This window comes from Grammomys surdaster, unplaced genomic scaffold (assembly GCF_004785775.1).
Source record: "Grammomys surdaster isolate TR1022 unplaced genomic scaffold, NIH_TR_1.0 130, whole genome shotgun sequence".
Taxonomy (NCBI): domain Eukaryota; kingdom Metazoa; phylum Chordata; class Mammalia; order Rodentia; family Muridae; genus Grammomys; species Grammomys surdaster.
Window position 1 is genome coordinate 12,381,511 of NW_021604588.1, and position 71,894 is coordinate 12,453,404.

The window sequence follows — 71,894 nt, forward strand, 5'->3', positions numbered from 1 at the left end:
TAGGAGCTCAGAACTGAGCACAAACCAAACACACACCCCTTCTTAAAACCCCAATTCATAGCGCTTCAGGCTTCCATTTCTGCTGTCCACTTGTGCTGTTTCCTGTTCATTCTGAACCAGTCCCCAGTCCCCATGGGCACTCACCATGCTGCCCCTAGCCAGCGCTAAGCGCCCCAGACCTGAGTCAGGTTTGCTAAGCACTGAAGACCGGAGTCAGGTTTTCTAGGCACAGGCTTCGCGTCCAGCACCGCGCGCTAGGCTATGAGACTCGAGGATGGTTACTGAACTCTGAAAATGGGGGACCATTACAGCGACCCACATCTGAGGGCTGGCTGAGGGGTTATGGAGTTAAAAGACGTGTCTTCTAGGCAGACGCAGTAAGAGCTGGGAAGACAGACACTGAGGAGAGGATCACTGGACAAAACATTAGAAACTTTTAGTGTTAGTGACAGAGTAGCAAGTGGACTTCACAGCACAGTCAGCACTTTACAAATGAATGTGGTACTTCAGATGAGGAAGAAAACAGGTGGGCTGGAGAGATGGTGTGGTGGGGAAAGGCCCTTGCTGCTGAGGCTGACTTGAGTTTGATCTCCAGGACCCATAGGGTAGAAAGAAAGAACTTTCTGCTCCAAATTACCCTCTGACAACACTCATTCTATGGCATGTGTGCAAGCAGGCGTGCTCAGGCAAGCACACACAGGCACCCAAGCAAACATGAAATGTAGTTTTTAAAAAGCCACGAATTGGTTCTATAAAGAAAACAGAAAGAAATGGTATAATACATGTGAAAAGAGTTGTTTAGGCTTCACTGATGTGTTTGGGGATGTTTTCTTGGTTTGTTGAGACAGGGTCTCACTAGGAGGCCTTAGCTGGCCTGGAGCTTCCTGTGTAAACCAGGCTGCCACTGAACTCACACCGATCTGCCTCCCTCGAGTCTCCTAAGCTCTGGGATATGTATGAGCTACAATGCCTGGCTGAAGGGCATGTGTGCATGTGGGTTTTAAATAGATTAAGAGAAAAAGGAAAAAAAAAACCGACAGGATTTGGCCAGGGAAAGGTTGTTCTTCCTAATAAAGACAAGGGTTGTGCCACACCTCAAAACTGCTGAGCGACAACAACTTCCTGAAACTCAAAACATCTGTCTAAGTGCTCAACAGAAGAGCTACAGTCTATGCTGCAGAAAAGCAGGGTCCGTTTAAAGCTGGCTTTTCCAAGAACTGGCATGTGAGACTGAACTTCTCAGATCTCAGATTCTAAAGTTAGAAAGGGAGTCAGACAGACTCCACATAAGACATGGCGGGAACCTGAACGTACTCTTCTCTCTCAAGTGCCTGGGCACCTGCTATGGTGGACAGACAGAAGAGCAGTGTTCTTAAACTTTCTACTGGGAAGATAAAATAGTACAGAAGAAGAAACACCTATGACGGGAATCCCAATTCAGATTTAAGTGGAGTGGCAGACACACACAAGAGAAAGCTTAAGAGGGCCTTAAGAGATCGAGTGCTCAGATGAGCAAGAAGGAAGCAGAATGCTGAGCACAGGCAGCGCTGAACTCAGCGGTGGAGGTGAGCAGAGCTCTGGGCCCTGGAAGTGGTTAGCAATTAAGGTGGGAGAGGACAGGTGTGGTGCGTGCAAAGAGACAGCAGATTAGGCCTTAGCAGGAGGAAATGCCAAGGGCAAGAGCGGAAACAGAACCACAAAGAATGAATGCCCCAGGAGTGACGGGCAGGATCAGAGCTGTACTTGTTTAAAGATCACTCTGGCAACAATGTGGAGAATGTTCTGGAGGTGGTCCAGGCTGCTGGCTGGGAAACCAGCCACTGGAGAGTCATGCTGTCTGGAAATGAGGGAAGCTTGGGTCAGATTCCAAGAGAGATTCACAAGTGGAACCGACAGGATGGGTGGCCTGGACGGAAGTGGAAGGACCTGGAGTTATGCAGACTGACAGAGGTGACAGCAAGGTGTCTCTCCTGCGAGTGGCTAGAGGGAAGGTTACAGGTGGGATGGCAGGCCTGTGGTAAGGGATGGGCAGGGGTTAGCAGGAATCCAGCTCTCACACACTGAGTAGAAATGCAGACGGACGGCTGAGGACACGGGAAGGGGCTCAGGACAAGTAATGATTGAACAGACAGTCGCTGACAAAGGAGAATGCAGACTCCAGAAGGGAGACAAACAGGGAGCCAAGGAGCTTCAGAGGCAGGACCCATGCCCAAGAAGAAAGAATACTCGAAGCAACAATGAGAGGCAGGAAGCCAGCAGCAGCCTGCATTGAGAGAGAAGGCCAGTAGACCAGTGGTTCTCAATCTGTGGGTCTCGACCCTCTTGCGGGAGGTAGGGGGACTATTTCACAGGGGTTGCCTATCAGATATCCTGCTTATCAGATGTTTACATTACCACTCATAACAGTAGCAACAAAAATAACTTTATGGTTGGGAGTCACCCCAACACCACCACAAATGTACTAAAGGGTTACAGCACTGGGAAGGTAAGGACCACTGCAGTAGAGACGACACATCCCTAGAGAAAACAGCACGGTCGTGTGATGCAGAAAGGTGATCTTGGGGACCAATGCCTTCATGGGATCCAGAGACTGGGGGTGGGGGTGTAATGCAAATCCCTCAAGAAAAGCTTCCCCACGGCCATTAAACTCTGCAGCTCCTCTTGACCTGCCACTCATGTGGTACCGAAGGCAAACTCATCGCTCCCCCAACAATCACTGAAACTGTCTCCATGCAATAGGTTGGGGACACAAGGCATGAAACTGTACCCCAACATTCTCAAACCCCAAGATCACAGGTACAAACAGTCAACCATGACACAAGACTGGTGCTCCAGGAAACTACGTAAGAGGTCCTGTTTAAGTGGGGCAGCAGTGGTGAACGCCTTTAATCCCAGCACTTGGGAGAGAGAGGCAGGTGGATTTGAGTTCAAGGACAGCCTGGTCTACAGACTGAGTTCCAGGACAACCAGGGCTATACAAAGAAATCCTGTCTCAAAAACCAAAACAAACAAACAAACAAAAAATACAAAAAAACAAGGGAGGGTCCAATTTAATCTAGTTCAATGATGTTTCACTAAGCACCTACTGAGTGGCCCAGGTGCCAACTGAACAGGGGTGAGTTAGAGCCAGACAAGGAGGGAGGACCCCTGTGGTCAGGGGCTTTTCTCTCAGGCACTGCCAAACCCAAAACACCTCAGAGATCCCCAGCACACAGTCAACCATCAGATCACATTTACCAAATGAAGAGCAACTGGCTGAGGAAAAAAAGCGCCCTCCTCCTTCAGGAGTAAGAAGTAGTGAAAGGTTTAGGGGGTCATTATGAATCAAGGTCTAGCTATATATTCCAAAGTATACCCCAATTAATTAAGCCTGGCAGTGGTGGCACATGCCTTTAATCCCAGCATTCCAAAGGCAGAGGCAGGAGGATTGAGCCAGGGCTCAATGCTGGGACAAAGAAACCCTGTCTCGAATTTAAAAAAAAAAGTGTTCCCCAAGTAAACAAATATTGGAAATATATTTAACAATAGGCTGCTCAGAGAGGCTGCTCTGGCAGCACACGTGCTGCAGGTGAATGCAGGTGTGACAGGAGGGCGACTGTTCCCGGCAGACACTGCTGTGTATACACTCTGGACGGTTCCCTCACTCACTCCTAACAAGCCAGACCTTATCTCCTTTTCACAGATGTAGGGATGGGGTCAAAGGAAACAGATAAAAAAACGGGCCAAGGCAGGCCAGGAACACAAGCCTCACAGAGTACAAGGCCTGGGTCCCCCCGTCCCCAACTCACCTGAAAGCATTTTTGCCACAAGCCTTCAAGGTCTCCACCCTAGCTGGACACAGTGATAGACACCATAAAAGCTTCCATTCTATTACAATGAAAGGCCTCAAATCTCACACCGCCTCAGTGAACACAATCCCCTGGCAGGCTTGGTGGAGTTCTCAGTGCGGGTGAAATACAAGTTCTCCTGCATTCATCCAGGAAGCAAAAGGTCAATCCAGCTGCAGTGTGTCTGCAGACAGGGAAGGTCCTGTGGCTTGCTCTTCCTCCACAACAGTGTTCCTGCCTTCCTCGTTCAAATAGGATGTATTGCTCCAAATTGTTCTGCTCTCAAATGCTTGCTTTCTCCACAAATGCGCTGTAGTAGGGAAACGCAGCCGGTGGCTAATCAAAGCACCATGTCTGACCTCCAAAGATCAATAAGTCGTGAGAGACAGGGCAAGGCTCCAGAAACAGTCTCCAAAATGAGACTCCTAGAGAAATTCCAAAGTCTCCTCAACTGAATACCTAATACAAAAGAAGCATGGGCTCATGCTTCTGTGTTATGCTGCTCCCAACACACCTAGCAGAAATGGGCCTGTGAGCCACAACACGCTGCAGGCCACATGCAGCACCAGTTCCTGCCTTGAGTTCTGAGTCCTAGTCAGAACTAAGCATTACCAACACTATCACAAGTCTATTTGTGTGGGGAGAAGGGTTGCTGAGACTCGAGCTATTATTATGTAGCCCTGGGTGCCCCAGTGTTCACTAGGTAGACCAGGCTGGCTCAAACTCAGAGGCACCTGCTTCTTTCTGCCTCCTTAATGATGGGATTAAAGGTGTGCTCCATTATGGTATGCTGAACTGGTAACATTCTATCTTCTTTTTTTTTTTTTTTTTTAAGATTTATTTATTTCATTTATATGAGTACACTGTAGCTGTCTTCAGACACACCAGAAGAGGGCATCAAATCTCATTACAGATGGTTGTGAGCCACCATGTGGTTGCTGGGATTTGAACTCAGGACCTCTGGAAGAGCAGTCAGTGCTCTTAACCACTGAGCCATCTCTCCAGCCCAACATTCTATCTTCTAAGTTCAGTGTGCTGCTAGGAAATCAGGCATGCCTTCACTAGATCAGAGGCTTTAAAAACACACTCCATAAAGCTGTGTGTCATTCTGTATGGTCTCCTTTGGATGATTACCATATTTATACGTATTGTAATGATACATAATTATATGTATTATAAACTTCTATAAGATCCTACTAAACACTGATACTCCCTTTTTGATGAATGGAGCATAAAGCCTGTGTAAACTGTGAAACACGTATAATGTTTTCCATTCTATTAGACTGGCGACAGTGGGGCTGGATGGCTCAGTGGTTACGAATGCTTACTGCAAACGACCTGGGATTCATTCCCAGAACCTGCACAGCTCCAGGTAATCTGACACTGTCTTTGGACATCTCTGTGCCCCTTGATAACATGGTCCCCATACACATACACACACACACACACACACACACACACACACACAGCATATCTAAAAAGATTTGTCTGGAGAGGGGTGGGAGAACTGCCTAACAGTTTTCCTACTACAAGTTAGCAGTGCCCAACTGCAATCCCTGTTAGAAAAAGCCCCTGTGGAGGCTCTCTAAGCTGACCAAAGCAGGTGAGTTTTCTCCAGGCAAGGCAGACTTACCTTGTCCTAGATCTTTAGGCTTACAAAATCGATGTATGTCTTAAGGTTGAAGATGCAGCCCCTAACAGTAAACATTCACCTAAACAAAATAGATGGTAACTGTAGTTCTCAAGAGCCAAGAGATGCTCAAGTCTCTCTTCAGCTGAGTTTATCATCTTACTGAATGGAACATTAGACAGCATCCAGCCATCAGGCAAACATACTTACACAAAGCCATGTGACGGTGTCAGCAGCACCAGGTGAAGGGACCGCTTAACACCCCACCCCCCCCCCCCCCCCCGACCCCCGCCCCACCCCCAAGAGAAAGTTCAAATATGAACAGCATTGCCCACACCTCCCAGCAGCCATCAAGGCAAACAGGCTGAAATGCTCAAACAGTTTTTGGGGGCTCAAGGGGAGTTCACTGGGGGAGTACATGCTCAGCATGACCCCCTGTGTGTTGAACAATAGTGCCCACAAAAAACTGTTACAAGTCATAACCGGGCAAAGAAGCAATGCATTCTTCAGCCGTTCGCCTAGCAGGTGAGCATGTCTACCGCGTACACTTCCGAGCAGAGGAGTAGTGAAAGCCAGGAGCAAACACTCAAGGCACTCAAGGAAGTGAGAGCTGCCATAAAGAGTCAACTGTTAAGGCAATTAGAACTGAGATAACAGTTATCTCCAGGCTAGGGAGAATACATCCTGGAGTCAACACAGAGGAGCCATTTACAGCCCTAGAGGCCCTTTGTGTGGCTGGATGCAAAGGCCTTTCTTTAATGGCAGCTTTCATTCTTTGAGTCAGAGGCAGGAGGATCTGAGTTCAAGGTCAGCCAGGACTATACATAAAGGCCAATTGTGTTGGGGTGTGTGCATGTGTGCGTGTGTATGCACATATGTCTGTGGAAGCCTGCGGTCAATGAAGGGTGTTCTCTGACATCACTCTTCGCCTGTTGTTTAGACAATGTCTCCCATGGAAACTGAACAAGCCAAGTACCCAGCATCTGCCAGTCTCCAACCCCAAGTACTAGGAATGCAGGCACAGGCAAGCCCCTCTCATTTTTACCCGAGTTCAAGGAGGAAGGGGTTTCTGGGAAAGATAAGCAATGCATCCTCATAAGGAGACAATGGTGATCTTTTAATCTCTGGAACAGATCAGAATATCTCCACCCAAAGCCAAAGGTATCTCATTCTTTTGATTGGGAGGGCTAAGGAGGGGCAATTGTGTTTCCTTTCTAGTGTTACCACAGAAACCAGGGGGAGATCCACATCAGATCAGGAGGGAAGGGTACATTGTTCAGTGGCCTTCCTGGCCAGGGGGAGATCCTCAGAGGATCAGGAGGGAAGGGTACATTCTTCAGTGGCCTGTGTGGCTATTAATCCCTATCTAACTACCTACCAGTTCCTCTCACTTTACAAAACCAAGGCCTGCCTTTCCTGCTTGAATCAACCCAAAGGAATGGTATGAAACAGTTGCAGATGCTACAGCAGAGCTGACGAATCCCTTTCTGTGTATAGGGTTTTCCAGTTTTCTCTCTTCTAAACAGACAGCTGGGCACTGTGGCACATCTCTCTAAATCCTAGTACCTGGGAAGTTAGAAGGGGGGAACACAGGGCTTGAAGACCAACCTTAGCTGCAAACTGAGGCAAGGTTGGCCTGGTGTACATAATATCCTCTCAGAAGACAGAGGAGCCAACAAAATGGTTCAGTGGGTGAAAGTTCCTACCAAGTATGATAATCTAAGTTCAATTCCCTCAGGATAACATGGCAGAAGAAAAGAACCTAACCACAAGTTGCCTTCTGACCTACATACACACACAGACACACGCAACGCACAGTGACACAAATATCTACACAGTTATACATACTAAATAAAAATGTAATAAAAAGGGTTTTAAAGAAATAAAAACCTCTAATCACATTGCTCAGGAAGCAGACACAAACAGACCTCTGTGCTCTTCATAGGAAGTTTCAGATCAGCTACTCTGTCTCAAAAAAAAAAAAAATGAAAGAAATTAAAAGTTATCATATGAAATAAAGGTCTAATATGCATACATGTTTGTTGTTGCTTAAGTATTTAAAAATAATAACACTTGCAAGCATAAGAATAAAATTCAGGGTCAGTTAAAGGCTGTCAGTACAAATGGCTCCATTGGGTAGGGGTGATTTTCCACCAAGCCTGAAGACCTGGGTTCAATTCCCAGTACTGGCATGATGTGTCTCATGTTGGTATCCCAATATAAAACACTGTACAACTTTAAAAGGCCCATAGTCTTTTAAAAATTACAAAGATTTAAAAACCTTCTAACCAGGGGGCTGGAGAGATGGCAATTAAGTGCACATACTGTTCTTCCAGAGTTCAATTCCCGGCACCCATGTCAAAACTCCCAACTGCCCGTAACTCTAGCTTCAGGAGTATCTAACACCCCTAGCCTCTTGGAGCACCTACACATACATACATACATACATACATACATACATACATACATACATATATACATTCACATAGTCAAAAATGACCAAAATACAAGATTTAAAAACCTGACCTACACACAATAAGCAAAAAAAAAGAAAAAAGAGAAACTGTGCTATAAAAATAAGCATCATTGATGAATATTTTTAATAACAACACGAACTGATTTGAAGGCTATCAATCACCCTCTACCACTGTTCAAATTTTTAAAATCAATCCAGACCTGGTAACATACATTCCAAGCACCAGAGATAGGTTGGCCTTAGCTACTAAGTTCAAAATGCTTGCTGCAAAGGCTCAGACTCAATGCCAGGACCCATGTTGAAAAAAGTTGTCCCAACTTTTGACATAGCACACTGGTGGTGCATGCCTTTAACTCCGGAGTTCCAAATGCAGGTAGATCTCTGTGAGTTCCAGGCCAGTCTGGTCTACAAAGCAAGTTCCAGGAGAGCCAGGGCTATATAGAGAGACCCTATGTAGAAGTCCCCAACTCCCAAAAGAGGACTTTCTTTTACTTGGACTTTTGAAGAGTTAATACAACAGCCATTAATCAATGCTCAAAAGACTGAACAGATGCAAACACTTAACCTCTAAACTAATGTCATCAAGTCACCCAAGAATCAAGACCATCAAACATGATTTGGGCGGAGTATACAGTGTTTTCATAGCATGCGCCCAGCCCTGGGTTCTATGTCCAGCACCGAATTTAACACAATGTGGTGGCACATGCCTGCAAGGCCAGCACTGGGGAGGTGGAGGGAAGGTCACAAGATTACAGTCATCACCTGCCACACAGCAAGTTCTATCTGTGTCAGCCTGGAATGAATGAGCGTATATCTCAGTCAGGGAGATGACTCAGGCAGGTACAGACCCTTACTGGAAGGTCTCAGGTCTTAAGTTCAATCTCCAGAGCACAGCTGGTGGAAGGTGTGAACCAACTCCCAAATGTGTAGTCCTCCACCTCTGCCACACATGCTGTGCCATGCACACATACGTTCAGCATATGGGCACGCGCACACACACAAACTTAGAATAAAATAACTTGCTCAGTTTCACCTGTCACATTTTTAAAGGGATTTTAAAAATGTATGCGTGCGTGTGTGTGTGTGTGTGTGCGTGTGTGTGTGTGTGTATGTGTGTGTGTGTGTGTGTGTATGAAGACACACACGTGCTACGGCATACATGTGAAGGTCATATCTTTCAGGAGTTGGTTCTCTCTCCTACCCTATGGGCTCTGGAGCCCACACCCAGCTTGTCGAGCTTGCCCCACTGAGCCATTTCACAGTGCCAAAGACATATTTCAATCACAAATATTTTAATAAGAACCAAGATGTTCTCTACCACTAAAGAAAGGCTTCTAAATGGTTCGACACTTCTATCTTTTCAGAATCCCTATGGTTCTTTCACAAAAACATGGTTATAATTTACATTTGCACACATGGTGGCTCATAACTGAAACTCCACCAGGGGATCTGACACTCATATACATTCATGCAGGCAAAACACCAATGTACATAAAATAAATTTTTAGGGCTGGACATGGTGACGCATGCCTTTGATACCAGCACTGATCCAGGCTCACAGGACGTAGATCTCTCTGTGAGTTCCTCAGCCGGCCTGAGTTCCAGGACTGCCAGGACTACTAAAAGACAGAGAAACCCTGTCGAAGTGAGCCAAATAAATAAATGAATGAATAAGCACACACCCTAAAAGACCTTGAAGTTTCAAGGTCACCGTCACAGAACCCACCAGCAAAAAGTCCTACCTCACATTTTTAGTGGCCTTCCCAAATGCAAGCTGTCTGCATCACAGAAGCTAATAAAAGCTGGGCTCTGAGGAGAGCTGGTGGGAGTCGGCTGTCTCCTTCTACCGGGTCTGGACATGGGCAGGCTACGGACATGCAATACATTTTTCTTTTAAAGTATAAAGCAAGGTTGTACAGAAAAAAAAAATTTACTGTAAGCCAGAGACCGCCCCATTCACTAAGATGGAGTGAGATGACCACAGGGGGTGGGCATCAGAAAGGACACTTTAAAGACACTCATCCTAAGAATAAAGGAAGTCCCCCCAACCCCAGCAAAGGCAACAGGGAAACACTGCTGCTGGAGGCTTGCTGCTTCTTCACTCCACACTGCAGTGGCACACTGAACTAGATGGAAGGTTTTTAGGACAGAGGACGAAAGCTTAGTATACCTATTGGGAGCAACTGTAAAAGAGCATGGGACTGTGAGAAGGGGCCCAGGGGACAGAGCATTACCCCTCAAGACCAAGGGGGATAGTGTAGAAAATACACAGCACCTGGTCAAAGGAACATAGCCCAAAGAACAAAGCCCACACCCGGGATCCTGGAAGCACCTCATTGAAAGAGTGTGTATAGGATGAGCCATCCGGATAGAGGTTCCGGGAATAGGGTAGGGGACGGGGACGCCAAGATGACAAGGCTCCACAGCATTCTGAGGGAGTCCAAAAGCAGGTGCTGACTCACAGTCAAGCCGAGCTGGCGTAGCAGCCCACACCTCAGTGGGGATCACTTGTCCTGCGTTACTCACAGGCCAGCCGCCCTAAAAATACCTCCAAGGGGAGGTCACTGCTTGCAGAAAAGCTCAAATGAGGCAGATTCAGAATAGTTTGGTCCCAGTCCCGCTTCTGTCCCTAAGTCAAAGTGCCCATTGTCTCTTCTAGAAAGGCACCTGCCTACATCTATAAAGCCAAATAATCTGATTGTTTCGTGATAAAGCCTGATGATGAGAAGGCAGAACGGGCTGTTGATAAGTAGGCAGACACTCAGGAGGGGCCGTCTCTCAGCATCCTTCAGTGTAGATTCAAACGCCTTTAATCCCAGTGCTCAGGGAGGCAAGGCAGACAGACAGGAGTTCAAGGCCAACATGGTCTACAGGGCAAAGATACACAAACTAACCTTGTCTTGAAAGACAAAAACTATCTTACCCCCTCCATATACCTCGAAAATGATAGCGTTTCAGTACTTCTTACAGAAACTAGACTCTGGAGGAAGCAGCAGTCTAGAGCCAAGCATGGTACCAGGCAAGACGCAGTAGGTCTGACGGAAGCAGACCGGTTCTGATGAAGGAACTGGCTAACGAGTTCCCTTCTGGAAGCAGTTGCACCAAAAGCCACTGTAGACAGTGACGTGAACAATGGTATCGGAAAGCAGTTTAGTTAAAGATAAGTGCAAAAAGAGCTGTGGTCCTCAGTCCAGGACGTCAACGTGTGTGAAGAGGGAGGGACAGCAAGGGCTGACACAAGGAAGACCTCCTGAGATGGTATGACAAGGAGCAGATCCATAAGCTGTTTTTACTGGTCAAGGGTGAGAGAGAGGACTCAGGAGGGAGGGAAGTGACAAATGCATATAGAGACAGACAGGTGGGCTGCTGGGTGCTAGTCAGTTCTGCTTCCGCCTCCCTGCCAAAGTTATTTCTTGCTGTCATCCTGCACCTATTGTTTAGGAGGAAATAAATAAAAGTCTGAGCTCTACCATGGAGTTACACTCCCTGGTTAATTTTTTTTTTTTTTTGAGATAGGATCTATGTAACCCTGGGCTCACCACATCCAGCTTAATGTGTCTAGATCTTTTGCATATGTGTATATGTGTGTGTGTGTGCGTGTGTTTGCACAGGACCAGAAGTTGATAGCAGATCCCACAGAACTGGGGTTCTAGGGATCAAACCCCAATTCTTCTCCAAGAGCAGTCAGTGCTCTCAACTGCTGAGACCTCTCTCCAGCTCCCCAGGCCTCCCACCCCCACCACCAATAGGAATGATCTAATTTAAAATGATCTAACAATGATTTGCTTCGTCTGCCTACTAAGTAAAGTTTAAATTTCTTTTTTTTGTTTGTTTTAAGTTTAAATTTCTAATTCATCTTACTCTGTAACAGAGCAGAGGATTAGTACATCCTACCACTGGGAAGGCAGACCCTAGAAGATCATCAGCCTGCACTACAGTAAATTCAGTACTTTTGGTTTTGTTTTTTTGAGGCAGTTTCTGTGTAGCCCTGGATATCCTGGAACTTGCTCTGGTAGACCAGGCTGGCCTTGAACAAGAGATCTGCCTGCCTCTGCCTCCTGAGCGCTGGGATTAAAGAAGTACAGTTACATTTTTTTATTTTTTGCCTTGTACAACTAAAATAATTTAGTCTGAGATAAAATATTTATACACTAAAGAGCCACAACGCTGAGACAAGGAGAGTCCCATAAGAAAATGCCTCTCATATCTCCAACGAGTGGTTCAGAAGGAGACCGCAAGGGGAGAAATTTATCGGATTTATGGTGCAGGGCTGTGGGATCCCTCCGTTTGCTCTAGGTTATGTAGCCGTCCCAATATGGAGAGTCCCAGTATTCCTTCCCAGTTATCCCCATACAGTCCCTGTCCTGTGTGACACCGAGAAGCCCTTAAAGAAGCCTGCCCGCCGCAGAGACTGGGCATGGAGGCTCTCTAGTCCCAGCGCTGCCACTAACTACACCATCTGCATGGTTATTGGCTGGGCCTTCTTTCTCTCCTCATGTGAAGACAACACATGTACAAGCAAGCTCCCAGGTTACACTATCACCACCACCACCACCACCACCACCACCACCACCACTACCACCACCACCACCCAAAAGTGTAAATCTTAAAACGGTTAATTAGATCATCGGGCTCTGAAGTCGCCTTGTAAAACTGCCTTAACCCCTTTTTGTCCTTTTCCAAATTCCTTTAGCCAGAAGGTAAGCTATCAACCTGCTGTGCTTCCAGCCCCTACTGAGCCGGGTTTTGAGTCCCAAAGGAGATCCAGTTTGTTCATGCTGACTTCAAAAAACAAAAAGGAAAGAAACTTCCAGTTTTTTTTAGTGGAAAGACACTATGGACTGGAATAAAATTGTGATATAATTACAAACTGACTACAATATGAAATTTTTACAAGTCCAATGTTCTTTTAACATTCTGAGACAGTGGTCTGTTTGCCCAGGCTGGCCAGGCTAGCCTCATACTCTATCTAGTATCACACACAGCTGGACTTTGTTTTTTAAAAAAAAAATGCACACAGCCAGGACTTGTCTTAAAATAAACACACACACAATTCTTTAACAAGCCATCATATGCCCAAAATAGACATCTTGAAAACCCTATGTGAGAGCCTTCTTTCGTTGGGACCTCCCTCTTCTTCCTATGAAGCAGGTCAGCAGAGACCTGGCTACTCCCATAGTAGCTAACTGGCCCTTCCATTCCAGCTATCTGAGCGACCCATCCTTAATGTCAACTGCGAATACAGTTGAATAAGATAACACAGAATAAGAACGTTTTCACCTTTTCAGTGGCGTTTTCGGACCTCTGGCAACTAAATTATTTAGGTGATTGCCAAGGTCATTTTGTTTCTAAATGTTCCACTCATCTGCAAGTTTAAAGTTAAAGTCTCTTCCTCACTAAGAGGACTGACTGGACTTTAGGCTAACATGCTATCCCAACTTTACTCTGGGAATACAGCCATAAATTAGAGAAGGGACCTGTACAGCAGGAATACTGTAAAACGAACAGTGCTGCAGAGGTGATTCCAAACGAGCTGATAAGGGGTCCTAATAGGACCTAGACGCACTAGTGAAGAACATATTTTTTAAGCTTAGCACGTTAAAAGGCAAAGAGCAAAAAAATCCTAAGTTCCGAGACAGCATTTCAGAATCCTAACCATGGAAGCTAAAATAGAGGCGAACTTCATCAATACTGGAGTCTGCAGCACACAATGCTGAGTCTGGGCTCCTTGGCTAACATACTCCAGACCTGGAGGGAAAATACGTAAAATCAAAATGGAGGAGGGGCCAAGGAGAAATGGGCTGGAAGCTAAAACCTCGTGGCGCGTGGCGCGCGTCTCATGGCGCCATCCAGCCTTCCTGCTCCACGCTGCCCAGCATTGGGACTCACCATCCTGCCTCACCAGCGGCCGCACGCGGCGCCCAGCTTCCTCGGGCGCCCCTCATAGAGCCCGAGCGCCCACTGAACTTGGCGGCTGTTAAACGGCAGGGGAACAAGCAGCCACATCTTAAAAGGGAGCGAGGGGGAGTAAAGAAAGAACCATCTGGGAGGGCTCCACCCTTCTCCACCTGCCGAAAAGACCCGAGGTTAAGTCAAGACGCCCCTCGCTGCCTTGCAGAAGGAAATACAAAGGAAGAGAGGTTCCTCGCCAAGTCAGACTCGGTAGCTCTTTCCCTGGGATCCAAGGAGTGAGCGACCCGGACACCGAAGAGCATGGAGGCAGTACAACTTTCTCACTGAGACGGACGCCGTTTTCTCTTCTAGCCATAAAAGACAGCAGCCCCTGCTGTCATCCCATCCGTGACTGCACCCAGCGAGTTTCGGGTCTCCCGGAAAGCCCTGCAACCCCTAGGTGGGCTGCCGGCAGCCGGCGCGCCACCTCGCGCATCCCCGCCACCCTGGCAGCCCACGGGCTGGAGCAGCGGGCCAGGGCCAGGGCGGGCGGAGGAGCGCACCGGGGCTCCGAGGGAAGCCCCGAAAGCCCAGTCCCTACACCCGACTTGCAAAACAATAAGCATCCGCTTTCCGCCCCTCCCCCACAAGACCCTGACCACGAGTCACAGCCACTGCCGGGAACCGGCGAGGGAGCGCACCATCCCAGTAGGGGACTTGTAGGGGCGACCCACACCCCGGACCCTCGGTTGTCCCAGTCCCCCACTGGTCCCCAACGCCGCGCCCCGAGCCTGCGCGGGGTCTGGCGGCGCCGGAGCGCGGCGGGCCGGAGCGAGGATCGTGCGGGCCACGCGGTGGCAGGCTGCAACTGACACGGCCCGCGGGCGCCGGCCACATGCGCCGCTCGCTGTGCGGGCAGGGCGCGCGGACTCGTACCTTCCCGCTGGCCGTGCCCCCGCTCACGCCGATCAGGAAGGGCTCGCTGCCGTTGGGCTGCTGGTGGTTCTGCAGGGTCTGCTCGCTGTCCCCGGCCATGACTCGCGCCGCCCCTCCTCTCGCAGCCTATGCGAACCGACGCACGCTCCCCGCCCGCGACCGGGCTCGCTCAGCTCCTCGCAGGCGCAGCTGGTCGCTGCTGAGGTCGAGGCTGGGCCGGCCGCGGCTGGAGCCCGGGCGCGGGGGAGGCCGAGGTGGCTTTCCCGGAGGTGCCGAGAGCTCTCCGGTGCCCGTGGCGGCCCGTGGGGTTTACATCCCAGGCAGAGGTCAGCGTGATGAGGCTGCTCCAATCCGGGCGGGCTGCGCGCTGCTATTCGCCAGGAGTCTGGCCCCAGCCTCCGCCCCGCCCGGGCCCCGCCGCCGCCCGAGGTCTCTGGGAAAGGTGTGAGCGCCACTCCCCTCCCCACCCGCCCGATTAACCCTTTCTCGGACGGAGCGGGGGTGGGGAAGAAACCGGCTAGGTCAGCGTTTTAATGTGCCGCTCTGCGTCCTATTTCAAAAGAGATCAAAAGCGAGAAGAGATTGCCAAGCAGATCAGAGAATGGAGGTTTGAGACGCAAAACTAGAAAAGGCTGGAAAATATGGAGAGGGAGATGGAGGAGAATTAATGCCTGGACCCTTTATCCTCACTGAAACTTGTGTCTTCGGAGACTCCCTTCCCACCCTCTGTGTGCCAAAAGAGTGTGTCAGCCTTAGAGATTTCGTCTTGGAAACCCCCAAGTACCATTTTCCTTAGCAGGTCTGTCCTCATGTGACTCCCTAAAAGAAAGGTGACTCGAGGACGGTTACTCCTCCCTAAAAAACCAGTGTCCTTCCACACCACGGCATCCTAGATCCTCAGTACTGACATCCTCATAGAGCTAGGGTTAATGAAAATAGAGACATAACAATGCCATTTCGATTCATTGATGACTTTAACTGACCTAGTTTATTAGAGGCAGGCAATTTGTCACTTGTTTAAGAAAACAGTACCAAATAAAGACTAAAGAGGAGTCTTCACTGCCAGATTTCTTCATTCACATCAAGGTCCATAGGCAAGTCCACTGTGCCTCAGTGTTCCCGTCTATTGAATGGAAATAAAAATGATATTCACACGCTAGGATTTTTGTTGGGCTAAGATGAATTATCATAGGTAAAGTTTTTAGAACAATGCCTAAATATCAGTGTAGAGATTGGGGCTTGAAAAGACTCCTAACAGAACCAGAAAGGGCAGTTTTGCTGGGCACACCTCAAAGGTAGAACTAGAATCTCTGCTTCTCTGAACTCTGAATCTTATCAGTGAACTGATGGGGCCCTAAGAGGGGGCTGAAGAGGCTGGAGAGATAACTCAGCAGTTAAGAGCACTGGCTGCTTGTCCAGAGGTATGCCAGTCCAATTCCCAGCACTCAGAAGACAGCTCATAAACTCCTGCTTAGGGGATCTGATGCCCACTTCTCACCGCTGATTGCACCAGGAACACACGTTGCACAGATATACACGCAAGCAAAACACCTATATACATAAAACAGGATTTTTTGTTTAGGAGTTTTTTGTTTTGTTTCATTTTGGTTTTTTGGTTGGTTGGTTGGTTGGTTGGTTTTGGGGTGTTTCCAAGATAGGGTTCCTCTGTGTATCCCTAGCTGTCCTAGAACTCTATAAACCAGGCTGGCCTTGAACTCACAGAGATCCTCCTGCCTCTGCCTCCTGAGAGAGTCCTGGGAGTAAATGTGTGTGCAACTACTGCTGCGCTACAATTTTTAAATTAAAAAAAAATTATAACACATTTTTTTTTTGGTTTTTCGAGACAGGGTTTCTCTGTGTAGTTCTGGCTGTTCTGGAACTCACTTAGTAGACCAGACTGGCCTCGAACTCAGAAATCCACCTGCCTCTGCCTCCCAAGTGCTGGGATTAAAGGCGTGCGCCACCACCGCCCAACTAACACATTTTCTTGTAAATATTAATATAACGATTTTGAAAACGTCGTTAAAGGGTACCAAGCTAATCAGTCCAACATGGTAGAGCACATCTTTGTTCATACTGACTTCAAAAACGAAAAGGAAATTAGAAAGAAACTTCTAACTCTTTAGTGGGAAAACACTAAGGATTTAGCTGGGTGTTGGTGGTCCCTTTAATCCAACACTTAGAAGGCAGAGGCAGGCAAATCTCTTGAGTTCCAGGACAGCCAAGGCTGCACAGAAAAACCTTTTGGGGGAGAGGGATGGTGGACACAGCACACTTTGTTTTATTCTTTTAAGATAGGATCCTATGTAACCAAGGCTGAGCCTGTACTCTTTTGGTTTTTCGAGACAGGGTTTCTCTGCGTATCTCTGGCTGTCCTGGAACTCACTCTGTAGACCAGGCTGGTCTTGAACTCAGAAATCTGCCTGCCTCTGCCTCCCAAGTGCTGGGATTAAAGGCGTGCACCACCACTGCCCAGTGAGCCTGTACTCTCTAAATAGCTGAAATGGACTTTCCTCATCCCACAGTCTCCACCTCCCAAACGGTAGAATTACAAGCATCCACCACCTTGTCTTGCTTACAAATGTTCTCTTCTGAGATATTTTATGTCACCGTCATCAAACTTCGTTCCCAGGAAACCAAGATTCTAGTGGTTGCCTGGTGTCATCGGGTAGGCAACATCTGGGAGAGGCTGGGCAGCCCTCATTCCATCCCCCAGCAGAGGCAGCGTGGGTGGGTTGATTTCTCCCCAAAAGTCTATTCTCTGCAAAGGAAATAAGCAGTCTTCAAGGATTTGCAGAACTCTATAGCCCAGTATGAGGCCTGTTGGAGTCCTGGGAGACTCCAACATACTATCTCTATTAACATAGAGATAGTAGGTAGCTAGCTAGCTAAGGGAAGAGGAAAATAAGAGGCCACATCATGAACTTTTCCAAAATCTCCACTCTTAAATTTTTCCATATTTTAACACACACACACTAAATGTATTTGAAATATCTTACAGTAAACAATATATGTAGCCTGGGTATAGCGGCAAACACCTTGTCTCAGGTAGACAGAGACAAGCTGATCTGTGAGTGAGCCAGCCTGGTTTTCATTGTGAGATATAGGCCAGCCAAGGCTATGCAAAAACTCCTCTGTCTCAAAAGCAAACAAGCAAACAACACCAAAGAGCAAAGTACTAAAACAAAACAATATACCTACCCAGAGTCCACCATTAGCATCATACTAATCCTGCTACATCCTGGAAACTAGCCGTGTGCCCATCCCCCTACCCATGAAGACGCTTGTGTCAGGATCTGTTTGTTAGTTTTACTTAGCCTACTCTGAGCTGAAATATTTCTTGCCCCCTTTTAGTTATTAAATCCCAACTCCTAGAACAGTGGCTGGCATATAGTAAGGCTTCCGTGAATGTTCATCTCATTTCTTCATCCCCACCCCACCCCCCAGGAGAACGACAAGCAAGTAGGATGCATTTGATGCGTGGTTGTGGATGAACAAATGGGATACTGTAAAAAGATACCAACAAAGACACATTTTTATCATACTGAAAGGAAAATGAGGCCAGAGAGATGGCTCAGTGATTAAGAGTGCTGTCTTCTCTTCTAGAGTACCAGGGTTCAATGCCCAGCACCCACAAGGCAGATCACAACTCTCTGTAGCTCCAGTTCCAGGGAATCCAGCACCATCACCCAGACATATATGCAAGCAAAACATCAATGCTCATAAAAATAAATTATTTTTAAAAAGGAAAGAAAATGTCCCTATGATTGTGATTACATGGTTACTACTTTTGAGAGAGAGAGAGAGAGAGAGAGAGAGAGAGCATTGCCCTAGAACTTGCTCTGTAGACTAGGCAGGCCTTGAACTCACAGAGATCCTCCTGCCTCTGCCTCCCAAGTGCTGGGATTAGAGGAGTTGGCCAACACATTCAGCTACTAATTTTACTTTTGAATATTTTTTCTTGGCTGTTACATTTTCAATGTAGCTTGTTCCTGCCCAAAATTCATACTGGTAGTTGATTCCCTATGTAACAGTGTAAAAAGTTCTTGGGACCTCTTAAAAGGGATAGGAATAGGTCACAGGAGCTCAACCCTCACAGTGGGATTGATGTAGCTCTCCCAAGGTGGCTCAGTTATCAGGAGTGTGGTTCTTGGCTCTCTTTTGCTTCCTCTCTTACAAATTTCTCTTCTGCAGTGTCTGCAAACCACTGGACACACCCTGACCATACTACGTCATCTTCCATATCGTGATGAAGCATAAAATTAGTCTCCCCCCATCCCCCACCCCCAGAAGCCTGTAAATACTGGGGCTGACTTGAAGGCCTTCCTATTTTCCACTGCTTTCTTTAGAATTGCACAGTAACTTTCTACAGCTCGTCCAGGTGTGCCAGGTTCCTAGTTGATCTTACTAAGTAACAGAGCTAATTCAATACATTTCTTTGGACCTCGCTTAATACTAATACCAGTACCGGAGTTAATAGCCACAAAAAAAAAAAAAATGCCCTGAAAAGCTTTCTACGTAAAGATAAGGCGTGGTTAGCAGAGGATACCAGCTGCATAGGCCCCACTCTGTTTCCATGGTCCCTCTCTGCTTGCCCTTCCCTGTCCTTAGGGCTGGCTTGCCTACACAGAGGAAGTTTCCCTCTGTTTAAAGTATTAAGAGGACTCTCAGCATGGTGACCTCAACAAGGACTTGAGTGTCTTGCTCCGCACTGAGCAAAGCAAGCTGCCTCTGCTACTCCCTGTGCTGTGTCATCCTCTCTTGAGAGCCAGTCACAAATCCCACAGCCAGGGATGCTCACATCACATTTGAGCTTACTCTGCAATTACTGCAAATGCGAAAGCGACCCTCTGCCCCACCTATTGCACGTATCTCTTAATATATATATTCCTTAAGAGTTCTGACACATTCAAGAAAATGTGTTTCTTGTTATCTGTGATCTTTCTTTTTCCTTTATACAGATTCAACCTGCTCAAGCCCTGGTCCAGAGATGGGTTGGGAATTAAGTCAGCATGAGTATGCAGCTACCGCTGTAGCCAAAGAGCTGTTGACAGTCCTTTGTCTGCCTGCCCCCTCTCCTGAAGCACCAACACCCCTCCTTCTGAGTGCCAACGGAATTGTTCTGCCTGCAGGTGCTTTGAGAACAATGACCAATTCTCCATTTGCCTATTCATCCCCCACAAGAATAGATGCTGCCACACTTCAGCACCGTCCTGACCATTTTTTTCCCTTTTCTTTTTTTTTCTCCTCTCTGTTGCCTTTCTAACTACTTTCCACCTTTTCTCAGTCAGCAGTTGCTTTGACAAGCCATTTATAACTGTTCTGAACAGACGACCCTTTGACAGGAAGGCTATTTCAACCTCTCTACCCTGTGACCTTCATCATTCATGCGGCTCGATGCTAGCGGGCAGAAAAGCAGAGTGCCTGGGAAAGAGAGAAGAAAAGCACAGCGCAGTGTCAGACCTGCAGGAGCAGCTGCAGCTGCAGTCTTCCTCCACAGTGCGGCTGGAGATGCTAATGCCTGGGCACCGCCCCAGAAGTTATGAATCAGGAATTCAGTGCATGAGTCCCCTGCAGTCTTTCACAAGCTCCCCCGAAGATTTTTTTTTCCTAACTGAAATTAGTGAACCACTGACCTGCCTTGAGGATGAAGAAGGGCTAGCCAGAAAACCAAGGTTTATGTCCTGGCTTTGCCTCTAACTTTGAGACAGGGGTCTCACGTACCTTCTTAGACTGTCCTGATTCACAGATCATCACAGAGCCCTGTTCATATGGTGCTGGGGACCATACCTAGGGCGTGGCCCATGCTGGGCAAACAGCACACCATCAAATAAGCTTTGTAATTTTTGGCAAGTTACTTGGAGTTTGTAAATGTCAGCACTGTTAGGTGATAATCAACTGGCAGAACGGTTGTGAAAATCACTGCAAATTACTACGTATTCATTATTGAGAATAACCCCCTCCCCTCCTCTTTCTCCTAGCTGTCTGGATTACACAGAGTATAGCATTCGGGGATTAAGTGTTCCAAAAGGAAGTATTCCTAATCCCCAAAGGCTCTTTCTAGTAAAAATCAAGACATCCTGTTCTTTCATAGAGATATGCTAAGTGTGGAAGTGGCACACAGACATACATGCACACATAGTAATGAAGTCTCCAAATAAAAGAGTCAAATATTTAAACTGATGTTTATATTATACAGTGTCATACACATAACATCACATAGTTTCTCACTAATATGTACAACTTTTTATGTGTTATGTATCTGTTTAAAACTACCATTTACTGGGGGCTGGAGACAGCAGTCAAGAGCACTGACTACTCTTGCTGAGTTCAAATCCCAGCTCTACATGGTGGCTCAAAACCATCTGTAATGGGATCTTCCGGTGTCTGAAGACAGCTACAGTGTACTCATATCCATAAAATAAATTCTAAGAAAAAAAAACTACCATTTAATTCAGACACGGTCTCACTCTGTAACTTACAGAGGCAACAGAAACCCTGTCTCAAAGTAGTAACAACAAAAACAAAAAGGTATCGTTGGGACTAGGGAGCTTGCTCAGCATCTAAGAGCTCTTGCTGACTTTGCAGAGGACCTGAGTTCAGCTCCTGGTACCCAGTTTTCCAGTCACAACATATAGACAACTCCAGATCCAGGGAATCTGGCACCTTTTCCTGGCCTCCTGGGACATTGTGCTCACATGGACAAAACCTAACACTTAGATACACACACAATTAAATGTTTTTTTAAAAACATATATTTTCAAAAAGGTAATGGTCAGAATAAAGTCAGAAATAAACTATGTAGGAGGTTTTGGCGGGGGGGGGGGCGGTTAGAGACTAGGAATGGGTCTAGAGTTCCTTATGTTGTGATGATGGTCTCCCAGTCTTGAACATACTGAAAATCACTGAAGAGCTAGGGAAGTGTTCCAGTCAGTAAACATCTTGCCACGGGAGCATGAAGCCCTGAGTTAGATCCCCAGAGTCCATATAAAGTGCAGAGCCAGCAAGCTTGTATACACTTAGCACTGGGGAGGTGGAGACGTGACGATCCCTAGGGCTTGCTGTCAGCTGCTTTAGACAAATCAGTGAGCTCCAGGGTCAATGAAAAATGTTGTCTCAAAAAATAAGGTGGAGAGGGTTTAAAAAAAAAAAACCCTTTTATTTGTTTGAAGTAATTGTTGTCTTGGAGGCTTATTGCTGAATAAGCTCACCCTTTCTGGCTCTTTCTGAATTCTGGCTGGCTGGTTCAACTCATCTGTTCTGGCCCAAACTCCTTTCCAAGCTGACTGATTCAGTCTGACTTCTCTCAGCTCCTCGCTGAACTGCTCTGCTCGGCCTCATACTCACTCTGGCGTTCTGTTGGAATCTTCTGGCTCCTTCTCATTCTTTTGGATTGTTCTGTTTTCACCTGTGTTTAACTTGTTCTGTCTGCCACCTATCTCTGTAGAACTGTCCCTGTAAAAGGTACCCCTGAACTCCACAAACCGAATGGCCGTGCACTCCACTCCACTGCACTGCCTCTCAACTCCTGACTCAACCTAACTGAATTCCTAGATAGTCCTTTGCCCTTGTCTAGGAATTGCTTGCACTATCTTCAGCGATGATGTTCTCACTGTTCAATATCAGAGAAATCTTTTTATGTATTTGGTCTGGGATTTTTGTTGTTTGATTTATTTGCTGTGGCAGTTGCTTTTATTTTTAGAAAGAGGACTCTTGTAGCCACTGGCTGGCCTCAGGTTTGTTCTGTAGCTGAGGGATGGTCTTGAACCCTTGCTCCTCCTGAGTGCCAGGATTAGGGCATGAACAACCACACTCCTACTCCACACTGACTTCCCAGCCATGATAGCATCCTCCCCATCTGCCGATGCAGACAGGAACTAGCCTGAAATCCCCATCTTACTAACCTACTTTGTTTTTCAAAAAAGATAGCATGTTAGGTGTGGGGCACACCTTTGATCCAAAGGCTCAAGAGGCAGAGGCAGACAGATTTCAGTGAGTTCAAAGCCAATTATTCTACATAGCTTCTGGTGTGCCAGGGCTAAAGAGTGAGACCGTGTGTGTGTGTGTGTGTGTGTGTGTGTGTGTGTGTGTGTGAGAGAGAGAGAGAGAGAGAGAGAGAGAGAGAGAGAGAGAGAGAGAGAGGACTCATAGAAAGAAGATCATATTTTTATTTAGTTGAGAGTGGAGGGGGAGGGGGACAGGCATGCTCAGCACATGCTGGGGTCAGAGGACAAGTTTCAGGAGTGAGTTCTCTCCTTCCACTCTGAGGAGCCTGCAGATTGAACTCAGGTCCTCAGATTTGTTGCCATCTCCCTACCCTCAAGCTATTTTCATGGGCCATTCCTAGGATCTTGTATTGCTCAGCTCCCTCCAAAAACCAAGTGTCAGGATGAAATTATACAGATGAACAATTGTAGTAAGGGACTTGTGACAGACAGGAACTAGGGAGGGCACCTGGGAAAGCACTCAGATCACAATACAAGCTATCCCCTGAATGAAAGCAAAGGTAGAGCAGGAGCTTCTAGACTTCTTGGGGGAAGTAGAAAGGTTGTGCAAAGCTGTTGGCAGCTCTCAAGCCAAAGCTGTTGACAGTGAAAAGGACCAACTGTCCCCTGGAAATGGGCTTCACTTGGTAACCCAGTTGTTTCTATTCATTGGCCAGAAGCAAACCAAGGAAGTGTGGCCAGGGAGAACATCCAACAAGCAGTCTCAGAGCCCAGGAGCTGGTGAGATGTGTACGCTCCTGTCAGCAAGTGGGCACTTCAGGGTATCACCTACTGAGAATGAAGTAGTGAAATCTCGAACTAAAATAGTTGTCTCAGGAGGCACAGGCAGGCAAGTCTCCATGAGTTCAGGGCCAGCCTGATCTACATCATGAATCCAGGTCAGCCAGGACTTCATAGCAGTATTTTGTCTCAAATGACAGATACTAAATTAAATATTTGAATACTTTGGTTTTTTTTTTCAAATACATCAGTATTTTTTTTCTTCATATACCTCGAGGCTTTCTTTTTGTAGGCAGGGTCTTACTATATCTTTGACTGCCTCAATTTCATTATTCTCAGCTTCTCAAGTATCGAAATTACAAGTATGTACCACCTTTTTTTCTCTTTTGTTAGAAGAATATATATGTATTGTTAATATACTATATGATATATATCATATATATGCACAGAGAGAGAGACAGAGAGAGAGAGAGAGAGAGAGAGAGAGAGAGAGAGAGAGAGAGAGAGGATCTCACACATCCTAGGCTGGCCTCAAACCCACAATGAAGACAAAAATAACCTCAAACTATTGATCTTCCCCCCTCCACCTCCCGAAGGTGAGAATTCCAGGCATGCACTGCTGGGAATCTAATCCAGGACGTCATGCTTTTTAGGCAAACACTCTACCAGCGTAGCCAAATCTCAGACTCAATTAGTACAATTTTTTACAAATACTCTTTTTTTTAATGAACTGTTCTTCTTTATCCTTAGTAAGTTCTATGTTCTAAGCCCATCTGGGACCCAAGGTCATAGCTCAGACAGTGGTAGAACACTTCTGTAGCATACAAGAGGCCCTGAGTTCAACCATTTGTACCAAAAATACCTTGTCTGATCTTAAAGTAACAACTATAGCGCTCTCTCGCTCTCTCTCTCTCTCTCTCTCTCTCTCTCTCTCTCTCTCTCTATTTCTTGAGATAGGATTTCTTTATATAGCTTTTGCTGTCGCAAAACTCACTAGGTAGCCCAGGCTAGCCTTGAACTCACAGAGATCCTACTGCCTCTGCCTCTGCCTCTGGAATGCTGGGATCAAAGCCGTGTACCATAGCCACCCAAGTACAGCCCTCGTGTAGTTACTGTCTACATAATGTATCCTTTCCCAACTTTTAGTTTTAAGAGACTTGTGCTCATGAATCTAAACTAGTTCTCTTGCTGACAGCCTATAACAGAATCTTGCTTGCAGCCTTATCCAGGCTGACAATCTATGATAGACCTGCTTGCAGGGTAATAGGTCAGCAGGCCACAAAGCCCTTTCCAGTTTTGTCTTATTTTGTTTTGTTTTGCTTTGTTTTACAAGAGGGCTAATGCCAAGATTACACCAATTCTCCCAGAGAGAAGAGGAGCATTTTGTAACTCATTTTATATAAGACATAGTGGTACATACTGTGTTACATACCTGTAATCCTAGATGTTAGGCCATGTGATTTTAAGTTTGAGGCCAGCCTGTACCACCTAGTGAGAGTCTCTTCTAGCAAATAGAAAGGAAAGTGAACTGGGCCTAACAGCCTGTCTGTAGTCTTAGGACTTGGAAAGTGAAAGCAGGAAGATTATAAATTCAAGGTTATCCTTGGCTACATAGTAAATTTGAACCAGCTTGAACTACCTGAGACCCTATCTCAAAACTATCAGAAAAGCAGGGAGAGGTGAGATGGCTTAGTTGGTAAAGTGCCTGGCACCCAACACAAGGACTAGACTTGAGATTTCCAGCACCTTCAGAAAAGCTGGGTGTGGTCACCCTTTCTACAACCCTAGCACTAGTTGGGCAGAGACAGGTAGAGTGTGATAACTAGCCAGTCAAGCCAATAGGTGAGCTCTGGGTTCAGTGAGAGACCCTGTCTCAAAAGATAAGTTGAACCAGGAGGCAAAGGCAGGCAGATCTCTTTGAGGCCTGTTTTAAATAGTAAGTTCCAGGGCTGCACAATTCGACCCTGTCTCTCTCACACACTGATTAGGTGGAGGGCGGGGGAGAGTCAAGCTGAGGGCAGCAAGCTGGCACCACCCACTCCTCTCTGCTTCTTGAGCACCCATCTCACGCTCCAGCAATAGTGATTTCCCCCACAACCGTGTACCAGGAACTGTGAGCTAAAATAAACTCTCAGATTTAAAACGTGAACAGTGATATTGGAAGGACCATGGCATCAGCCTCTTCCTTCTACATGCACAGACACAAGTGCACATATGACCATCTAGACCTGTGCACAAACATGTATTATACATGCATATACTTCCAATATACACATGCAAAAGCTGGGGGGGGGGAAACTATGTATTCCCAAAAGCAGGAAGGGATTCTGAATGTTTCAAATTTTTTTAAAAAAAGTGATTTTTAAAAATGATACTTAAGGTCATGGGTATATTTAACCCAATACAAACACCACACAGTGTCTACATAGCTGTGAACATCACAGCTGTAGATAATGTACAATTTGTTGGTACAGTTTTGCCCTCAACTTTCTATATAGCCAAGCCTGGCCCTGAACTCTGGTCCCCCTGCCTCCATCTCCCAGGCCTGTGTGACACACCCAATTATTGGTAATCACTGATAGCCCTCCGCCCAGTCTTCCCCACTCTCCCCAGGCTGCAGTGACCATTCTCCTCTCAGCCTCTATGAGATCAGCTTCTCTAGAACCCACAAGGGAGTGAAATCACGCAGTCTTACCATCATCTGTCTGGCCTGTTGCTTAGTGCTGTCTAATTTCATGTATGTTGTAATTTGTGTGGTCATGCGAATGCATGTTCTTCAGTGTGCATGTGAGCACGCACACACATGCCTATGTATTTGGAGGCCAGAGGCCAACGATGGGCTTCATTTAAAGACATAGTAACCTTTATTATGTGAGCTTCATGACCTGTCTCTCCCAGCCTTGATTTTCTCAGACACAACTCCACTCCCTTGCCTTCCAACACAGCCAGTCTTGACGCAATGCTGGCAGGAAGCTTGCCCTGCTGGAGCCGTGCCTCCACAAACCTGCTGACTTGGAGGAGTCTTTTTCCTTTCATCATATTTCATTAGAATTTTCTGTGATCTTCTTTTCTTTAAACTCTCTTCTTCCTCAGGGGACAGCTTGGCTCCCTCCTTGAATCACGTGCTCTCCCACAGTCTGTACTGTGTGCTATCAATGAGCGTGCTGCAGGTCTTCACTGGGGTCTTGGTGTGGACCAGCTTGTTACTGGATGCGTTGCAGACAGCATCAGTAGTACTTGTTTTGTCAGTACAGCAGTCAGCACATCCAACCTCAGGATGTGGTACTTCTTATGGCCGCCTCTACTGAGTGTGTTTGACAGGGGCTAGTCTCCCAGGGATTGCTCTGTCCCTGTCTCCTCAGGGCTTGGATTGCACGTGTTATCCTAGGATTAGAACTACACCTGGTTTTTTGAGTTCTGGGGATCAGACTCCAGTCCTTGTCCTTTCAAGATAAACACTTTACTGAGCTTTTTAAAAATAATTATTTCATGTATATGAGTACACTGTTGCTGTCTTTCAGGCACACCAGAAGAGGGCATCGGATCCCAGTACAGATGGTTATGAGCCACCATGTGATTGCTGGAAATTGAATTCAGGACCTCTGGAAGAGCAGTCAGTCTTAACCTCTGAGCCACCTCTCCAGTGCCCACCTCCACCCCCTACACACGCATGTGCACTCGTACACACACACACACACTCACACACACACCCCTCTTAGCTCTCTCACTGCTGATTCATTGTACCTATGACTGGGTATGTGTGAAGTATGTGAGTGAAGAAGCCTCCACCATAGCACACATGTGGAGGTCAGAGGTCAATTTTCTGAATTGGTTCTCTCCTTGGGCCCTTGTTCCAGGAGTTGAACTCAGGCTGTGAGGCTTGTACCTCCTGTGATTTCTCATGCTGAGCCATCTACCCAGCTCCTTCTTCCTGCCCCCTCCCCCCACCCTGTTTTTTTTTTTAGACAGGGTCCTGCTATGAAGCACAGACTGGCTCAGAACTCAACAATTCCCCCTCCTGTGCCTTCCAAACACTGGAAATTCTGATGTTCATCAACACACCCAGCCAGCCTCATTGCTTTTGTGGCTGAGCAGTATTCCAGTGAGGTTTTGTGTGTCATTTTGTTTTTCCATTCGACCATTGATAGACATAAAGATAATGTGTCGGTTCTGGCCATTTTGAGTGCATCAAACACAATTTTAACAAGCAAATCTAGCAAAACATAAAAACTGATATAACCAAATTTCACTTGTTTTGTCTTTTTTAAAATGAGATCAGTTTAATATATAGAATGTCTACTTTAAAGAATTTATGTCTGTACCTTAAAGAGTGCATCTTTACATATAGATAAAAGCTGTGGGACTGAGCAGTGGTATCACATCCATTTAATCCCAGCAAGCAGAGGCAGGCAGGTCTCTGAGTTGAGGCCAGCCTGGTCTACAGAGCTAGTTCCAGGACACCCAGGGCTACACAGAGAAACTCTTGTCTTAAACAAACAAACAAACAAAAAAACAAAAAACAAAAAACAAAAAACAAAAACAAAAAAAAAACAAACCAAAAGAAGCCTTCCTTCCTGGAATGCCCGAAATGAATATTTTCCCAACTGCTCCTGGTAACGGTAAGGCTGGGAAAGAAAAAGACATGGAGGGTAAGTGAATTTGAGAAAACCTGCATGCCCTTCCCACATCTCGGAGAGTCCCACTGTATGGTATTAGCATGTCAAACACAATGAGTAACACTCTGAGGGAGGATATTTGCTTATCTTTGTTTAAATCGCTGTTCTTCCAAAGTTACCTAAGCAAGCACAGCATCTTTTCTCCCAAAGAAGAAAGAACCTGGACTGGCTTGTCCAGTGCACAGTGCGTGTGCATTGCCTTTCCTAGTCTGTGTGCTGGAGCTAGTGAAAAAGAGAACCAGCCCAGCAGGTTGCAGCCTGCCTCAGAGTCTGGGTGTGCCAGTAACTAGCTATATATATGCTACTACTTCATATTGTTGTCAGTTCATTCCTCTGCAGAGTGAAGGCAATGACGTTGAGCTGTTTAAGCTCCTTTCCAGCTCTGGGTTTATATTAGCACATGGTGGCCATGCTTCTCTGCGTTCCTATACTTTACAGAGAATCTGAGCAGTATGTCCCGGGAACAGCTTTCTAATCACCAGGAATCGATTAGCGTCAAGCACATACAAACTTGGCAGCTTAAAATCTCAAGGGTTAAGCCAGTGTGGTAGTACATGTGTAATCCCAGCTCTTGGGAGATGGAGGCAGGAAGAGAAGCAGTTCAAGGTCAGTCTTGGCTACATAAAGTCCAACCTGGACCATATAAAAACCCTGTCTCAAAAAAGGGGTTGGTGGTAGGGTGTCTCAGTGGGTAAGGACATTTGCCATCAAGCCTGATGGCCTGAGTTTGATCCCCAAAATCCACATGGTAGAAGAAAACTACTGAAAGTTTCACTCTTATCTCCATGTCTTGTATGTACGTGCACATGTAAATAAACATAATAAAAAATAATAAGTCTTCAGCACATTATCTATTTTATTTTATGTTTGTGATGAGGTTTCATTGTGAAGCTCCGACTGTCCTGGAACTCACTCTGTAGACCAGGCTGGCCTCAAACTCAGAGAGAACACAGCCTGCCTCTGCCTCCAAGGGCTGGGATTAAAGATGTGAGCCACCTCTGTCCAGCTCATTTGTACATTTTTATATAAAGTCAGAACTTAATATACCAGTAAGATGAATGCCAGCCCCGTCCTTATTGATCTCACAGTTTAGAAGGACAGGCATTCATTTGTACAATGACAACAAGCTGCAGATGGGAACATGCAGAAGCACAAACATCAGTGCCATTGACATTTTTTGTGCTTTTAAACATTTTCATTTATTCTGTGACAATTTCATAATGCATACAATGCTTTGATCATGTTCATTGTCCTTTTCTTATCCCTTTCTACTTCTGCAAAACATCTTCATCCCTCAAAGCTCCTTCCCACGTCTTTAATTGTTTTCCTGTAATCCACTGAGTTTGCTCAGTGTGCTGGCTAGTTTTATGTCAACTTGACACAAACTGGAGTTACCTGAAAGGGAACATCAATTAAATGTCTCCTTAAGTTCTGGCTCTAAGGCATTTTCTTAATTGGTGAGTGATGGGATTGGGGAGTGAGCAGCTCAGTGTGGGTGGGGTCACCCTTGGCCTGATGGTCCTGCTTTCTATAAGAAAGCCACCAGCGCCGGGCGGTGGTGGCGCACGCCTTTAATCCCAGCACTTGGGAGGCAGAGGCAGGTGGATTTCTGAGTTCGAGGCCAGCCTGGTCTACAGAGTGAGTTCCAGGACAGCCAGGGCTACACAGAGAAACCCTGTCTCAGAGAGAAAAACAAAAAACAAAACAAAACAAAACAAAACAAAAAAGAAAGCCACCAGCAAGCAAGCACCCCTCCATGGCCTTTGTATCAGCTCCTGCCTCCAGGTTCCTACCCTGGCTTCTTTCAAGGATGATCACGAATGAGACACATAAACCCTTTCCTCCCCAAGTTGCTTTAGTCATGGTGTTTCATCATAGCAATTGTAAACCCTCACACATTCAGGGTTGCTTGCATGACTGTGGATTGGGATTATTTGCTGAAGCCAAGGCAGTAACAAAATGCCTACCTACAGCCCTGAAAAAAAACATGCTCCTCTCCTCCATTGACTGCCCGTAGCTCCCCAGTGGTGGAGCTTCATGAGTTCCTCTCTCATCCTCATCAGCATTCAGTAGAATGCTGATGGACCCATTATTGTCCGGGACTTGTGTAAGTAACCATGGCTGCTGAGTTCATGAGTACAATGGCCAAGTCATATCCAGAAGTCGTTTCACAGTGCTCCTCCCCTCCCCCAGGTCCTCCCCCTCCCCAGGTCCTCCCTCTCCCCCAGCTCCTCCCTGTCCTCCAGCTCTTATTCTTCTAGTCCCCTCTTCCAAGATCTTCCCTTGGCCTGGAGGGTGGTGTTTAAGACATCTTGTTCTGTAGCCCAGGACAGATTTAAACCAGCACCATGCCTGGTGCAATTTTTAATTTATAAAATAAATTTATCTTGGTTACTTAAAATTTGGAAATTAGCTGGGCGGTGGTGGCGCACACCTTTAATCCCAGCACTTGGGAGGCAGAGGCAGGCGGATTTCTGAGTTCGAGGCCAGCCTGGTCTACAGAGTGAGTTCCAGGACAGCCCGGGCTATAAGGAGAAACCCTGTCTCGAAAAACCAAAAAAAGAGAAAAAAAGAGAGAAAAAAAACTTGGAAATTTAAAGCAATTTACACATTTTTTTATTTAAAGAAAATAAAGTAACAATGTTTAGAAATCCTTCATTTTCCTTCCTGGGGAGATGCCTCCATGGATGACTGTGCATACTGTGCAAGTGTGAGTTCAAATCCTCAGCAACTGAGTAACATACAGGTGTGCCCTAGCAGGTTTGTTACCCAATGATGTGGGGGGTGACTGGAGAGGTCTGATTTTCTGCATGCATGGAGCATATATAACCCCACACATACACACGTTTGTATGCAAACACCCATATACCCCAGACAGACACAGACGTTAAATAAAAAAACAGATAAGTAGGCACAGTTGAACATCTCCATGTATGAGAACACTTCAGAACCAAGGGAAATAGCTGTCAGACGGTTTAATCTTTTGGGAGAGTGAGGAGAGTAACCTCTTTGTTCAGCAGTTCGTAAGGGCCCTGTAAGGGTGAAATGAATCAAAGACAATATAATTGACTCACTGTTCCCAAAAATAACTCAACTGTGTCCCACATGAAGTGCCACACAGGTCACTGTGACACACTCCACAGAGACATAACTAGCTGGCATATACAGTGGCTTGTCACGTGTTTAGCAGAGGAAGACTTCATTGTTGTTGAGCTTTTGTTAAGCATTATTATTATTTGGTTTTTCGAGACAGGGTTTCTCTGTGTAGCTCTGGCTGTCCTGGAACTCGCTCTGTAGACCAGGCTGGACTTGAACTCAGAAATCTGCCTGCCTCTGCCTCCCAAGTGCTGGGATTAAAGGCATGCGCCACCACTGCCTGGCTTGTTAAGCATTATGATAGTTATTTATCATACATGTACAATAGAATTGTGGGCCATTTAGAAAGTCTGAGGGCTTGGCTTTTGCTTTTAACAGTGCAGGGCTGGAGATCTGGCTCAGCAGTAAAGAGTACCTGATTTGGGGTCTCAGCACCCACACAGATGCACACACATACTCGTGTGCTTAATTTTTTTTTCTTTTTAGTGCTAGACTTACCTTTAAGGCTCCAGCCAGATAAATGTTGCTCTCTTCTGTCCCTCCTGCTTTCTTTGAGACAAGGTTTCACGTAACCTATGCTGGTTTCAAACTCCCACAGCAACTATGAGACCTTGAAGTTTTGATCCTCCAGTGTTGGGATTATGAGCATATGCTACCACTGTTGGTTGATCTGGTTCTGGGAATTGACCCCAGGGCTTGTGCATGCTAGACACACACTCTACCAACTGAACTGCATCACAATACGTTCTTTTCTTTCTTTTTTTCTATGAGACAGGGTCTTGCTAGGTAGGCCAGGCTGGCCTTGAACTCACAGATCCACTTGTCTCTGCCTCCCAAGTGTGGGATTAAAGCTTTTTTTTTTTTCATGGACTCAAGTAACTAATACAAATTTGACTAATAATACCTTTATTTTGTCTTCCTTATCACTGACTTTATTTAAATTTTTACTTTATTAGCCAATTGGTGGTGGCACATGCCTTTAATCCCAGCACTCAGGAGGCAGAGGCAGGCAGATCTCTGTGAGGCCAACCAGGTCTACAGAGCAAGTTCCAGGACAGCCAGGGCTACACAGAAAAACCAATATATAGTCAAACTTGTGTGTACGTGTGCTGTGGTGTGTGTCTGCCTGCATGGGATGGTCCACATATGAAGCTAGAGGACAACTTTTCTAAGTCACTTCTCTCCTTGAACCAGGGATAGGACTCTGGTCATCAAGCTTACAGTAGGTGCTTTTATCTGATGAGGCATCTCACTGGCCCTATTTACTTATACTGTCTGTTGCCTTATGCCAGATCTAGAAAGAGAGAAGGAGGGGGAAGGAGGGAGGGAAAGAGGGGGGAGGGAAGGAGACAGAGTGTTTAGGGATGTTAGATTTAATTTTTAATATTTTTGTGTTTTCTTTTTTAAGGTTTTTTTTTTTCCTCTCTCTCTCTTTCCTTTCTTAGACAAGGTCTTGCTATGAAGTTTTCTGGCTGCAGACATGGCTCAGTGGTTAAGAGTGCAGGTGTGGGCACAGGAACCACGCACAATACCTGTTTTTTGCTGTGAATATTTTTAAGTGTTTAGGGGCAAAACACTCTGGACGATGACTTCAATTCCTTCTTGCCCCCAGTTCTCCATATCTAGTCACTCTGCATTTGTAAGGATTGCACTGCCGACACGGGAAGAGTGGCTGGGCGAGGGGAAAGAATTTCCTATGTGTGACTAGTTAGAAAACTATTCTACACATGAACCGTCCTGGTGTGAATTAGACTCGATGACGACAGAAATGTGTGAGGACTGACAAGATAAGGGAAATAAGGAAATCCATAAAACTTGCTATGTGGACAAGTCAAAGGGCACTTCCGAGAACTGTGCCTTCATTTCAGGTTTGCAAACCACTTAGATATGGTGTTACATATCTAAGAGGAGAGAGAGAGAGAGAGAGAGAGAGAGAGAGAGAGAGAGAGGAGAAGAGACGAGACAATGTAAATGAAGTGATAGAATGTCAGCCCAAGGATTGAGTCCTCAGTGTTTTAATAGAACCAGTACATCACTAGCAATAACTGTATTATACGTATTATAGACCAGGCAGAATAAAGCCTTTTTGTTTTTTTTAATGCAGCATCTTACATTATAGTCCTGAGTGGCTGGCCTAGAACTCACCACATAGCCCAGCCTGGCCTCTGCCTCCTGACTGCACTGGTGGGATTATGGCCTGTGGCACTATGCTCAGCAGGGACAGTGAATTCCTTTTTTCTTCTCCTCACCGTTCTCCCTTTTCAGCTGTGATGACCAAGTGTAACGATTTCCTTTGGTTTGGTGGTGGTGGGGGGCAGGAAACTAACTGAAGGGTTTGGATTTCGGCACCAGCATAACTAGTGTCTCACTTTGCTCTCATTAAATCAAAGCACACTGCAGTGACTCGCTGCCTACAATTAAATATCTAGCTTGTCAGTGGTCCAGATGGGAAGGAAAGCAGTCCTTCCAACTTCAGAACTTTGCACTTAATCCTACATACTCCACACAGTAACATGAAAGCAGTTTTACTCTCATTAAACAGATATTTTTCAAAAGGCTCAGAGAAACTAAATATCAGTAACTTGCAAAAGTAACCAGTTAAAGAGTGGCAAAGACTGAAACCTAGTACCCATATTGTTTCATACTTGAGTATAAACAGAGACAATTCTCTTGAGTTTATTTCTGATGGCTAAGTCTGGCGCTCTTTAAAAAAACAGTACTACTAATTCTACCGGTAATGTGCAACATTTGAAGGTTAGTGCCTATTTACCTTCCACAGGAAGTGGTAACACAGCAAGAAGCAAATATAAACTAAAGAGGATTCTAGCTGTCACCAAACATACCAGATACTACTAAGGAGAATAAAGGAAGTCACAGACAAAAGCTTTGGCACAGTCCTAGAGCCTGAAGTGCGACAATGTGCTGTGGGGGATGGTTTCCAGAAGAGCTTCTAAATCTAAATACTGTCTGCTAGGGAGAGTATTATTTGAATTAAGACAGTTCTTCAATAATGTGCAGGACTGTGACATCACACCACCGTCCCGCTAAGTATCTTAGCAGCTGCTGTTCACACTGTAAACATCTGCACAGTGACAGCTGAGATACTTTTTATCAGTCCATTTCATTGACTAATCATTTGAAAAAATCTTATGTGTGTGGGTCCTTTACCTGAATTTATGAACCATCTGTGTGCCTCTGCCCTCAGCCAGAGAGTGTATGATCTCCTGGAACCAGAGTTACAGACAGCTCTGACAAAAGCTTTGTAGGTGCTGGGAACTGAATATAAATCCTTTAGTGCAGTCGGTGCTCTTAACCACTGCTGAGTCAGTCTCTAGTTCTCATTTCTTCTTTTTGGCTTTCAGTGACAGGGTTCCTCTGTGTAGCCCTGGCTGTCCTGGGACTCCTTGTATACCAAGCCAGTCTTGAACTCACAGAGATCCGCCTACTTCTGCCACCAGAGTGCTGGGATCAAAGGCATGCACTACCACCCTGGCTTCATTTTTTAAAGTTTACTTATTAGTTTTGTTTTTCTTTTTGTTTTTTTTTGTTTGTTTGTTTTGTTTTTTTAGAGACAGGGTTTCTCTGTGTAGCCCTGGCTGTCCTGGAACTCACTCGGTAGACCAGGCTGGCTTCGAACTCAGAAATCCGCCTGTCTCTCCCTCCCAAGTGCTGGGATTAAAGGCGTGTGCCACCACCGCCCAGCAGTTTTGTTTTTCAATACAGGGTTTGTGTAGCCCTAGTTGTCCTATAACTCACTCTGTAGACCAGACTAGCCTTGAATTCAGCAATCTGCTTACTTCCCAAATCTGGGATTGTGACCATGCATGGCTGATGTTTTTGCCCCCATGAATATATGTGCATGCCTGCAGAGGCCAGAAGGGGGCACCAGATCACCCGAAGCTGGAGTTAGCTGGTTGTGAGCTTCCATGTGGGTGCAGAGGACCAGAACTCAGATCTTAGAACAGAGCATTGTCTTAGAAGACAGCGTTGTCTCCATCCACATTTCACTGATGCTGACCCTTCACTTTTCATAATTTTAAGATCGTGTATCTAGCTACAGTGTAGTATGGTTTAACTAGACTCTTTTAGTATTATACAATCAGTATCATATTTAACTTTCTTTTTTTTTTTTTTTTTCGTTTTTCGAGACCGAGTTTCTCTGTGTAGTCTTGGCTGTCCTGGAACTCACTCTGTAGACCAGGCTGGCCTTTAACTCAGAAATCTGCCTGCCTCTGCCTCTGGAGTGCTGGGATTAAAGGCATGCGCCACCACTACCCGGCCATATTTAACTTGTTAAATATGCACATCCAGCACAGCTCAATCGTCTGACAGTTTGACGCAGCTGGAGTCCTTAATGGTTGAAGAAAACTGAGGCTAAAGGACTTACACAGTATATTCAAGCAGCAGAGCCAGATCTGAAAGTCTGCAGGTCTCAAAGGTCATCCTTTTGTCCTATCTCAACATTTACCTTGGGTGATGGAGAAGATTAAATAAAAACATACCTTTGTCTGAACTACTACTCAAACCAAGGCTCAGCTCGGATTGACCTTTCTGAAGCCTTTCTAAATCCCCCAGGAAGAACCGGTCTTGCGCTCTCAACACTAGCTGTAACTGTTATATCTTACTATGGCATACAATTTCCCTGAGGAATTTTGGAACCAAGGAATGTTATCTTACTCCATCCTACAGGGCCCAGTACTGTTCCCGACATATATTTAATGTCTAGGCAAGAGATACATTTTTCTTTATTTAATAGACATATATCTAATGTCTATTACAGGAGCCCCGTGTAAGTATAAGGCAAGAGAAAATAAAAAGGTAATGTCACGGAAGATTTATAAATAGTGTGCAATGAAATTTGGAAGAACCAGTGACAGACAATGCAAGTGGGCATTGTGGCACACACTGTTATGGAAAGCTAAGGCAGGTGGCTCTCTTGTGTGCTCCAGGTCAACCAGGGCTACATAGTGCGAGCCTGTCTCAAAACAAACCAACGCACAAATGAAGATTTCTGAGTTTTCCTGAAGAAAAAGACCAGATCGGAGAACTGGGAGGAATTGAGTGCTCTTATCAGAGACTTCCCGTCATCTTCTTGCATGAAGGTAATTTACAGTCCCTCACAGAGGACATCTGAGTTTATGACCCTCTCTCAAGACATTCTACTTTTACCCACCATGCCTTTTCCTTTTTCTCCCCACCCCACCCCCGCCTTTCACTCTTTGCTTTTTCCAGAAACACTTCTAATCCTTGAATTCAACGTTTCCACTTCTTTCTCGTCAACTGTGCCACCGCAGAACTGTCCTTCCAATAAAACCTCAGCCGCAGCTAAGTGTGCGACCGTCTCCGTCCTCCGGCGTAATAAAGGCAGCCGAGGACTACCTCAACTTGGCGCGCCCAGCCTGGCGACCAGGGGCGAGCACCCAAACCCTGGCGGTACGTGTTAGCCTAACTGTTCGGCCACGGAGGTGGGGCTGAAGGCGAAGCCCAGACACCGCATGACAGGATTCTTGTGGTGAGATGGGCGATCGGGCTCGGAGAGCAGTGAACACACCACCGAGGAGGTAGACGCTCCACCACACCGCCATTCTCCGACGAAACTGTATTTCCAACTCTCGCGAGACTGGGTCTGGCGCGCGCCTTCAGCCCCCGAGACTTGCGGACTGCCGCTTTCTTCCGACTCAACTGGCCACACATCAAGAGTGAAACGTGCAATTCCGGGTCGGTGCCCCGGAAGCGGAAGTGTGGAGTCCGTGCTGTCAAAGTTGTAGTGCTCCTCGAGGGTCGGTCCCGCGAAGTGTCTTCCCGGTCTCTCTGCCTCTTGAGTGCTTCCCCCGTGAAGGGTGGGAGCGCAGGGACGGACGAGCGAGATGAGCACCATGTTTGCAGACACGCTGCTCATCGTTTTTATCTCCGTGTGCACCGCGCTGCTCGCCGAGGGTGAGGGTGGCTGTTTCTTGGACGTTTGATTAGTCTCAGGGTGAAAGAGCACTCAGGTCCCTCGCACCCCTTGAAGAAAGATCGGGAGCCTCCCTCACTTCCTGCGACCTGCGTGGTCCATGCAAGAAATTCTGGGCTCATCCCCTATAGAAGTAGGAGAATAGTGTGGAATCATACTTCCTCATTTTCTTTACGTATTTGTGGATCCATTTAAAAAAAAAACACATGTTTTGATTTGACTTGGAAAAAAGTTAATTATTGATAAGTATATTGCAAAATGTCGAAATCCTATTGTTTCCAACACAAACAATTAAAGATAGTTCGTTGTGATTTCCATTAATTTCTCATTAGCATGATGCTTTTAATCTTTTAGGCATAACCTGGGTCCTGGTTTACAGGACGGACAAATACAAGAGATTGAAGGCAGAAGTGGAAAAACAAAGTAAAAAATGTGAGTATGGTAACATGGTGGAAGTTTCGACGCAGTAAGTTCGTTGAGTGCATGTTCACAGTAACTATTTTGGGAGCATACCAAGAATACAAAAAGAGTTCAGTATTCCTTGTTAGGGCATCAGAAATCTCAGCACTCAGGAGATCAAGACAGGATTGTGAGTTCGAAGCTAGTGTGGGCTACATAGGGAGATTCACATTACAAACAAAACCATAATCCAACTTGATAAAAATAGAAATTAAAGACCTTTGTGCAGTGTCTTTAATAAAGCTAAAAGGAATCTGTGTGTGGTAGATAGACAGGCCTGATCTACATAGTGTATTCCAGGCCAGAACTGCATATTGAGACCTTGCTAAGTGTGTGTGTGTGTGTGTGTGTGTGGGGACGACAGGGGAAAGGGGTCATGGCATAGACAGACAAGACAGATAGCCTGTCTTAATTTTAAAGAGGAGGTCCTGTTCTGTTGTGAGGGACTATGGAAGGCCCCATGATACAGGCCAGCTTGTGGGCTAGTTAGAATGTAGATAGAAAATAAGACAGGGAGAGGAAATTCTAGGTAAAGGACAAATCCCATTAGTAAACGTGGGAATTTTAGTATGTGGGCTGTGTTTGGGGAATAACTCATTATGACTACTGTCAATGGAAGTGGTACCCTTTAGTTAAGCCAAGTTTCAGGTGGGTGAGAAAGCTGAAAAATGTTTGGAAAAATGATTAAAGTGGATAAAATTTGTGGCCTTTGAGGTAAAGTTAAAATTTATCAGGGCACAACTGATTATCTAAATAAGGCCATAGGTAGCCTAGATAGTCCTCAAATTTATTATGCCTCGCCCTCAGCCCCCCAGTTACTGGGACTCTGAATGATTCTGTAAAAGCACAGTTGGTATCCAGTATTCTTTTTGTTTTGTGTTTTTGAGGTGGGTCTCATTTATCCCTGGTTGATGTTGAACTCACTAGCTGAAAATGACCTTGAGCTGATTGTCCTACCTTCCAAGTGATGGAACCCAAAACCACCGCTAACTTGACTCCTAAGAGTTTCTACAGCTAGCTTTAGCCCTATATCCTTCTTATTTCTTTATATCTTTGTAAGTTTTGTGAGCGTCAGTTTTTTGTTGTTGTTTTGTTCTGTTTTTTGTTTTTGTTTTTAATTTTAGACAGGGTCTTATATAGGCCAGACTAGCTTTGAACTCTGTTAGCTGAGGTTGACCTTGAACTTCTGATCCTCCTATTTCTGCTTCCTGAGTGCTGGGATCACAGTTAGTCACCATCATGTCCAGTGTGTGGGGTGCTGGGGACTGCACTCAGGGCTTCGTGTATGGTAGACTTGGTACATCCCTTAAATCTCTGAGGCAATCTCTGCACTCTGCCAGTTGAGCTGCACTCCTCAGCTCCCCTTGCACTTCTTCACCCAAATTATCTTACGTGAGGGGCCCAGAGTATAGAACTGTGATAGAGTCTGTGCTTAGCGTGCCCAAAGCCTGGAGTTGCATCCTCAGCAGTAAAAAAATATGTCATTTGGTTCCCATAGCAACCGTCTCGGTTGGTTATAAAAATGTCTTCACCTTATGGGACAGGAGATTGAGCCTCAGAAAGTTAATGATAGACTTACAGTACATGAAAACAAAGAACTGGAGACTAAACTCAGACTTTTGTTTTTGAGCCTAGACTTTTAAAATTACAGTTCGCCATCCTTTATCCAGTGTTGATACTGTTGGCTCGACGTATCCAAACCAAATTCATTATGCTTACCTTCACAAACATGACCTTCCTCCAGGATTCTCTTACCTGAGTGACTTTGTGCATCTAGCAGTGAAATCCAAAAACCTTTTAAAAAACAAGTTATATGCTTGCTTTTTTTGTTTCTGGCTTCTACTTACTAGCATGAAAATGCTGCTAGGGCCTAGCTCTCTGCTGCTCACGGATGCACCCTGCGTGACTAGAGCAGTGGCTGGCCGTGGTAAACGGGGAAGTTGTTTTGGTTTTGAGTTTTGTGTTTTGTTCTATTTTAGGTTTGGGGACAGGTCTCACTCTTGCCTTGACTGACTTAGAACTCGAAGTGTATCTCAGGCTGCCCTTGACCTCCCAGTTGACCTTCTTTCTAGCCTAGGGGTTACAGCTTTAAGGCACGCTCCCTTTGTTTAAGTATTTGTTATTACTTCCTGCCTGTATTTTGTTATTAAAGCCTGTAACTGTTGTCCTCTTGAATGGTTTCAGATATTCTTACATCTCCCATATCTGCCAAGCCCACCTATTTTAAAGTAACATGTTTCGTTGAGTCTATTCCAGCACTTCATTTGTCTGCCCTCAGTTACTCAGATTTACTTTGCAGAGTACGTGTAGAGTACTTTTTCAGAACATAGATCTGGTTATGTTACTTATCTCCTTTATATGGCTTTTAGGATAAAAGACCTATGTACTGGGTGGAATGGCATATGTCCATAATTCCAATATTCAGGACACTGAAACAGAGAGTCCTGGGCTTGAGGCTAGTCTGAGCAAGCTACATAGTTAAACCCAACTTCAAGAAAGCAGTGAGCCAGACTTAAATCTCTGAGGCAAAGACAGGAGTATCTCTGAGTTCCAGGCCAGTCTAGTCTATATAACAAGTTTCAGGTCAGTCAGAGCTGCATAGAGAGACCATGTCTCAAACTAACAAACAAACAAACAACAGAGGAGCAGCAGCAGCTGCCAGATGTGGTGGCTCTGAGTTTAAGGCCAGCTTGGTCTGCAGTTCAGGACAGCCAAGAATTGCATAGTGGTGAGAAGAAGTAGAAAGGAAGGGAGGAAGGAAGGAGAAAAGAAAGGAAAGTTGGTAGATAGGCATTAGCCCTCAAGAGATAGAGCAGCAGTTAAGAATGCTTTCTACAGCCGGGCCGTGGTGGCGCACGCCTTTAATCCCAGCACTTGGGAGGCAGAGGCAGGCAGATTTCTGAGTTAAAGGCCACCCTGGTCTACAGAGTGAGTTCCAGGACAGCCTGGGCTACACAGAGAAACCCTGTCTCAAAAACAAAACAAAAAAACAAATAAACAAAACAAAAAAGAATGCTTTCTATTCTTGTAAGAGGACTCAGTACCCACATCATGTGGCTCATGGCTGCCTGTAATTCCAGTTCCAAGGATCCATGGCCCTGTGGGCATCTGTACAGACATGGCATACTCACGTGCGAGTGGCATTACAAGGGCATATCACCCACCACGTCTGGCTTGGATTTTCCTACTATTGGTCCTTAGTGCTTGCTATTCCTTTACATGGTGAAGTTTTCTTTTTGTATTTCTGTAGTAAGCTCTTAGGTTTACTTAGTCACCAGATAGAGTCAGATCTGTGTAGTTTTCTGATTTATCCATAGAGCTCTCTATGGAGCACTTGAGCACATGAATGTGAGTGTGTCATTTTATCCCTGGTCTTTATATTCAGACGTCAGTATGGGACTAGCCATGGGGTGTTTTCAGGTTTGTTTGTTTGTTTGTTTGTTTGTTTGTTTTTGGTTTTTCGAGACAGGGTTTCTCTGTGTAGCCCTGGCTGTCCTGGAACTTACTCTGTAGACCAGGCTGGCCTCAAACTCAGAAATCCGCCTGCCTCTGCCTCCCAAGTGCTGGGATTAAAGGCGTGCGCCACCACGGCCCGGCTCAGGTTTATAAATAGGTTTGAATTACAATTAAACCTAGATTTGTTTAGTGCTGATGTAAATCTTGTTATCTGGAGAATACTGATACCTGTAAAGCAGTTCTGTTTACATGGCAGCTTTGAAAAAAATTAGGGCTTACACATACTAAGTAAATGCTTAGTTTTTCTTTTCTGCTAGCAGTTAAGGGAGTAGGCCAGTTAACTCAATCATGACCAAAGCTGGTCAGTGTAGCTTTGTAGTAATTCATCTGTGAGAGAGCATCTTTTTAATATATAATTTTATGTGTTTATGTGTACAGTAGAGAAGAAGAAGGAAACTATAACAGAGTCAGCTGGTCGACAACAGAAAAAGAAGATAGGTGAGACAGTAACCCAAATACAACTTGGGTTGTGTGTGTCAGTGTATGTGTTTGTGTGTGTTAAAGGCATACAGCACCACCACCCAGGTTTTTAAATAATATTTTTAATTAAATAGTTATATCACTGTACCCCATTCCTTCTCCAGCTCCTCCCAGGTACTGCCCCTCACACCTTCCCATACCTCCTCCCGTCCTAAGTCATAGCCTCTTATTCTTTATTATTGTTACATAGATGTATGTGTTTGCATGCACATGTATGTGTTTGCATGCACAAGCAAGTAAAGACTATCTGGTTCTTCTGTTTTTGTTGTTTTGTGTATATTGCTTCAAAACTGACCGCTTTGTATGGAATAGCCAATAAGAGGGCTCATCCCTGAGCAAAGCTAATTTTCCCCTCCCAGTAGTCGTTAGTTTCATAAAGTTTTATCTGTGGGTGGGACCCTGTGAAGTCCTGTCCCTTCCACGTTATCAAGTCTGTTGTCTGTTGCTTTGCCATTGTTCTGATCTTGTTTATGCAGCCATTTCTAGGAGAGTCAGGTTCAGCATCAGACTTCCCAGTATTCTGACGTGTACAGTCCTTTTGCTCCTTCTTTTGTGATATTCCCTGAGCAGGGATGCAGGACCTATGGTGTAGGTGTATCCACTGGGGCTGGGTTCTGCACAGTCTGTTGTTTTCTGCTTTGTGTTGACTTGTGATTTTTAGTGATGATCTCCATTTTTTGCTAAGAGAAGCTTCTTTGATGAGGATGACACTTATCTGTAGGATAAGGACAAGATTTACAGTAGACAGGAGTTACATGGCATGCCAAAGTGAAGGTAGTAGATTGAGTTTCTGTTTTTCAAACTTTTAACTTGTGAGCCTCTCCATGTGGGTGCTGGGAATTGGACCCACATCCACTAGAAGATCAGCCAACCCGGTAGTCTTCTAAGATCTGTGACCTCACTAGCTCCAGGAAATTGGCTAGCTTTCTAAGCATGATTTCCCTCTCGTTTAGTGGGCCATGAGTCCAATTAGACATCTGTTGGTTCCCACTGATCTGTAAGTGCCACTCATAGTGCTTTTTAAATTGAAATATTTTGGCATTCTTTTATATTTAAACGTTGTATTAGTATAGAATAAGCAACAGCCCGTGTATTCACTTCATCTTATTGAGTGCTATTGAAACAAAATGCTGCCGGCAATGGTGGCGCACGCCTTTAATCCCAGCACTTGGGAGGCAGAGGCAGGCGGATTTCTGAGTTTGAGGGCATCCTGGTCTACAGAAGTGAGTTCCAGGACAGCCAGGGCTATACAGAGAAACCCTGTCTCGAAAAACCAAAAAAGAAAGAAAAAGAAACAAAATGCTATTATAATCTCCAGAGAGTGATAATTTATTCAAGAATTAGGTTGTGCTCAGTATTTTTGAACTAACCAGTTTATTCTTTTCAGAGAGACAAGAAGAGAAACTAAAGAACAACAATAGAGACCTGTCAATGGTAAGAGTCCAGAGGATAACTAACTGATGGTACACCACAGAAGCTATTTTTTTTTTAGCAAAAAGCCTATTTGCATCAAATACATTACATTTAAGTTAAAATTTATCACCTATCAGGGCTATAAATAACAATATAAATAATCGGTATTATTGAACTAAATAGAATTAAAATATCTGCCACATTTAAACTTCATTTTAAAGCTGGCATGGTGGTGTATGCCTTTAATCCCAGCACTCAAAAGCAGAAGCAAGTGGAATCTCTGAGTTCCAGGCCAGCCAGGGCTACCTAGGAAGTCCTTGTCTCAAGAAAACCAACAAACAACCCCTCACCCCCTCCAAAAAACACCCTTCATTTTAATAGTCTGTTTGTAAAGGCTGCTTTGGAGGTTATAATTTGTGTTCTTCAGAAATGCCTTCCTTTTTTTTTTTTCTTTGATACTGATATATTCAAGTTTTTATGTGCAGTAAGGGGCATAAACATTATTAGAAATAAAATACTGATGGAAAAAACACATCCCAGAATAACATTTACAGTTGTTTCTGTTGCTTACAATACAGTAGTTACAATGACACTCCATGTCTTACTTTCTTAAGTTTTTTAAGGTTTTTTTGGTTTTGTTTGTTTTTGTTTTGAGTCAGGGTTTCTTTGCTTAGCCGTGTTTGCCCTGGAACTTGATCTGTAGACCAGGCTAGCCTTTCACCCGTAGAGATCCCCCTGCCTCTGCCCCTTGAGTGCTGGGATTAAAGCCACGTACCACCACTGCCTGGCAAATTTTCCTTTTTTTTTTTTTTTTCAACTTATGTATTTGTTTTTTGTGAGTACGCTGTAGCTGTCTTCAGACACTCCAGGAGAGGGCGTCAGATTCCATTACAGTTGATTGTGACCACCATGTGGTTGCTGGGAATTGAACTCAGGTCCCACTGAGCCATCTCTCCAGCCCCAGGGAGATGTTTTAAAAAGCAAATTTTTTCACCTTTAGCACAATGTTTATCATGTTCACTATTTGGAAATTATAAAAATAAAAATTGCCAAGTGATCCAGAGATACTGTCTGACAACTACATCTTTATACTTGTTTGTATCTATTTATGCATTTATGGGATATGGAATTTAATAAGAATTTAGTTGAAAATAACAGGATACCTAACTCATAGTGCCTACCATGTTGCTTGCTTTCTGTTGCTCATGAAGTCAAGAGGTCGGCAGCCCTAAGCTGGTGTCGTAACTTAGCATGCCCTCAAGTTCACCTGACTGGTTGATGCTTTCCCTGAGGCATTTTGTTCTTCATTTCAGTTGCACCATCTTACCCCTTGAAAAAAGCCTAAGAAGAGTCCTTTAAACAGGGCTTTTCAGAGCCAGATAGTATGGGAGTTCATGCCTCCGATCCCAGCTGCTCATCACACAGGCCGAGGTTCAGTGAGTCCAAGAATTCCAGACTCCACGATAATAATAATACAGATATCCCAGTCAGCTCTTGTTACTTATGACTGATTGATTGGCCAGCGTGTGGCCTCAGAGCTATCCCAGTTTCTTACAAGTAACAAGGAGAGGACGGACCAGAGATGGAAGGTAACTTAGATAACAAGGAGCTTTTTGCAAAAGAAATCATTTTTTTCTTTGTTTGTTTTTGAGACAGAAACTCCCTGTGTAGCCTGGCCTCACAGTTCACCTCCTCCTGTCAGATCAGCCTGTCTCTGCCTGCCACCACACCAGCTCTATGGAACACTTTCAAAGACAATTACATGAAACTTCATTTTCTGTGGTATGAGATGTATGTATTTAGTGTGACGTGATCAGTTTTTGCTTTCCTTGTAGGTACGGATGAAATCCATGTTTGCGATTGGCTTTTGTTTTACTGCCTTAATGGGAATGTTTAATTCCATGTGAGTAACCTTTTATATGCTTCTGCCTAATGAATGTTCTGTTTGAATGCATGTGAGTGGTAAGATTTGTAGTAATATTGTATCTGACAGAATTTCAAAGTAATTCTGAGTTTGATGCCAACCTACACCCCATAGCCAAATCCTCTCTCAAAAAAAATGAAAGAAGCCGGGCAGCAGTGGTGCACGCCTCTAATCCCAGCACTTGGGAGGCAGAAGCAGGCGGATTTCTGAGTTCGAGGCCAGCCTGGTCTACAGAGTGAGTTCCAGGACAGCCAGGGCTACACAGAGAAACCCTGTCTTGAACCCCTGCCCTCTCCTCCCCGCAAAATGGAAGAAAGGCAACAAAATTTCAAACTTATACATTATTCAAGTATCAAGGAAAACATTTTCACTGTATATATTTATTGTATGTGTTACAAGTATACATTGTATATTGAGCGAATTTCCCCATGCTGTCTGCCCTTTTAAAAATGGCTTATATTCACTATGTGAGTGTACAGTACTGGTGTGTGGTGTGCTCTGCGCATATCCTCACTGTCATGTATTGTTTATAATCATTTGATATATGCAGTAGTCTCCATGCTTCTGTACTCACCACCACGTCAGTGTGGATTTCCTAAAGACCTTATTTAATATGGGGGGGGGGGGGAGAGAGAGAGAGAGAGAGAGAGAGAGAGAGAGAGAACGAACACATGTGCATGCATATGTTGCAGGACGTTTGATCACTTTGTGAACCCTGAGATTGTGAACTGTCAGAACCTGTTTGTGGTTGTGATGTGGCTCAGCCTTTGATCCTAGCGCTTTCTGTTTGCTGTCAACAAGTACTTCAAGAGCTAAAGAAAGTCAACACAGGTCAAGTGGCCAAGCAAGTAACTAGCTGGCAGGGAGTGATCTAAGTGAGCAGAAAGGAGGACCTTTGAGTTGGGAGGTGTTTAGACTTGTGGAGAAGGAGACTGGTGGAGTGGGAGGGTCAGCTGGGTGCTTCTCTCTGCCTCTTTGAGCTAGCAGGTTTTCACCCCAGCTCTGGCTCCTGAGTCTCCACTGGTAAAGTCAGACAGCTGGGAATTTTATTTTTAAAACAACTTGCGTGAGTGGAGGTCAGAGGACAACTTGCTGGAATCTGTTCCCTCCTTCCATCAGATAGGTCCTGGGGTTTGTACTCAGGTCGTCAGGCATGATGGCAAGTGACTTTATCCTCTGAACCATCTCACCATCCTCTTTTTTGTTTTAGTAACTTCAATATAATGTAAATAAGAATTTCATTTTAAAAATACAATCATATAATATAGCAGTCAGAACTCCCCCCCCCCCCCTTTTTGGGCAGGGGAGCTGTCAACTCTCACGGGTGGCCTAAGACCATCAGAAAACAGATAGTTACATTACTATTCATAACAGTAGTAAAATTATAGTTATGAAGTAGCAATGAAAATCATCTTGGTGGTCACATGAGGAACTGTATTAAAGGGTGGCAGCACTAGGACAGTTGATGTCTTAGTTAGGCTTTCCATTGCTGAGGTGAGACTCCATGACCAAAGCAACTTATATAAGGACAACATTTAATTAAAGCTAGCTTACAGCTTCAGAGGTTCAGTCCAGTATCATCATGGCAGGAGTCACGGCAGCATCCAGGAAGACATGGCTCAGGAAGAGCTGAGAGTTCTATATCTTGTTCTAAAGGCAAACAAGAAAAGACTGTCTCAAGGCAGCTAGGAGGAGGGTCTCAAAGCCCACCTCCACAGTGACATACTTCCTCCAACAAGGCCACACCTCCTAATAGTGCCACTCCCTTGGTCAAGCTTATTCAAACCACCACAGTTGAGAAGCATTGATTGTTTGTTTGTGTTTTGAGGCAGGGTTTCTTGGTGTAGTCATAGATGTCCTGGACTTTGCTCTATAAACCAGGATGCCCTTAAACTCAGAGATCCTCCTGCCTCTGCCTCCTGAGTGCTGGGAGTAAAGGCAAGCATAATCACTGCCTAGTTCCTAATAACTTTTTAAATCTACTTAACAGTGAGAATGTTTGGTCATCAGATAAAAGCTTAGACATTATATAGTCTTTAGAAATAATTCAGTATCTCCCTCTGTTTTTAAATTGCTTACTAATATGCTTCTTCAAACTGAAGGTATTCATATGAAAACATTTTGACCTTAAAATAGAGTCTTAACAACTATAATCTTGTTCAGGTACTGTTGTTTAAACAGAGTAGGAGAATGGCGCAATCATGAGACGCTGCTTTGACAGAACTAGGCAGACATGCAGAGTTCACTGGACTGTACCACGTCAGCAGACTGGCACTGGCTTTCTTGTTTCCTTGCCTCCCTCCCGCTCTCTTTTTTCTCACACTTCCTTTTTGTCTTCTTCCAACGTCTACCCTTACTTCCTATGTCTCAGTGCTATCAAAATTTTATGGGAAGATAGGAGACAAGCAAATGATACACTGATGGGTGTTATGATAGAAATATGTATGAGGTAGACTAGGGAAAGAAGAAGAAAGTGGTTATTTTTTATCTACGTGAGAGGTTTAAAGAATGTCCAAATAAAAAAATGTTAAATTTCTAGCCAGGCAAGATGGCACTTGACTTTAATATCCCAGCACTGGGGAGGCAGAGATAGCAGATCTTGTGAATTCAAAGGCAGCCTGGTCTCCATAGTGAGTTTCAAGTCAGCTAGAGCTACATAGTGAGACCGTATCTTAAAAAGAACTCAGCCCCCCAACCCCCCGTTCTACGTAGCTGATCATTCTTGGAGCCATAGGCCTCTAGAGCTGGAAGACATTGGAAGATTAAATAACTATGGGGTATCTGGAAATCACATGATTTCTGTCCTATAATTCTGTTTTCCCTCATTTATTATTTTTGTGTATGGTGATGAACAGCATACCACTTTCATACCATGTGGGCTTCAGTGCTCTGGCAGTGCCATTTCCAAGCACCCCAGGGTAGACGCAGGAGGATCGGGTGTTCACAGTCATTCCAGCTAGGCTCTCCCTAGACTAAAGTAAACTCTGTTTTTAAAAGAAATAATTCCTTTTACTGAGTCTGGATATGGTTCCATGTACTTCTGCTCAAGAGTAGCAGTCTTGCTCTGGATTTGCAAAGCTTAAGTGTGCTTAAGGAAACAGTCTGCCTTGCACCAACTCTTTCCTTTATTAGGTTGAGGAAGTTTGTTTAGCTATTCTGTATGTGATCTCATGGTCATCTGGGGGAAGTCACTTTAGTTAGACTTTGCCAAGGAGCTCTGGGGAAGGGAAGGCAGGATGATTGTTGAGGCTGTAGCAGAGAGATTGCAATTTTGGGACAGCTTGGGCTATAGCAAGATCTTCTCTTTAAAAACGTTGGCAGCTAAGTAAACAGTGGCGCACGCCTTTAATCCCAGCACTCAGGAGGCAGAGGCAGGCGGACCTCTGTGAGTTCAAGGCCAGCCTGGTCTACAGAGTGAGTTCCAGAACAGCCAGGGCTACACAGAGAAACTCTGTTTCAAATAAATGAAAAATCTCTGCTGCTGCTTCTCCCTTACCCATAGTGTACATGGTTGTCTCTGTGTGTGCTTGTGTGTATGTAGGTGGGTGGAGGATGAGGGCCAGAAGCTGAGTTTAGTGTCTTAGTCTCTTTCTACCATTTTTTTGTTTTGTTTTGTTTTGTTTTGTTTTGTTTTGTTTTGTTTTGTTTTTCGAGACAGGGTTTCTCTGTGTAGCCCTGGCTGTCCTGGAACTCACTCTGTAGACCAGGCTGTCCTCGAACTCAGAAATCCACCTGCCTCTGCCTCCCAAGTGCTGGGATTAAAGGCGTGTGTCACCACCGCCCGGCCATATTTTTCAAGATAAGGTTTAGACCCAGGTTTCCCAAGATGTGGTTTAGGTTTTCCTGAGTATCTGTGGCATCCTTCCAAGGAGTCTGCAGTTTTCATAAATCTCACGATGTTCCTCTCTGTCACCCTCATTGTCTCACAAGTGTCCTGATGTGTGATGCTGTAGAACCCCAAGACTGAGCATTGTGAACCCCATCATTTCTTATGAGACAACTATTAGATTATTTCAGAAGTTAAAAATACCTCTCTTCTTAGCATTTTTTAATTTTAGAATACATTTTCCCCCAAAATACTTTTTAAATCTTTTTTAAAAAATTGTCTTGTGTTTTGTGGAGGGTATACTCACATGTGTTGAGGTACATTATGGAGGTCAGAGGTCAACTTACAGGAGGTGGTTTTCTCCTTTCACCCTGTTGGTTCCATCAGGCTGGACAGCAGTCACCTTTACATAATGAGCCATCTTGCTGGCCCCTAAAAGTTATTTTTCATTAAAAATATGCATGTTATCGAATATCAGATTCCTTGCTACTTAGGAGGGTACACTTTTTAAAATGTATATGAGTGTTTTGCCTGCATGTATGCACAAGGTATCTGCAGAGGTCAGATGAAATCTCCTGGAACTGGAGTTACAAGGCTATTGCGAGCCATGATAGGGGTGATAGGAATCGAACCCTGATCCTCTGTAAGAGCAGCAAGTGATGGCAACTGCTGAGCCATCTCTCCAGCCTGTAGTGTAGTGCAGTGCAGTGCAGTGCAGTGCAGTGCAGTGCAGTGTATTGTTTGTTTTGAGGCAGGGTTTCACTACACAGCCTTGGTTAGCTTGTACTTACTATGTGTAGGCTCGGAGAGATCCACCTGCCTCTGCATTTTGAGTACTTGAGTACCTTGCCCAGCTAAGAGGATACTTAAAATAATTATTATCTCAGTTTCGAATAGACCACATATTAATAGCTGGACTGTACACAAGTCTTTTGGGTCCTCTGTAATTTGAGTGTGCAGGGTCTTCCTAGCAGAAGCACTGAGAGGCACTGATTAGCCAGGTCCTTCTGCACACCACTGTACCTTCAGTCCTAGTTAAAGTGTGTCCTACTTGTACCTGTGCTTTTTCCTGAAAATAGCTTTGTTGATTTTCTAAAAATAACAGTTCTCCGCTTTTTTGTTGTTTATCTTGTCATTTCAGATTCGATGGCAGAGTGGTGGCGAAGCTCCCCTTCACTCCTCTTTCTTACATCCAAGGACTGTCTCATCGGAACCTGCTGGGGGACGACACCACAGACTGCTCCTTCATCTTCCTGTATATTCTCTGTACTATGTCGATTCGACAAGTGAGTGTCTACACCCTTCATTTACTATGTATAGCTCTCCTCCTGGTCATCGCTCACACTAGCTTTGCCTCTGTAAGGCTGGGGACATTTACCTGCTACCAGCTCTCTCAGTTGCTTACTTGGAATTCCAGCGTATTGTTCACAGCCTGCAAATCTGGATGACTGACATTAGGGATGAGGGCTGTTGTAAAACCAAATGTGGCTCCCACACCCCTTCTTCAGTCCTCAGTTCCTTCTTCATTGGTTCTGAGTACAGTGACTTTGGTCATTCCAATATTATTTCTCTCTCATGTTCTAGTGCCTTTTGTCAGTTCAGGAGTGTTCACTGTTCTGGAGGTGGTGGGACCTGGGAGAACGGAGCCTCAAATGAGGTGGATGCATGCAGTAGCCAACTTTCTTCAGAGCATCAGACATTTATACTCTCAGGTTTAAGAAGAATCACATGAGAAAAGAGTAGAATCACAAGGACAAGCCAAACATGGCAAAAACATGTTTTTCACAGAGGCATGTAAGCCAGTAACAATAGCCACCTGTAATAACCTGAAGGAAGCTCACTCCTAATCGTTACACCCGAGTGGGGTATGAAAACACATTCCAAGAACAAGTCTGTGTTTCGAGATTAGAAGACTCTTGTCCTGGTTTCTTAGGGTTTTCTCACAAGCACTCCAAATTCCCTACGTGAAACACCATTTTTGGACGGTGTTGTGACAGTATCAATAATATAGTGATTTTAGTGTATTTACAGGTAAGCCCGGGTACTAACCACTTGGGTTTTCTGTCGGGGCTAACAGTGAATTCTAGGCCTCATACTATGTTAGGAAAGAAACTAAAATAAGTAAGTTAAAAGCTTTTGGACTATGGATCTGAATTCTAGGTGGAAGTCTATCCCCGAGTGACAGTAGCAGTTGTTCATGCCTGTCCCCACCTCTGTGTGCAGAATGCGGTAGGAGTTAGAGACCTGCTACAGAAACACAGTGGTCACAGGCAAGTGCTGTACAAAGTAGGATTTTGTACAAGAGGATGGCTTGAATTGGGTCCTGAAGGATGAGGAACAGCCTTAGCACTTTTTTTGACAGAGGAGGCAGCACGAGTGAAAGCTTGGAGGCATGGTGGGGAGCAGGGACCACGACTCCATTGTTGATGAGAGGAGTGAAGGAGGAATCTGAGTAGGAGATGAAGGCTAGCACTGAGGACGGCCTGCTGCATTTGTGCCTCACAGTGCCTGCTGGCTTTATCAGTGTTTCCTATGGGGTTGCTGAGCTGCTGCTGCTGCTGGCTCTCCCGTCGGCTCTCCTGTCTCTGGTCATTTGTTTGTTTTCAAGGCTGTTGTGAATGAGGTTCATTACTACATGGGTTGTTTTTCTCCTCAACCTTATTCCATTCTTGTTTATATTGAGGGTATTAGGAATGAATTCTCAGTGTTATTATAGAAAAGTGCAGAGAAGCTATTGATTTTTGTATGCTCACTTTGTATCCTGCTAATTTTCAGAATTTGTTTATCATTTCTTTGTAAGTACACAGAAATAGCCATTTGTGGCACTGGGACACCCTTGCTCATTTCTTCTAAGGCTGGCTCCCTGATGGAGAATTTACGGTCTTATGTGGGATTGCATCAGCTGCAGACAGGGATGGTCTCTCACACCCTCTCGTTTCTCTTTCCTGTCTGGACTGCCTAAGACTTCAGGCACTCCTTTTGAGTAAGGGTGGGAAGAGTAGATGGCTTCCTGTTGATTTGAAGGCTGTGTCTCCAGTTTTTCCCTAGTTAGTAAGATGTTGGCTGTGGCTTTGTTGTCCATCGCCTGTATTACGATACGGTTCTTCCATACCTATCTTCTGCAGGAATTCAGGGCTTTGTATTTTGTTTTCTTCTTGTCTTTCTTTTCCTCTCCCTCTCCCTTTCCCTCTTCCTCCCTCCCTGAGACAGGGTATCTCTCTGTAACCACCCTGGCTATCCTGGGCCTTTCTTTGTAGACCAGGCTAGCCTGGAACTCACAGAGATCCACCTGCCCCTGCCTCCAAAGTGCTAAGATTAAAGGTGTATGCTGCCATCATCCTGCTTATAAAACTTTTTAATATATTTATTTTTTTAATTTGAGACAAGGCCACACTGTGCAGCTTTAGCTGGCCTAGTATTTGCTATGTAGACCAAGCTGACCTTAAACTTAAAGAGATCTGCCTGCTTCTGCCTCCCAAGCGCATGCATCACCATGCCCATCTCAATGTTTTATTCCCTGAGACTTTGATGTTTGTAAACAAATGTGTTTTGTATATCTACCCTGCACCTCCCTTCTCCAGACCCACTCTGACATGTCCCCTCCTGGCTTTTTGTCTCTTACCTAACCTAGCCTAGCCTAGCCTAGCCTAGCCTAGCCTAACCTATACTAAGCCCAGTTAGTGTTACCTGTATGCATATGGGTATGAGGCCATCCACTGGAGGGAACATGGGCAACCTAGCAGTCACCTCCCTTCCAAAGAAAAGTGACTCTCCCTCCCTTAGCACCCATCAGTTGCCAATAGCTCCTCAGCTAAGAGTGGGGCCTCGGAAGCCCTTTTCCAAGCATCCACGCTGGAATTTTGACTGATCATGTGTTGGTAACCACAACTGCCATGAGTTCATCCAGAAGATAGTTTACAATACTCCTCCACATCCTTCTTCCGAGATGTTCCCTGAAGCTTAGAGAGGGAGGGCTTGATACAGCTAGTCCGCGTACAGCTGACCATTCACAGTCACGTATTCTCAACCCTTACCTAGTTTGGGTCTCTGCACCAACCACTGCGCACTGGCCAAGGTTGAGAGCAGCACAAAATTATAGAGTGACTTGTGGGCCGTGCTGCATTGAGTCAAAAGGTAAGGTCCTCAACGGGGGCACGGAGCTCTCAGTCTGCCCACTTGGTGTCTTGTTTCTCCAAATAGTTCTTACTTTGCTTCCCATTTTCTACCTCATTGCAGTAACCCTGTCATTTAAAGGCCATCAGAGTTTTTAAACTGGCTTTTATTCTAGAAAATGACAAGGACTCATATAATTGACCCGTCTCTGCAGAATAACTGGGCCAAGATCTCTTGTATGTTTTGTCTAGACTTCTGTGTTTGTTGGCTGAACAAATGTGTTATCATCCTGTGTTCTCTATTGTATAATTTCAGATTGTTCTTATTTCTCAGAATCCTTAGCCTAGTGCTAAATACATTGTAGGTGCCCAGGAAATACTGGTCACTTTTTGTTCCTTTTGATTTTTTTTTTTTTCCGAGACAAGGTTTCTCTGTGTAGCCCTGGCTGTCCTAGAACTCACTCTGTAGACCAGGCTGGCCTCGAACTCAGAAATCCACCTGCCTCTGCCTCCCAAGTGCTGGGATTAAAGGCGTGTGCCACCACAGCCCAGCTTTAATTATTTTTTTTTTTTTTTGAGACAATCTTATGTATCCCAAAACTCCTGATCCCCCTGCCTCTGCTTTCCAAGTTTGGGAATTAGATGCATGTGCCATCATACCTAGCTATTAATGCTCAAAAGTTAAAAGCAGGAAATTGATAGCATATTGTTTGATTTTTCTCACTGTTTTATGCAGTGTGTTCTTGTTTTTAATTTTTTACAGCTGTGAAGTTATATTTATTAGAAAAGAAATACAAACTCAGATATTTCTGTAGCCTGAACTATTAATGATTGATCTTCCTAACTCATTTTAAAATTTCTCATTAAAGTATGAGCTATTACATGCAAATATATTTAAATATTTTATGATAAATTAAAGGGGTCCTTGAAGTTGTATTTGTTACTTCATTATCTTCTGACGAGGGATGAAAGTAGTATGTACAAAGGAGCCTAGATACGGGCATTCTCCTAGTGTCTTACGCCCAGCAGATGACAGAGTATTGACAGACAGATAGTCCCGCTGTATAAGACTGTGTGTACTGAATGCCAACACTTTAACAGAGAAAGTGTAGTGGAAAAGCGCCCACTAGACTAAGAATCAGATCATACGGGTTTAAATTACAACTTTTTGAGACAGCTCAGGCTGGCCTTGAACTCTTGATCCTCCTGCCTGCCCCTCCTGAGCGCTGGAATTATAGCTGTGCGCCACCACACCTGCTGCTAATTTAACTTTGTTATTTTGGAGAATCCATTAGTCCTTTCCAAGGTTTAGTGGTTTTAAATACCTAATGAAGGAACCAAGAAGAGTAATGAAATAATATTTAAGGTTTTTCTTCAAAGATGCTGTGAACTTTTTAACAGTTGGCCGTGACATAACCTTTGCTCACTCATCAGCCCTCCCCATTCCTGTTAAAGTACATGACAATTGATTTTCTAGTCAGCTGTCTGTTCGTGAGTACTCTTTAGCACACCCACGCCTGTCTGCTCTAAAAGTCGATTGTTTTCCAAAACCTGTTTATACTGGTTTTAGTTGTTATTGTAGTTATGTAATTAAATGAAATATTATATTAGTCAAAGAAATCAGAACATAAAAATAATTGTTTTTTATGGAAACTGCATCAGTATGTAAAAAACATGAGTACACTTATATTGCTCTGTTAGATGAAATTAAGATAAAGAAAAGATGCAAAGTTTAAAACCTAGAGATTTGGGGCCTCCAAATTAGGCAAATGTACTTCCTCTGAGCTATGTCCCAGCCCTTCTGTCACTATTTGCAGTAAAGACTAAAGTCAGCCATGCTATACTCAAGGGAAAGCCGTTGTATTCTACAGGCTTTGGGTTAAAAAGAAAAGATTATAGTGGGATGGGGGTTGGGGGAGGCACACACCTTTAATCCCAGCACTCGGAAGACAGGCAGGAGGATCTCTGTGGCAGCCTTGTCTACAGAGTGAATTCCCGAACAGCCATGGCTACACAGAGAAACCTGTCTTAAAAAGCCAAGGGGGTTGGAGAAAGGAAGGAAGGAAAGAAGAAAGAAAGGAAGAAAGGAAGAAAGATAGATTACCTGGAGGCTTGGAGTACAGCTCAGTGGTAGAGTGATTGCCTGCTGTGAACAAGGTCCATATTCTTGGCACTTGAATAAGAATCTCTCTCTCTCTCTCTCTCTCTCTCTCTCTCTCTCTCTCTCTCTCTCTTTCTCTCTCTCTCTTTCTCTCTCTCCCCCTCTCCCTCCCTCCCCTCACTCTACAAAGTTGGCTTCTTTAGATTAGCAGACCCAGGTCCTGTCAAGTCTATACAGGTCTTATTGTTGTCATTGTCGTTATATTAACAAATGACACTGTCGGCCTATTGCAGGTAGCCATACTTTTAGTTTATATGCATTCTCTTTGCTGAAATAGATGTAAAATGATTTTGTAAAAATCAGTTCTTACTATGCTTTCTTTACAGAACATCCAGAAGATTCTTGGCCTTGCCCCCTCACGAGCTGCCACCAAGCAGGCTGGTGGATTTCTTGGCCCCCCACCTCCTTCTGGGAAGTTTTCTTGAAGAAAAACAGAATTCTGAATTTCCTATCATACTTTTTAGACATTCACATCAGACTTACAAGGCACCTGGCCACATTCTAGGTTTGTGTTATTTCTCAGCTATGGATATGATCAAATGACCTAATGGGATAGTGCTTCTGGTCACGGATGGCTTCTTTAGTAAGCGCATTCACTGGTTACGTGTGGGTGATTTATGTAACCACACACATCATCTTTCTTCTCTCACTTAAGTATTTTAGTGTATGTGCCATGTATACAGACGCAGACTGTCCATGAACATGAGGCACCTAGGAGAAAACAGTGTATGTAACAACTTCACTGGAATTATTTCTTGTGTTTTTTAAAAAGCCAAATATGTCACTTTGTGTTTGACAATGAGCCAAATTTTTAGATGTTTCATTTAGAGATGTTTGATTTTTTTGCATATTAAAAAGAATATTTTCTGTAATCTGAACATAAGGATAAACATTGGCCCAAAAAAAGCTAAAATAAAGTTTTGTCATGTTCTTTTACCAGCCTTGTCTCATGTTGAAAATATAGGATTGTCCTAGTATACACTTTGAAAGTGCTGTAGTTTGCTTTCTGGTGTTTTGTCAAACTCTGTGACCAGAAGCAGCTTATGGTAAGAAAGGGGTTTTTCAGCTCATGCTTCCAGGTTATAGTTCATTATAGGGGGACAAAGGTTAGAATTCAAACAAGAACCAAGGCAGAAGCCATGGAGGATGGCTACCAGCTCACTCTGGCTTGTTCTCAGTTAGATTTCTCTTAGCAGCCAGGTCCACCCACCTAGAAAAGATCACCTACTGTAACTGTGCAGGGTTGGACTGGGTCCTCCTCTATCAGTCGTTGTTCCAGACAGGCTCTCCCAGACATGGTACCAGGCCAGTCTGACCTGGGGAATTTCTTAGTTGACGTTCTCTCTTGCCAGGTGACTCTAGGTGACAATAAAAACAGTAGAAGTAGTAAGCGTAGAAAGGAAAGGGGCAGAGCAGTGAGCGTAACTCGTGCTCATTTCATGGACTCCGGCTGGACCTGAAGCAGCAGCTTAGGAAGAGGAAGGACTGCCTCCTCTGTACTAGAGAGTAGCAACTCGGACTTCCATCTCAGCACTGGGATGCTCCTGGAGACTGCTCTACCGTTTCTAGACCTCTCTGTGAACATAACATTTGCTGTTGTTTTAAAGGAAGATCCATTGTGAGCTCAAACTATCCAAGTGCACAATCTTTCCTGCTCTGGCTTGCATCCCCTTTATCAAAGGCTTATTTAGAATTTCAGGTTTTAGTGAAGGAGCTATGGATGTGGAGTACCACACAATTACCCACTGGCACACTCTCACAGACACACCCAACAGTCCCAACAGTAATGCAAGGATTGGCCAGCAATGCAACTGAAGCTTCTGGAATGTATTGATTTTGATAGGGAACAGTGAAGATTGTTTGAGGTGCATCCCACTGGGGACTCACAGTTGAATTACTGAGATTTCAAGTAACATGTCTCTGATTTTATTTTAATTTTCAGAAACTGCTTTTTAAGTGACTCGGTAGTTGTGGGAATCCCACCTGGGACCGTGTTCATTGCAGATAAGCACTGCATCACTGAGTTCCATCCGGAGCGCCAGAGATTGCATTGTCATTTCATGTTAGACCGTACAGCGTTTTAATGGGTTTCTAGACTACCAGCAAAAATCTAAATAGATGGAGGTGGTTATTATGCTTGTTTACTGAGAGTAACTGTTCATAAGAATCTTCATGTCAGAAAGATGGGTAGGTGCAGAAGGTTATCTGAAGCAATTCCTTCCCCTGGATGAGTATGGAAACTGGCTGTATTCAAAAGTAATCAAACACAGCTTTCCCTGATGACTGTAGCCTGAGGCTATACCCCTATGGAGGTGCCCTACCCAGACTAGCTAGAGACTAGCTTACCTGCCTGTTAAAGAATAAATGCTGATTTTCTGGGCTGCTGATGTGTCTCCATCAGAGCACATAGACCATCTTATCCATCCCAGACTTTCTCTAAGTATGTCTGTCATTGACCATTCAGGTCAGTCCCGGAAGCTCTGTGTGTCTCAGGAGATACTGTTACCTTATTCTTTTCCAGTATTTGATGGCCAGTAGATTGGATAAAGAAGTCACTAGGAAGGGACATCCCCAACACGTGCTCACTTGGGTCCTCATCACTGTCCCTTTATTCCCCAGCATCCAGGTACTCTGGTCTCAACCTGGTGTCCCATTCTTCATTCTGCTTTGGCAGTGACTTTTGTGTGATCTACATCTGATTGATTTACTTTTGAGAACAGTCACCCTATGGCTTCTCGTCACCTTTAAGTCACGTGAAGCTGTTGAGCACACACCATCACCCCAAGCTAGACCTCAGTTCTCTCTCCCACACCTACTTCCTGAATCGTAGGCTTCAGTTTTGCAGGCAGCCTGAATAAATCCTCTCTTTTTCTTGTGGGATTTTTGTTGTTGGTTTGGGGCTTTGCTGGCTTCTGCATCTGTTATGTTCTTATATCTGATTCTCTCTTGCCACTCTGCAAGCCACCACCTTGTGCAAGGTTTCTCTGACTTGGATATGGTTGGGTTAGGCTTCCCCCCTATATTTCTGTCAAAACTTCTTGTGAAAGCCACTTGTTAAACAATTAACAGGCCTTTCTAAACCTCAGTTTTCTGATCTGGAAAAGGGTTAATAACCTTGTGAAAGCTCTTTACAGCCTCCATGTATCTGACTCTGCCTGACTCCTGCCCATCTTGCTTTGGTTCCTACAGTGGATTGTGTAACATGGGTTTACTTGTTACTATAATTAGATACGATACGTTGGTTATGTATTGTGTGAGTTCATGAAATGCATGAGTGAGTATTTGCTTCTATGAAAACTAAGTTGAATGGTCTAGATTGACCTAATAAGAAGTCAAGCTTCCTGTCCTGGCCACCATTAGAGAATAGCATCCATGGCCCTGTGCTACCCCATGGCTATGGGGGTAGCACAAAGAACGTCAGCAAGCCAGGGCATGGCCATGCCATGGGGCCCTCAACTGATACACTAGATTCCTGCTGGACCTGATCCCGGAGGCATGCTGCCTCGAACCATAGGAGTGGTACACTGGAGGTCTCCAAGGACGGGTGTGTGCTCATCATGCAAGCTTGAGGACTTCACCCGCAGTGGGAAGAGAGGACAGAGTTCTGAATGCTGTCCTCTGATTTCCTCACACACTGTGGCTCATGAGTGTTCACATCACATACATCTCTCACACACATGCTAATAGGAATAAAAATGTTAAAAATAAGGTGAATGCTGAGGCCACGAGTGGAAGTTTATGCCTGTAATTCTAGCACTTGGGATTGGCAGCAGGAGGATCAGAAGGTCAAGTCAACAGCCTGAGATATTTGAGACCTTGTCTTCATAAAACAAACAGTAGGTTTAGAGATTTTTGCATGATTTGTCCCCAAATCACATACCAATAGTTCGCAGACCCAGCAAACACTCAGATCCTTAGGGTTCAGGGTTCATTGGCCTTCTACCTAGCACCCTGCAGTGCTGACTCCTTTGGTCCCGTTAAAAAGTTTTAATTAGTTAGTGACACTCTTGTCTAGATCCACTACTCCATGTTCAAATGGCTTCATGGAAGATAAGTCAGGGTCTGTAAAAACTGTTATAAAAATTGTGACTGTTTTGTTAAAATAGTTCCTTGCTCCTGTAATCCCATTTGAATAGTTCATAATGTCTTCTTTAATCATGAATTAAAGCTTCCTTTAATTTATTCAGCTGTTCCCACACTGTAAGGACGGAGACAGGTGGAAGTCTAGTGAGACAATGGTCAAATGGTCACCTTTTGCAGGTGGAAGCTAAATATATTTCTGTATGAATCCAGGGTTCATTGGCTGCTGAAGAAATTCAGTAGAATCAAAGACTTCTTAGTACAAAAGTAACTTCCAGGTTTATAATTATTCCAACCATTTTCTGAACAGCTAAATTGATCTTCACAGCTATCTAATGAAGAAAGCTAGGACATCTCTGAGACTGCTTGACTCAATGGTAGAGTATTCCATTTAAAGAAAAAAAATGCATTCTAAAACAGGATGAGACAATAAATATGTCAGCTCCATGTTTTTGAGTTTGTTTTTTAAACTACGACCCAGGGAAAAGGATTTATTATCACAATCCAAATATAGAAGGTTCCTGAACTATTTCCTTCTTCAAGGCATTTTGAATATTGTTTCTTTGTTTTTCAAAAACTGGTCATAACCCGTAGATTTTACCATCTACTAAGTTCTGATTGCACTAGACGGGAAAAACAAGCCCATTCTACAGAGGTGGGACAGAGGTGGGTGGGAGTCTTCTTCCTCTGTGGACTTGAATATTATTAGGAGAATTGGGAAATGGGTGGTGTGGTGATTTACCCACTCCTGTAGTCGTGGCTCCTGATAGACTGGGAGAGTAGAGTCACGTGAGTTCATGAGTCCCACAACCTCAACAACACAGATACCTCTCTTGTTTTTTTTTTTTTTTTTTTTTTGGTTAAACCCTGGGGCAGTGGGGAATACTGCTCACCACGTTGTACTGATGTTATTTAAGACTTTGAATGTGTTAATGAACAATCAGGTGAAAAAGTCAAGCAAAACAGCTGATTCTCTAGGAAAGCATTATCTTATCCAGGAGGGTGATTTCTTCCCCAAAGATACAGGAGTCTCCTTTCTTCGAGCCTCTGTCCCGGGAAACAGCAAGGTATGACTGCATGCATTCATTGCCCCTGTGCACCGAGGACATTGACACCACACCCGTGTCGGGAACGAAAGACACAGAAGTGAGTCATGTAGGAATCTGCTTTGAAATATTACTCCTAGTGGCTTCTGTGAGCGCCATTTCCTCATCTAAGGACAAGGGTTCCAGTTTACCAGCATACTCAGACAAAACAAACAAATGAACAAACAAACAAAAAAAAAACAGCTATGTTTTCTCTGCTGTCATGTGCATGTGATCGACCCAGTACCTCGTGACATTTCCTCATGATTGACAAAGTCAATTACACCTTTCCCTGAAGGGTTTGGGTGAGATTAGTGTTAAGATTAGACATATCTCCGAGAGGAGACTCTGGAGGAGAACCTAGCTGGGTCTCTCAGGAATTGTATGTGAGATAACAATATATCTCTGCTAAGTCCAGATCACAGTTATATCAAGCCGCATGCCAGCACTCCCTGGAGATGGACATATTTATTTCGGACTGTTCCTTCTGTTCTTTGATCTGCACTAGTGGCTTGGTTCAGTGATAAATCCATGAAACATTTTGGGGGAAACAAAAACAATCTAGGTTGGATAGGGATTACTTTTCTGCAGTCAGTTGTTCTACCTCAGAGGCAATTCCCAAAGAGAGAGATTAGTTTGTCACACTCCCTTTGTCCAAAGGCCTTATCTAGTAAATCTTACTGATAAAATGCTAGGCTTGGGGGTGAGCACATTTCGTTTGTCCCTAGGCTTAGCTGCACTCAGTGATCACTAGATAATTTAAGATATGCCGTTTAATTAAAAAAATCTTGGGCTGGTGAGATGGCTCAGTGGTTAAGAGCACTGACTGCTCTTCCAGAGGTCATGAGTTCAAATCCCAGCAACCACATGGTGGCTCACAACCATCTGCAATGATATCTGATGCCCTCTTGTGGGGTGTCTGAAGACAGCTACAGTGTACTTACATATAATAAATAAATAAGTAAATAAATAAATAAATAGTTTAAAAAAAATCTTATCTTCTTCTCTAATGATACTTATCTCAGTACAGAAGAGTTACTGATACACAAAGTTAAACCACCTAGAAAACTTGAAACAGCAAGGATTCTTGCATCCACTGGAGAAAGTTCGTGGCTGCAGACAGATGATCTCTATAACCCATTCCTCAGCCACCACTCAGTTCTCAAATGTTCTTGCACTATGACTATCCCAATGGTGATTTTTTTTTTTAATACTCCTGGTCTTGTCAGAGCAACTCAGCAGCCATGAACCCAGTGTCCTGGGAGGAGGGAGGTAAGCAGTAATACTGGAAGGCACTTTGCCATCGAGGTCCACAGACAAGGAAAGCACTGGTTCTGTTTGGGAAAGGCTTGGATGATTGTGTCAGTGAAGGTTGGTAAAGGCTTTACCTTTAAAAAGCCTAGGAGGAGGTAGGAAACCAGGGAGCAGTGAGAGGAGAAAGAGGGAGGGAGATACGGCAGGGTAGGTATGGATAATGTATATTACAGGTGTATGAAAATACCATAACAAAACACATTATTTTGAATGCTAACTAAAATGGTACAACATAAAATTACAGCCAGGCATGGTGGCCCACACCTGTAATTTCAGTTCCTCCAAAAGGCTGAGAAGAGGAAATTGAAAGTTCAAGGCCTGCCTGGGCAACTTAGATCCTGAATCAAAAATACAAAGTCAAAAATGGAAGAGTATTTGTCTACTTTCTGGGGTCCTTCATTGCCCAACAGTTTCCTTCAGGGAACTGTTGGACTTTTCATTTTGCCATGGTTGAAACCTGGGAGAATAACTTGAAAGAAGGAAGGGCTGGTTGTGATCATATTTTCAGTTCACAGGTAGACCTCTTCTTTCAGGGCCTTGGTGAGATGTATGTTATGGTAGAAGAATGTGGAAGAGTAAAGCTATTCATATCATGGTGGCAGGAAGAGAGAAGAATGAGACCTCTCTTAGAACACACCCCAGTGACTCCACCTCCTGCTTTCTCCACATCCCAATAATCCCATTGTATTATGAATCTCTCAAGGACTCAATCCATTAATGAAGGAGATGCTGACAGGTGCCAGTCACTGCCCAAAAGCCTGTCAGATGGCCAGCCATATCACTGACACTTGATCCTGTGAGGACATTCCACATTCAAACATTGACAGGACTCTTAACTACTCTTACTTCATTGGACCCTAGAGAGGTTGTGATGGTTCTATCGTTTGTCAACTTGACTAGATCTAAAATCGTGCAGGAGACACGCCTCTGCGCATCCCTGCTTGAGACAAGCCTCTGCGCATGCCTGTTTGGGACTGTCTAGGTTAGAGTCAAGGAGGTGGGAAGACTCACTCTGTTGGCGGAACTGAATAAAAAGGGGCAAGAGAGCTGGGTTTTGGCCAGCTTTATTTAAGCTTCCTGAATGCAAGGGCATTGCTACCAAAGGACTCAGGCTCCTGCTGCTGTGACTTCTCTGTCACAATAGACTACACCCTTGAACACTTAACAGAACAAACTCTACTTCATTAAGTTGCTTTTGTCTGTTTTTTTTTTTTTTTTGCATTTTATTGCAACAAAGCCTGGGTAATTAATAAAAGGCCATCAGCCACATTGTCCCTTCTTCCCAGAAAGGTGGTTACATAATCAGGGTACCAATCTTTGCTCCAGTGACTAGGATCTAGGATGGCAGGGGAAAAAAAAAGAAGTTCTTGCTGATTTACCTGGATGTGTTCATGTGTTATTAGGGATCGAACCCAGGTTCTTGGACATGTTAGACAGGTGCTGTGCTGTTGACCTGTATTCCTAAACCTTTGATTTTATAAAGGTTAAATTTTTTTCCTAGAAGATGCTTAATCTTTACTGCTCCTTGGCTGTTTACTAGAAGAGATGTTTCATGTTTTTAAACACATCAGAGGTGATGGCTAGTCATTAGCCTGGCTGTGGTGATCCTTTTCCTACCTGTACGTATCAGAGCAACCTACTCTACACTTACATAAAACCAATGTAATAAAAGGATGTATCGTATGTGTATGAGTGTGTTGTCTGTGTGCATGTCTGCATACATGTGTGTATTGCCCTCAGAGGTAGGAAGAGGCTGTTGGATCGCCTGTAACTGGAGTTACAGACAGCTGTGGACCACCATGTAAGACCTGGGAATTGAACCTGGAGCTTTTAACAGCCGGACCATTTTTCCAGCCCCCAAATCAATTTGAAGCTACAGGAATAAAAAGGGAAATTCTACATGTCTCTAAATCTCACTCTGCATAAAGCTTCCTCTTTTCTGATACTGATGCACAAAGTCTACACACCGTTTCCTTCCTGACCTCCGAGTTATGTCTCCTTGGCATTTATTTCCTTTGCTGCTCTTTTTTTCTCAGGAGAACCTGGAGTGCTTACTTTATTCCCTTCCTGTGTAGAGTTATCTGCAGATCATTTTTTTTCTTGTATTTTATCCAATTTTTATGGTTCCTTAAAGCAGAAAGATAAATTGGCCCCAGCTTTCTCCAATAGTTAGAACATGAAGTCTCCCACTGCTGAGACACAGGACATGGAGCGGAGTGGATCCTAGAGCGCCACCCAGTGGCTCTGACGGGAACTTCATATTGCCTGAGTTCTCTCGGATCTTTCCTAGCAACGCCCCTAGCAACCCATGAGTCAGTCAGTCCCTTGGATGCACTGAAGACTTAATCACGTGGAGTATTTTTGCCTTGTTCTTATTCTGCCACCATTTCTTGTTCCTGTAATACCTGCTACTTGGTCAGTCCATTATAAATAGCTGCCATTTAGCAAGGCCACAATGTAATACTTTAACATCTCGTCATCAACAACAGCGGTTCTCAGCCTTCCTAACGCTGCGTCCCTTTAACACAGTTCCTCAGGCTGTGGCAACCTCCGACCATAAAATTATTTCACTGCTACTTCATAACTAATTATGCTGTTATGAAATGTAGCATAAGAATCTGATATGGAGGATATCTGATATGTGACCCCAAAGGGGTCAAGATGCACAGATTGAGAGCCACTGACCTAAGTAGCCCTTATAGAAGCAACGTTCCCTTCCAATTCACTCCAACAGTTCCTTCCCAGGAACTAACCTAATCACTATCTAGGACTCTGCATTGTTGAATACGGAAGTCTGCACACCAGCTCCCGCGCCCTGTAAACCTGCTTTTCTACTAGCTGGGAGTCTCTACAACTTCAACCATTCCCATCTTTCCTTTTTCTGTTTTCTGCCAACCACAGTACAGTCAATAGAGTAACACGCTGAAAAGGGCCTCCTCAGCTGTTGTGAGTGTGCTTCGGGTGTGCCTGTGTAAAATTGCTTTGCATGCTTAGTATTAGTGTAAAAGATCATTGCCAAGGGTGTTCATGGTAGAGCACTTGCCTAGCGTTGACAGGGCTCTGGATTGAATCCTCCGTACTGAAAAAAAGAAAGAGTCTGCTTTAAATACCGATTTAAAAAGACTTCTCAATTACATCATTATAGCTTGAATATAGGGGTTGGAGACATGGCTCAGCGGTTAAGAGCACTTTCAGAGGACTTTGGTTCAATTCCCAGGAACAGCTGTTTGCAACACCAGTTTCAGGGATTCACTTCTCTTTTCTGGCATCCATGGGCACTGCATGAATGTGGTACACAGACATACACGCTGGCAAGACACCAATACACATTGTTTTAGTCACTGTTCTATTGCTGTGAAGTGACACTATGACCAAGGCAACTCTTATAAAAGAAAGCGTTTAGCTGGGGGGCTGGCTTACAGTCTTGGGTGCTTAGTCCTGGCATGGAGCACAGCAGCAGACGAGTATGGGGCTGGAGAAGTAGCTAAGAACTACATCCTGATCTGCGGGGAGGGAGGGAGGGTGCGGGGGGGGGGGTGGGGGGGGGGGGGGGGGTGGGGGGGGGAAGATGGGGAGAGAGAGGAAGAAGAGGGGAGATGGGGAGAGAGGGGGAGAAGGATAGGAGAGGAGAGGGCAAAGAGAGAGAAGAGAGGGAGAGGAAGAGGGAGAAGAGAGAGAAGAGAGGGGGGAGAGGGAAAAGAGAGAGGGTGAAGGAGAGGGAGGGAGAGAAGAGAAGAGGGGAGAAGAGACTGAACCTCAAAGCCTCAAAGTGGCACACTTCATCTGACAAGGCCAGTCCTTCTAACCCTTCTCATAGAACGCCACTCCCTGAGCCTACAGGGGTCACTCTTATTCAAACCACCACACACATAAAATAAAAATGTATGTTGCAGCTAAATTTGGTAGTCCTTATTGTATAACGTTTTCTATTGTATTTGCTTGTCTTTATTCCTAGTTCTTTGCAAAAGTTTCCTGGCAAGAAGAGTAAGAGAAATTCATATACCCTGGGACAGAAGGATTTCCAGTAATATACATTTTTGTTATCCCACAAAGATGAAACTTTCAAGACCCAGCTATTGTCTTAGTTAGGATGACTACTATTGTTGAAATAAAATGCCATGACCAAAGCCACTTGGAGAGGAGAGGGTTTATTTGGCTTACATTTTCATATCACTGTTCATCATCAAAGAACGTCAGGATAGGAACTCAAACAAGGCAGGAACCTGAGGAAGGAGCTGATGCAGAGGCCATGGAGGGTTGATGCTTACTGGCTTATTCTTCATGGCTGGCCTTGCTTTTCTCCCCAATTTACTTACTTCTTTCTTTCTTTCTTTCTTTCTTTCTTTCTTTCTTTCTCCCTTCCTTCCTTTCTTTCTCCCTCCCCCCTCTCTTTCAAGATTTATTTAATTTGTATGACTACACTGTAGCTATCTTCAGACACACCAGAAGAGGGCATCAGATCCCATTACAGATGGTTGTGAGCCACCATGTGGTTGCTGGGAATTGAACTCAGGACCTCTGGAAGAGCAGTCAGTGCTCTTAATCTTTAGCCATTTCTCCAGCCCCCTCTTTCTTTCAACATAATATTTTTATTGATTCTCTGGTAGTTTGACATAAAGTACCCCATGATATTCACTTTCTAATCCTCCCATGTCTGTTCCCTCTTGTGAGCTCCAACCCCCCCCCAAAGTAAAAATAGAAACAAGAATAATAAAAAATAAGTCATGTTTGTGTTATCTATACACTCACTGGAGCATGGTCAAACTGTCAGTGGCCTGCCCCTTAAATAGAACTGAGTCTGTCACCTCCCACACCTCTGCCAGAAGCCATCAGTTGTGTAGGGCATCTTCTGCATCCCCATCAGAGTTCTCTTTGGTGGGTTCCTATCTAGGCTGTTACTTTTGGGGGTGGGGTGGGAGTGGGGGTCACAGAAGCCTTCCATGCCCTTTCCTCTCCACTGTGCATCTTCAGCCAATAATATCTCAGCAATAGTAGCCTCCTTGCTCTTCGCAGCCAGCAGGAGCATGGGTCATGGGTCTTCACAGGATTTCTGGAGCCAGCATAGTCCACAGACACAGCCCCCTGCTGCGGTAGGACCATGGACTCAGACAAGGCCCTCAGAGGCTGCCTGGACCACGGACATCAACATGACCTCAGGTCACTCACATCAATATGATGTGGAGTGACCCCTGGAGGTCACTGGAGGCAGTATGGCCCACTGACACCAACATGGCACAGACTATAGACATCCACATGGCCTTCAATGATAACATGAGCTATGAACATCAACACAGACTCCAGCTGCAGAAAGACTCCAGACCCAGACATGGCTCTTGGCAGCAGTTTGGGTCTGAACGTCACCATGGGCTCAGTGGCAGGACACGCCACTCACATCAATATGATCCATGGTGGCAGTCTGGTCCACAGACATCAACATGGCCTCAGGCTGCAGCACAGTCCACAGACTGCTGCACGGCCATTGGTGGTAACGTGTGCCCGAGACACCAACATCGTCCTCCAGCAGTGTGTGTGTGTGTGTGTGTGTGTGTGTGTGTGTGTGTGTGTAGGGGCATGGCATGGCATGGCATGGCTGACTGCCAGGATTTCTTATAGAATCCAGGAACACCAATCCAGAGGTAGCACCATCCACAATGAGCTAAGCCCTCCCTAGTAATCACTAATCAAGAAAACGCCCCACAGGCTCACCTACAGCTTGATCTTATGGAGGCATTTTTCTCGATTGAGGCTTTCTCCTCTCTGATGACTCTGGCTTGTGTCCTATATCCTCAATAAAACTCACTGGTTCACCAGGTTGGACTCTGGTGATATCTGTACTTTGATCTAATGTGGGTTCCCTATATGGAGTGAATGGATAGTTGTGTCTCCCCTGGGAAACGTTTGTCATGCAATAGTAATTGCTAGATGATATTATTATTAAAATATGGATGTATCTAAGAAAGAGGAAGACTTTCAAAGACTGAGACAGGAGGCTGAAATAAAGGAAGGAAAGCTTTAGGGTAGGGGGCTAGTGAGATGTCTCAGTGGTTAAGACTGCTCTTCCAGAGGTCCTGAGTTCAAATCCCAGCAACCACTTGGTGGCTCACAAACCATCTGTAACGAGATCTGATGCCCTCTTACAGGGTGTCTGATGACAGCTACAGTGTACTTACATATAATAAAATAAATAAAAAACCTTGGGCCAGAGCGAGCAGGGCTAGAGCAAGAAGGAGAAGGGAAGGGGAAAAAGTCTTAAAGTAAAGCTCAAAAGCAGCTTGAGAGAGTCCAGTAGACAAGGAGGTTCAAAGACTCCAAATGAAAACCAGCACATCAATTATCTAGCGGGTCTGAGCACATTGAAATTATGTTTCTTTACAAAGATACACTTACAGGAGGAGTGGATGAGAGCTGGAGGTTCCCAGGGTCTTGTGTCCCAGAACAATAATTGGACCAGGGACACATGGATACTGATAGAAATAGAGGCAATTTATTGAGAAATAAAAAGGAGTCCAACACAGCAGCTCAGTGGGCTAAAGGCTGCTAGGTCTGGGGACTTGGAATCTATCCCTGGGACCTACCTGATGGAAGGGAGACCTGAAGTCCAAAAGATGCCCTCTGATCTCCACACGTGAAATGTGGCACACTCACAAGGGCGTATCCCTTATTCAAACGCCACACACAAATTTAATAAAAAAAAATTAAAGGTATTCTCAACAGTAGGAGTGGCCTAGTATGCTGGGAAAAGACAGATACTCAAGAGAATGTCTGATCTTTTTATAAGTCATCTACACAGGCATCTGTATTTTCCAGATCTCTGAGGTTCTTCTTGTTTTCTTATATGTAGCCTTGGTAGGAGCAGATTTCCAGTTTTCCCATTATCTGTCTTCTATTAAACATTAATCTCTTTCTAAAGCTTATTTATGTGTGTATGTGCATGTTTGTGTGCAGATGTACACTGAGGCCAGAAGAGGGCGCTGGTGTCCTCCTCTATCACTTTCTGTCTATTCCTTCAAGGCAGTGTCTCTCCTTGAACCTAAGGCTTCCATCTTGGCTAGGCTGGCAGCCTGAAAACTCACCTCAGAGCTGGGGTTAAAGGTGTTTACAGGTGTTCCTTGCTTGTTACTTGGGATCTGAGTCCTGAACACCCGTCTTCATGAGGGCAGAGCAGAACCCTCCATCCCCCGTATGCTAATCTGATGTCACTTTCTCTATCTCTGTCCTCCAGCCATACTGCTTGATAGTGTGAAAAGACTTACTATAACAGTCACAGTTATGGTTAAAAGCAATTATGAGCTGGCTGTAGTGGCATATGCTTTTAATCCCAGCACTCCAGAGGCAGAAGCAGGATCTCTGAGTTTCAGAGTAGCCTGGTCTACAGAGAAGAGTTCCAGGAAAACCAGAGTTTCATAGAGAAATCCTATCTCAAAAAAAAACAAAAACAACGCCGGGCAGTGGTGGTGCACGCCTTTAATCCCAGCACTTGGGAGGCAGAGGCAGGCGGATTTCTGAGTTCGAGGCCAGCCTGGTCTACAGAGTGAGTTCCAGGACAGCCTGGGCTACACAGAGAAACCCTGTCTCGAATAAATAAATAAATAATAAATAAATAAATAAATACTTATATACATATATTGAATTTCTTTAAAAACAAAAACAACAACAACAAAACCAAACAACCAACCAATTATGAACTCTAGGAAAAACAAAATGTGTACAAGACAAGGGAAGGTAGTTACAATAGACTGGTTGGCTCACTGCTGATTACTGTCCACACTGAAGGATACATATGTCAAACTTCCAGGAAAGCATACTGAAGGAGAAAGGGTTCAGGCTCATTTAACTGGAGACTTTAAGTCACGGGAGCCCTGACAAGGAAATGAGTGTGGAGAAACAGTTACAGATGGTGGCTAGATTGCGTGAGGGATAGTATGTTATGAAGAACCAGCTAAATTATGGAATGGATGAAGGTTAAGAGGTCAGAGCTATTCTAATAAGGTCTGTCCAGGTCTGTCCAGGCTTCGCTTGGACTCCTTCGTAAGGATACATATGTCACCTGTGCCACACAGACTGTGCTCCTCCTGCTTTTACAAAACAGCACAAAGGTCAGAGTGATCTTTTCACACTGGCTGCTTTCAGCTGCTGTTCTCAGTCAACGTGCCCCGGGGGACAGTTCCATCTCTTAGCTCAGTCTCTTAGTGTCTAGCCTGTGGAGAACTACTCGACCCTGCAAAATCTCACTATCCTCATCTGTAAAATGACGACAGCACTTCCTACATCCATTTCTTAGTTTTATACAGCTTTGACAAATTTCTCTAAGACTGGGTGATTTATAAAGAACATGAATCAGCTATGTGTGTACACCTACCCAGCAAAGGAAGCAGAGGCAGCATCACCTTGAATGTGAGGCCAGCCTGGGCAAGACCAGGTCTCAAAAACAAAACCAAAGTCCAAACCCCAGAAATGCACTTTCTCACCTTTCCGGAAGCTCTGGTGAGGGTCTTCCTACTGCATTCTACCACTAGAGATCAGAAAGAAACTAATGAGTCCTAGCTCCTTGCTCTTTTAGAAAGGTATTTACCAACACACAATGATGGAGGCCTCCCAACATAAATTACTCCCCAAAGGCCTCACCTCCCAGCACATTTAGAACTCAGTTTCTAACACATGACTTTTGGAAAGGGCGTATTAAAGACAAAGCAGTCTTGGTATAATTTCAAGGGAAGAGATAGTAATTGTAAAACATAATACAGTTAATGCAATGTATGCTAGTAGTAAAAGGCGGGGCCATTAGGAGGTGGCCTTGTCATGAGTGTGGCTAACTCATGGCTGCAGCTTGTGACTTCATAAGAGAGAAAAGAAGGTGTGTGTGGCACTATTCATGATGGCCAGGTTAGAGGCCCATGAACAGAAGGACAGACAAAAACAAACAAACACACACAAGCACGTACACACACACACACACACACACACACACACACACACACGGGATGGATGCACGAAACAGAGAATAAAGGACAAAATTACTGTCATTTGCAAAGACAAGTGAATGAACCTAGAGGTCATCATGTTAAGCAAAATAAGCCAGACTGAGAGAGACAAGTCCCACATGTTTCTGCTTATATGTCAAATCTAGATTTTAAAAATTATAAATTATATATGTGTACATATATGTACACTGTATTAATACATAGTAAAAATACATAACACACATAAAAATCATGAAACCACAAGTGGTGCTCTTAAGGCGGAAGCAGGGAGCCAGGGACGGGGGTGTTAATAATAAGGGAGAATTTGAGCAAAGTAGATGCTCTACACATCAATAGCCATGCCATAACGAAACCTGTCACATTGTACGATGTATACACATCATTTGGGAGGTTGAAGCAGGAAAATCACATATCGGAGGGTCCAGTTGAGCTATATAGAGTGAGCACAGAACCTGCGTAGTGAGATCCTGTTTCAAAAAACAAAAACATTTGAATTTACTACAACAAAACAAAAAGCAAATAAACAAAACTCCACACATAATGTTTAAGGCCGAGAATCTACCTGTGGCCGAGCTGTGGCCTAACATGGAGGAGGCCATATGGGTTGTTGAATATGTTGGTTGAATCAGCAACATCAAAAAAAGTCATACTTTAATTTTTTTTTTTTTTTACTACAGTGACCATGAAGTTTATTTGTTAAGCTACTTACTTTGAAATACTATAGACATAGAGAATTATACTAAGTATTTGCTTAACTTTTGACATTTTGTTTTTTAACTGACTATATACAAACACACACACACACACCACACATATTTAGATAATTAAAGTTCTCCCCGGTTCTAGAATAAACACAGAGATGACCAATTATGGCGATATCTTACACAGATAAAGGGGTTGAAATGATTCCCTCACAACCTTGCTCTGTCAGCTCACACAGGCAATCCAAATGCTTCTGGAAGCTGCCTGCAGTTTCCAGGTCATTATCAGCCCTAAGATCGAATTCCAAAGCACATGACTCTGAACTTTGTTTGGGACCAGGACAGCCTGGTGAACCACAGAAATTGTTCTTGCTTAAGTTGCTTTGCTTATTTATGTATTTTTGAGACAAGGTCTCACTGTGTAGCCCTGGCTGTCTTGAAGCCCAGCCTGTAGACCTCCAACTCACAGAGATCCCTCTGTCTCTGCCTCTTAAGTGTGCATGTTGCTCTTGTAAATAACACTTGTACAGTGCTTTCAACTTTTGGATCACTCGCATATATCCTGCTTAATATCGTGTTAGTCAATATGAAACCTATCCTTCAAAACTACTGAAAAAAAAAAAGACC

The 71,894-nt window shown here is 44.5% G+C and overlaps 2 protein-coding genes across 2 annotated transcripts in view; one reads left to right on the plus strand and one right to left on the minus strand.

Annotated features, from left to right (window-relative positions):
- Uck2 (uridine-cytidine kinase 2) overlaps positions 1-15,113 on the minus strand; it is a 54,938-nt gene extending 39,825 nt beyond the window's left edge. The window contains exon 1 of the mRNA XM_028760459.1: positions 14,762-15,113. Within this exon, the coding sequence (XP_028616292.1) occupies positions 14,762-14,860 (99 nt within the window). The 5' untranslated portion in view covers positions 14,861-15,113. The remainder of the gene's footprint in view (positions 1-14,761) is intronic.
- Positions 15,114-37,006: 21,893 nt separating this feature from the next.
- Positions 37,007-56,045, plus strand: Tmco1 (transmembrane and coiled-coil domains 1). The gene is made up of 7 exons (XM_028759338.1): positions 37,007-37,196; positions 37,570-37,647; positions 41,569-41,628; positions 43,058-43,104; positions 44,919-44,986; positions 49,975-50,119; positions 55,433-56,045. Exons 1-7 carry the CDS (start codon positions 37,127-37,129, stop codon positions 55,529-55,531), a joined length of 567 nt encoding a protein of 188 aa, XP_028615171.1. The 5' UTR covers positions 37,007-37,126; the 3' UTR covers positions 55,532-56,045.
- The last annotated feature ends 15,849 nt before the right edge of the window (positions 56,046-71,894 follow it).

Bases quoted from the DNA above. Each gene is read 5' to 3' on its own strand.
- Tmco1 (XM_028759338.1), top strand. From the start codon at position 37,127: ATGAGCACCATGTTTGCAGACACGCTGCTCATCGTTTTTATCTCCGTG. The intron at 37,648-41,568 runs GTGAGTATGGTA...TTATGTGTACAG, and splicing joins GGAAAAACAAAGTAAAAAAT to TAGAGAAGAAGAAGGAAACT. The intron at 41,629-43,057 runs GTGAGACAGTAA...TATTCTTTTCAG, and splicing joins ACAACAGAAAAAGAAGATAG to AGAGACAAGAAGAGAAACTA.